Source organism: Cervus elaphus, chromosome 22 (assembly GCF_910594005.1).
Source record: "Cervus elaphus chromosome 22, mCerEla1.1, whole genome shotgun sequence".
Lineage (NCBI taxonomy): Eukaryota > Metazoa > Chordata > Mammalia > Artiodactyla > Cervidae > Cervus > Cervus elaphus.
In genome coordinates, this window is record NC_057836.1 from 20,094,015 (window position 1) to 20,166,103 (window position 72,089).

Below are 72,089 nucleotides of genomic sequence, written 5' to 3' on the forward strand. Positions count from 1 at the left end.
GTTAATGGGGAGGACTTTGGCCCTTTGTAGCCCTGGGTTTGGGAGGGAAATGTTCCGAAGCCAGTGGATCTTTTATTTTATCCTGTGAGGATTAGGAAAGGAAGGGGACGCCACAAGAGAGGCCTGGCCCAGAAAAGAAGGTCACGTTCTCTGCGCAGTAACCCGGTTGCCTCATCATTCTTGGCTCCAGGGTGTGTGGGCCGGTGTTTATTCTGAACACATTGTACCTGAACACAATCAGCAAAGACTGAGACCTTCTTCTCGGGTGTTTGGACTCAGGTTTATGTTCTTATACCTAGTGCAGGCGGAGAGAAGGAACAGGGAAGAAATACCAAGGTGTCTTTCTGCATCCGGGCGTTTTTCCTGTCACCCTTCCCCCAGCCTTTTGCCTGGTTTTCGCTAATGTGGGCTGCGTAGCTGGATTTGAGGGCAGAAGGCTTTTAAGGTGGATAGAGGGAACAGCAATCCTTGAGTTTTGGAGATGGGAGGATTAGAGACCCTAAGACTGTGCTGTTTATCTTAGAGCAGGGACTTTAGGATATTACAGGTACTTTATGTGTAAAGGAACTGCAGTTATCAGATAGTGAATTCCTTTCAAGTCTTCATCTAACTTTTCATGTTCTTACAGCTTCCGGAAGCGACCTGGGCCGTGTAAACCTCTTGCAGTACTTTTCCTATAAACCAAGGGAGACATGAGGGCTGTTGCATTAAGGAATTACGTACAAAGGTGTTTTCACCTAAAAAGGAGAACTAGCCCTATGACCCACTAAAGGATGCTTCGCAGATTTCTTTCCTGGTCTCTCGACCTTGGATGACTGCTTTAAAAGTTACCCACCGTGTCTTGGTGACACCTATCCTACCCTCTTACAATATTTTCAAGGGACAACTAACTTTGATTGATAGCTTACCACGTCCCTGGGAATATCTTCAGTGCCCTGTCTGTAGTCATTCACTTAGTCCTCACACCATTATAATCCCTTTCTACAGATGAAGGATCTGAAGAAATGGAGTAGCTTCCTGAAAGTGGCTGATGTGTGCCTGAGCTGGGATCCTGATCCTGGCTGTTGGATCCTCCAGGCCATAGTGTTTCTCAAGGTCCAAGGCAGTTCATGATTTAAGAGTGATTTATGCCTTGCACTATCAGGTATTGGAAATAGAGAAGTCAGCTGTTGCTGCCCTCAACAGTTAAGATGGCAGTGTGATGCCAGAAGAACAATCCAGTGAGCAAAATGATGACCGTTTTTTTCAGAACTCCAAGATTAAAACTCTGTTCCAATAGTTCTGTATAAGCTACAAGCTCAGAATTGTACCTGTTCCGAAATCTAGTTAAAATTCTCCTATATTTCCTCAAAACAGTCCTTCCCATTTCAGTTGTTTCCATGCATTCACCCAGAATTCCAGCTAATCCATTTTTTTATTATCATTGTTTGCTGTTAAATATTTTACTTATTTGATAATTTGTAAGCTCTTATGACTCACTCAGATCTCATGATTTCTCCGGTTGGATTTTAACCAGTGGCCAGACTCCTTCCAGCTGTTTAGTGTATGGCTTTCTTTCTGATGACTAATAATAATAATAATAATAATAATAATAATAATAAAAGGAGCTTTGCCCTCTGAATCCTGAGATTTGGTGTTCTGGGCAGAACTCTGCATCTCGCTGTGCTGAAGTGTCGTGTTGACGGAAAAGAGGGTTAAATGATTTCCAAAGCCCTTTCTCGCTGGACTGTTTTGTTATTAAAGCAGTCATGTACCCTGATTAAATGCCCTTGTCTTCGTTGCTCTTTTCCTGCTTCTTTCTTCTGGTTTCCATCTCTTATTAATGGGGGCTGGATCTGCCAGGTCTGAGTTCCTGCGTGGCACAATGCTATGCTCCCTCCTTCCCGTTTAATTTTATTTACCTGCTGCCTCATTGTTGGGTCTTCACTGGTCTAGTCCTATGCTCTTCTGACTTTCTTTTCATTTCTGATTTATCAGTACTCCAGGTTTAATTTTTATTTTATTTTTTAAAATTTTTTTCTTCTGGTTTTATAGAAATATAATTGACATATGGCACTGTATACCTGTAAAGTATACAGCATCATGATTTGACTTACATACCTTATGGAATGATGGTCACAATAAATTTAGTGAATATCTGTTGTCTCATACAGATACAAAGTTAAAGAAATAGAAAAAAAAAATGTGTGTGATAAGAACTCTTAGGATTTACTCTCAAAGTATAATTGACCTACAACACTGTTAATTCCTGTTACACAACGTAGTGTTTTTTTATGTACATTTCAAGACACCATGATAAGTCTAGTTATGATAACATCACTGTGTTAGTTACTACTCTATTCCTCACACTTTACATTTTGTGCCTGTGACTTATTTAAGTGTGATCATGTCCTTCTGGTCTTCCTGGTGCAGGATTCTTTTTCTCTGCAAAAATAAGTAGGTTTTTCACTATGTTAACCTATCCCCTTAAATTTAAAAGCTTCAGATTTCTCCATATCTTTATGTTTAGATCTTTACAGTTTACAAAGCCTTTTCACATAAAAGTTCTATGGATTTATGATTTGAGTTTGTTGTATCCGTTCCATGTGTCTGTAAAAGACGTGTTTGACGGTTACCGTGTTCCTTTTTATTGGGCTTCCCTGGTGGCTCAGATCTGCTTGAAATGTGGGAGACCCAGGTTTGATCCCTGGGTTGGGAAGATCCCCTGGAGGAGGGCATGGCAACCCACTCCAGTATTCTTGCCTGGAGAATCCCATGGACAGAGGAGCCTGGTGGTCTGCAGTCCATGGGGTCACAAAGACTCGGACACAACTGACTAAACATACATACATATTGTACTCCTTGGAACGCTGAAGTTCAGAGAATTTATGTGACCTGTGCCCAGTGTTTCTTTATGCTTTAACTTTTCTGTACTTCCCTTATCTTCTACCGAAAATGATTATATTTTCTAGACTAAAAATCTAAAACTGATGGTTTTATAGTCAATTCAAAGTATTTATAATTTAAATCAAATTACATATTACATCACTTATATAATATATAAATACTGAATGTGTTTTTGTAATATTTAAATTTAAGTACATTATTTAAATTATTGCTTGAAATTTTATTTATAAAATAGTTCCTGTTTTATACATCTACATGTATAACTTTTATGTATCTTTTTTCCTTTTTTTTAAATTATTTTTTTATTGAAGGATAATTGCTTTACAGAATTTTGTTTTCTGTCAGACCTAAACATAGGTATACATATATCTTCTCCCTTTTGATCTTTTTTTCCTTTTCATTACAGAATTAAATGACCCTTCTAAACTTGGAAGTATTGTAAAAATATTTAATATAGACACTGAAAATCTCTTAAAATCCTAACAGATAGTCAATATGGGTTATTATGGGTCATTGTACTGACATTCTTTTAATATAAGCACTACTTTTAACACTTTTTTCACTTAATGGTGCCTTGAATGCATTTTTTTTTGCAGTCATTCTCAAAAATTTTGATGAAGTACAAAATTTAAACCACATTATCTGTATCTTTACAGATAAATATCATTTATGAGAAAGAATAAGCCTCGTAGGTACTCAGGACCACTTGAGAAAATCCAGACAATTTTCTTGGTGCTTCAACTAAATGCCAGAAAGTATATATCCTATAATAAAGAAGCTGCCTACCAATGCAGGAACCATAAGAGACTAGTTTCATCCCTGGGTCAGGAAGATCCCCTGGAGGAGGGCATGACAACCCACTCCAGCATTCTTACTGGAGACCTAAGGAGAGAGGAGCCTGGTGGGCTACAGTCCATAGGGTTGCAAAGAGTTAGAAATGACTGAAACGACTTAGCATGCACGCACGCACATCTTACAGGTAACTTGTAATTAAAATCAAGGTCCTCTACTTTTCATAATATCCCTTCCCTATCCTCTTGTTGTTTCAGTAATAAAATTATAACCTTATTAAGAAAGTTTGTTTCCCTGTACATTTTGTAAAGGGTAAGAGAGAATAAGAGATGGAAAAGTTATATGGCGCCTAGAGAAACTCACTTCAGATAAGGGCAACTGTAGGGTGTAGAAGGAAACATACGAGGTTGGATTCTGCGGTTTTCATTCCCACCCTTTGTCTCTCCTCCCAGGTGATCGTGGAGAAGGCTCCCAAGGCCAGGGTGCCTGACCTGGACAAGAGGAAGTACCTTGTGCCCTCTGACCTCACTGGTAATGCTCTGTCCCTCCCCTGACCCTTCCTCCCACAGCAGAGCCTTCCCAGTCCTTCCTGTGTGCATGCGATCGTGGGCTTGAGAAAAGGTAGAACTGAGGAAAGTGAGTGGGATGCCCCAGGGAGTTGGGTGATTCGGCGATGGTGATGTAATTGTTCTTTCCCATCACCGATTTCTTTAAGCTTTCCCCATTGTTGTAGGACCTTGTTTGATTTAGAGGCAGCAGAGTGTGAGAGCTTGAAAGAAAAGACCAGATGTGTATTATATAAGCCGCTTAAAATTCAGGTTTGTTATTGTGATACCAGTTTACACCATAAGGAAAACCAGACTAATTTGTTGGGAAGATCGCATTATAGAGATTCTCAGCTGAGTACCTTGACTTCTTCAAGTTATGTTTTTTTTAATACATCTTGTAGGTACTGTTTGGGTTTGCAAAAGATATGTTAATTCTTCATGTTGATTTTTAATGGAATAACTACTTCATCCAGGAGACACTTGGAAAGATATTGGTAGATGTGTTTGTACCAGAGTTGTTAGCTTTGAAAATCAGCCTTCTAGAAACCTTGCAGTGTGCTCAGTGAAAAATAAAGCCTGGACCTCACTCATCGCCCCGACACTGGGATGAGTGATTGTACTAAGATTACGGGAGTCCAGTAGATCTCTCCATCACAAGTTAGGTGGAAATGGACATGAAAGTGTCTGTGTGTGTGCTTTTTTTTTTTTCCCCCCACATTATGTGGCTTTGGGATCTTAGTTCCCCTTACCAGGGATAGAACCTGGGCCCTGGCATTGAAAGCATCAGAGTCCTAACCACTGGACCCCAAAGAATTCAGAAAAGTGTGTTTCAAATCAGATTCTGAAATTGAGTAAAGCAGAGACAGATTGAGGAATTAAACTCCATGGCACGTCAAGGAACACACAGGCTTCTTGCCATATCATTTATTGTTTCTGAAGCTGCAGGACAGTGTTTGGCTCTGCAGATGATAATGCCAGTCTGGTGCTTTGAGAAACAGGTGCAGTAGAATTGTCTTCTGGATCTTAACTACCCTCCTGCTAACCCACATCTTCTTCTGCCTCGTCTTCGTTTTCTAACCCCACCCCCACCTTCATCCAGTTGGCCAGTTCTACTTCTTAATCCGGAAGAGAATCCACCTGAGACCTGAGGACGCCTTATTCTTCTTTGTCAACAACACCATACCTCCCACTAGCGCGACCATGGGCCAGCTGTATGAGGTAATGGTCCTGGCGACTGCTGTCCCGCCTGGCCTTCTCTAGCCTGGGTCCCAGGTGTTATCATCCACACACCCGGGAAGTGGGGCAGGCAGTAGAGGTGTCATTTATCAGGATGCTCTCACATAGCCGTGTCGGGCTCTGGGAGATCAGGTGTCTCTTGTCCCTCGGCAATTGAGCGGCCCACTGGATTCAGTCCCTTTGAATTCTTTTCTCAGTCTTGCCCTGCCGTAGTGTTTTAACATTGGAGTGTCCTTACTGAAACAGCAGGAGGTGCTTTCTGACCACAAATATACCAAATCAAATGACATTTAAACACCAGGCAGTCTTTCAGTGGATTCATTTATCTTCACAAATCAACTCAGTTGGAGGGAGTAACTTGAATGATTTTACTTGGTTTAATTTTTGATAAACTGTAAAAATGTGATGATAAACTATAGTAAAGGACTTGATCATGATTTATCACCTTAGATTGTAACTGCAGTCCTCAAAGGGTTTCACATTATTCCTCAAAGGGTTTCACACAATACTGCCTTATAATTGTATCCTATTAGTGAACTTTTCTAATAATTTCTAGTTTTTATTCCATAGCGTACATTCCCTGGTAGTTTATATCCCAATATATATAATTATCCCTTTGATTCCCGGGTTGGAAAGATCCGATGGAGAGGGGATAGGCTACCCACTCCATTATTCTTGGGCTTCACTGGTGACTCAGCTGGAAAAGAACTGTGGGAGACCTGGGTTCGATCCCTGGGTTGGGAAGAACCCCTGGAGAAGGGAAAGGCTATCCACTCCAGTATTCTGGCCTGGAGAATTCCACGGACTGTATAGTCCATGGGGTCATAAAGAGTCTGACATGACTGAGCAACTTTCACTTTCAAATATATATAGTTAATGGGTTCCCCTGGTGGCTCAGCGTTAAAGAACCCACCTGCCAATGCAGGAGACACGTGTTCAGTCCTTGGGTCAGGAAGATCTCCTGGAGGAAGGAATGGCAACCCACTCCAATATTCCTGTTGGGAAATCCCATGGACAAGGGAGCCTAGTGGGCTACAGTCCATGGGGTCACAGAAGAGTTGGACATGACCCTGTGACTGAACAGCAGTCAACAACAATATATAGTCATGTTGTGTCTTTGTTCTTGCCAGAATGAGCTTCATATCTCTGATGTGCATGATGTTCTCCATAAAGGTTTTTGTGAACTTAGAGTTCAAAGTTGAATCCCAGCCACTTCTGCTGCTGCTTTGATCCCTTTTTTTTTTTTTGGCCCTGCCCGGTGGCATGCAGGATCCAAGTTCCCTGACCAGGGATCAAACCGGTGCCCCCTGCGTTGAAAGCTCAGAGTCTTAAGCAGTGGACCACCAGGGGAGTCAGACGATCCTCTTGTGAATGGGGATGAAGGGTACCTCCTATGCCTACCCTACGAGGTTGTGTGAGGCTCCAGATCCTAGGGATGACGAACATGATTATGTTTCTAAACCATTTTCTCCCATCTTTGCCTAGGACAACCATGAGGAAGACTACTTTCTGTATGTGGCCTACAGTGACGAGAGTGTCTACGGGAAGTGAGTGGCGGAAACCGGCCGATGGGAGCGACCGGACTCGGGGCAGGGGGAGGGGCAGGTGTGGGGCTTGGGGAGAGAGAGACAGAGGGAGGGCTCCCCCCGTGAAGGAGACAGAGGTGGAACACCTGGACACACGACACCACACACACCATCACCATATTTTCACACGCTCGATTGACATTTTTTGCTGCTTTCTCGGCCCTGGGAGAAAGCACGTCAGGACAGAGCTGTTGGGTTGGCTTTGATAGAAAAAACAAAAACACAAAAACGGGGATACTCTAGTCTCACCACAAACACTGCTGCGAAATCTGATTTCCATGGAAGAATCGGGGTGGGCAAGTTGGGGCCAGAGACCATGGACCGACAGTAACTTGCTGCTCTCCTTTGCTTTGGGCAGAGATTCTGCTTTTGACATTTGCACAAGACAGGTTGGGGAAGGGGTTGAGAATGTTGCAGGACTACCGGCTGGTAGCGGACCATTCCTGGGGACCAAAAGAGACCCACTGTAATTGAAGTATTGTGACCCCTGACCTCTCCTGTCTCCCACATCCCAGTGGTTATCTCATAAGCATCACAGTACCCAGCCCACCACCCCTGTGGTGGCAGTAGACCTCAGACCCAGACACTTAGATGGAGCTCCCCTTCTGCTGGAGAGTAGAGGCCAGGAGAGTGAGGGATGTCAGGATTGCAAAGACAGTTTCCAAAGCATAGAACTGGAACTGAATGAGTACTGAGCATCTCTGTCTAACCTGCTTTGCTCTTTGGTGCCCGTTTTCCCCACACCTACCTTGGACTTGAATGAGCCTCACCCATTTCAGTGATAGGCTAAAACCACTCATCTTGACATTTCTCAGACTTCATGAGTTAACGGAGTTACGTACAGAAGGGGCAGGCATGGGGTAAGATGGCTTGTCTGCACCTCCCGCTTATCCAGAACTCTTGCTCTGGGGCCGCTGTCCTCCACTCTCACAATGCACAGAGATACATGGTGCGGGCCAGCGGCCCCCCCTCCTTGGGTCTTAATTTCCCGCAGCTGCTAGTTAGAAAAATTTGAGAAGGGTGACTTTTCGTAGTTCTTAGGGATTCCATTTGACTCTGATTATTTCCATGTTAGGGTTATGATCTGGGTGGGAAGCAGGAATTTGCACCCAGATGGGACATTTCAATTCATCTCAGACACTTCAGTTCATCTCCTCGAATGAAAAGGGTCCTTCCCGTGGGGGAAGTCCGAGGGTCAGCTCTGTCAAGCTGCAGGCTCTTGTATAATGAAGTTTCTGCTGTCAGGCCAAGGAAATAAAAGAATTGCATACCTTAAAATGAGTTAGAAATGTTGCCTTTATTTAGTAGATATTAGAGTAGACGGCGTGTGGACTCCGAGTGGGAAACTTTGGGAGGGGGTGGCTTTTTGAGGGGTCACCCAGATGTGGTCAGACGTGTGCTCCGCCCCTCACCACCCAGGAGTCACCGTCCAAAGGCCAAAGATGAAGGGAGCTGGGGGCGGGATGCCCAGGGTGTCTGTTGGCGGAATGTGCGTGGTTTTTTCCTCCACAGATAAATGCTTTATCACTGCTTTACGTGCTCCTCAGAGCTGAAGGTGGAAGACTGCCTACATCAGAAGATAGCTGAGTGGAGGTTGGGGGGTGCTTGTTAAAATGCAGATGTCTAGGCCTTGTTCCGGGTTTAACTGACTCAGAATGTCAGCGTAGGCAGCTGTATTTTTAAGTGGCTCCTTGTGACTCTGCTGCACACCGAAGCTGCAGAGGCACTGCATTGTTAACCTGGCTTCCCTGTAAGTCCCGAACCAGCCTGTTCTTTCTATCACATCCTGGTCTGTAAGAGGCCACCATCTCCCAGGGCAGCGTTGTGGAACCTCGATGGCTTTTTGGGCTTGGCAGAAGCTTGGTGACCCTTCCAACCTTAGGTTAGAACCTTCAGTCAGGAACCCATATGTAGGTGGGGTACAAGTTAAGAGACAGCAAAGAACAGATGAGTAGAAATTCCTTTCTGAAAGAAATCAGGTGATTCTGCTTTATTCCACTTTTTTCCCAACGCAAAATAATTTTTTTCCCTTAGAAAACCTGGTGCGCTTAAGAAAGTTCATAGGACTATATTGTGAAATCAGGTTAAAAGTGCAAAAGAACAACCAATGGTTAAAATGTGAATAGTGGTGATGAGGCAGACAAGTGCACCACCATGCTAAAACTCCAGGGGGCGCTCTGCCCTGGTGGTATGTACGACATTCTCCAGAACTGGGTAGGGTCTCTGCCTTGTTGCATTCACCCTTTGGGCATAATATTGTCAGTTATTGCAAGTTGCTGTGAAAATATTCCACATATTAACCACATAATTCTTTGTGGTGTTTGTGTTGGTAACCACCCAATATAATAGGCATGGTGTGATTTGAGGTCTTGTGTGTGAGTTGGGGGTGCTCTTGTCCGTGAATACAGCCCCAAGTCAGCTGTAATAACATACCAGTCATTTCCAGAAAAATAAACTAGTTGATAAACTGTTTCTGTCCAGTTTTTTACTCAGTACAAAACTTGTATTCAACTATTTCTAGCTGTGTTTACTTTTGGGTATATGTTTACTCTTATTTGAATAAGCTCCAAGCATTCATCCTCATTTTGTTTTTACTGCATGAAACCACCAATTATTTTGAGAAACTTGTCCTTGAGTGGCTGAGTCCAGCTGGTCACTCTACTGCAGCTCCAAGTAACTGTTTCCTTCCTGGCCCTGCCTCCTGTCCAGGGGTGAGGACTCACCCCTTTGTTTACCTGGATATTACAGAGCTAGGCCTGCAAACTGGTCAGCTCCAGTCTGTGGCATGCTCCCCCATGGGTAATCAGGGCGCCAGAGCTTGTTTGTCTTGGGTTTTAACCTTCCCCATCTCCCAAACAAAAAACAGTCCTTGTTCCCAAAGCTGTATGATGTTCTCAGCCTGTGATCTTAGTCTATTTACCATATTTTTTCTTTTTACTTTTATTCTTGCAGTTAAGGACACTTTAATAGTTTGTAAATACAGGCAAACAGATTATTTTCATTTTGAAGTAACAGGAAGTGATCACTCCAGAAGGAGTCAAATGACATTTCCACGTGCCACTGTGCAGGCCTGCGCATATTTCAACAGTGACTAAGACACAACCCTGGTCACTCTTTGCGTATATTTTGCAGTGTTGACCATCAGTTTTGACAGTTCTGTTTTCAACACAGCAGTGTATTTAAGATCCTCAAGACTTCTATTTAGATGTGTTTAGCACCTGAAACTTGCAAAAAATCCTGAGCTCTTGGATTGGAGGTATGAAACGCAACTGTTTGTACTCATCTCTTGGGGCCTATGTTGCCTTCCATCACTCAATCAAAGCTTTTTTTTTTTGCATTGCTTGCCTTTCAAAGAAAAACAAAAACTTGTGTTTTAGGTGCTCTGACTCCCTACCTCCTTCAAGTCTTGGCTTAGCTATCACTTCAGGCTACCCAGAGCACCTTTTAAAATATTTCAGCAACCTTCACCCACTTGCAGCTCTCACTAATTCCCACCTTGATCTACTTTTGTTCTGTTTGCTGAACACAGATCCTGACATTTTCTCAAGTTCATGGTCCACTCTTACTAGATTGTAAGCTCCACAAAGGCAGATGTTTTATTTTGTTAAATGGTTCATACAAGCTGGTCAGAACAGTGCCTGGCCTAGAGCTGATGCTCTAGTGAGCATCACCAAAAAATAGTGAAAGAATGGTAGGCTTGAAGGTTTCAGTTCAGGGATTAGGTCATGAAGAACAAAATTATCCATAAAAGCACAAGTTTCAAATGGGCCATTCAAGGATCGTAGGGAACACCTTGAGCTTACTAGAAAGATTTGGAGGCTGGGCATAGGGCTCGAATCCCAGGTCTGCCACTAAACTAGCTCTGTGACATGGGTGGGCCAATTTATTTTTTGTATAAAGGAAGTGGTGAATTTCCTTCCTGTTAGATGTAATTACATCAGAGGTTGTGACTATGAAATCCTTTGCAAATTAAATGACATTGTTGCATATTAGGAGTAAGTTTTATTGAAGACTAAAATGACAGTGACTTAGGCTAACTAGCCAGAATAATCTAGGTTTTTATTTTTTTATTCACTGGTGCTATTCATTGGAAGGACTGATGCAAAAGCTGAAACTCCAATACTTTGGCTACCTAATGCGAAGAACCGACTCATTGGAAAAGACCCTGATGCTGGGAAAGATTGAAGGCAAGAGGAGAAGGGGACAACAGAGGATGAGATGGCTGGATGGCATCACTGACTCGATGGACATGAGTTTGAGAAAGCTCTGGGAGTTGGTGATGGACATGGAAGCCTGGAGTGCTGTAGTCCATGGGGTCACAAAGAGTCAGACATGACTGAGTAACTGAACTGACTGAATATTGCAGGACATTTATTGGAAAATGCAGGATATGGCATGAGTCAGGGAAAGTAGCATATGTTGAGCCGGGTGTCTCTAAAAACAGTTTTCAGGCTTGATGGGAAATACAGCTGAGAAGGCTCTCCTCTTGATTAGTAAACTCTCCTTGAGGATTGATTTTCTTGATGGAAGTAGCTGATCATCATCTTGAAGATGATCTTGCCCAGTCTCCTTTTCCTCAGGTGCAAGTAAAACCTAGATGTGGGACAGAGTAGCTAGAACATTTCAGAGCCTTATCAGGCTAGAACCAACATGCATATGTGAAGATATTTGAAATATATAAGTATTTTAAAAATATTTAAAACATATTTAGCATATTTGTATATTAAAATATATGCACAAGACATGGACTGCATTCTCGTGTAAAAATTTCCAGGTTTGGCATAATGCTTCTGCCTCCTGTCGCTCAGTCACCAAGTTGTATTCGACACTTTGTGACCCCATGGACTGCAGCATGCCAGGCTTTCCTGGCTCTCACTATCTCCTGGAGTTTGCTCAGACTGATGTCCATTGAGTCCGTGGTGCGCTCCAACCATCTCATCCTCCGTTGCCCCCTTCTCTTGCTCTCAAGCTTTCCCCACATCAGGGTCTTTTGCCAGTGAGTTGGCTCTTTGCATCACAAAAGGATACACGGAATGTACACAGAAGAACTACACAAAAAAGGTCTTAATGAGAAGGATAACCACGATGGTGTGGTCACTCACCTTGAGCCAGACATCCTGAATTGTGAAATCAAGTGGGCCTTAGAAGCATTACTTCTAACAAAGCTAGTGGGAGTGATGGAATTCTGGCTAAGCTGTTTAAATCCTAAAAGATGATGCTTTTAAAGTGCTGCATTCAATATGACAGCAAATTTAGAAAACTCAGCAGTGGCCACAGGACTGGAAAAGGTCAGTTTTCATTCCCATCCCAAAGAAAGGCAATGCCAAAGAATGTTCAGACTACCGCACAATTGGGCTCATTTCACATGCTGGCAAGGTAATGCTCAAAATCCTTCAAGCTAGGTTTCAACAGTATGTGAACTGAAAACTTTCAGATGTTAAAGCTGAATTTAGAAAAGGCAGAGGAACCAGAAATCAAATTGTCAATGGCCGTTGGATCTAGAAAAAGCAAGAGAATTCCAAAAAATCATTGACTTCTGTTTCATTGACTATGCTAAAGCCTTTGACTGTGTGGATCACAACAAACTGCCTCTTGAGGCTCAGGCTACTTATGCCCTCTGTTCCACGTCAGTTGGGTGTAATCCTCATCCTGAAAGTCAGACGCAAGTTATATTCCTTCTAATCAGATGGAGGAAGAGACCCAGAAGACAGCACACTGGCCAGCTCTCTGAAGGAAGCTCCCTGAGGGTACTAAAGACAGCACCACTGACCTCTGCTGGCTAGAACTGAGTAACACAGCCACTCCTACTTGCAAATGGAATTGGGAAAATTTAGTCTATCCTAGGTGGCCATTATCCTGGTTCAAAACTTTATCACTGATAAGAAGATATAGTACAATTGATCATATACACTACCATGTGTAAAATAGATAGCTAGTGGGAAGTTGCTGTGTAGCATAGGAAGCTCAGTCTGGGGGGTGGGATGGAAGTGGGGTGGGATGGAAGTGGGGTGGGGAGAGAGAGGCTCAAGAGTGAGTGGATGAATGTATACTTATGTTTGATTCATGTACTACAGAAACACAACATTGTAAAGCAGTTACCTGATTGCTTTACAATGATTTAAAAAAAATTAAAATTGGATTTAAATGTATTGCTATGGAAAAAGAACATAAAGGACATCACTAGCATCTGACTTGCCTGGATCAGTGGCTAAATGTAGGAGATTTCTACTCACCCCTTCAAAGTTAGTCATGTGAACTTCTGAGGGGTAAATAAAAGAAACTGAATTTTAAGCAAGGCTTTACTTAAACAGACGGAATCTTGAGACTTACTAGGTAGAGTGTTAACACTTGCCAAACAATGACAGAAACTCACAACATAGGAATGGCCACACTAAAATACATCTAGACTTAAAAAAGAATGAAAACCAGACTACCAATTGGGATATATGAACTTTATCAGGCCCATTCTAGAAAGATTTGGGGTTTCTTTTCATATAATCATTCTAAAGATTTGGATAATATTGCTGTGTTACTATCTGCATGTGACTTGCTATAATGTAGGGAGTTTTCTTTGTTCTTGAACAGAATAACCTGGGTTGTTTTTTTTGTTTGTTTGTTTGTTTTTATTTTTTTATTTTTTTAACCTGGGTTTTATAACCACATTCAATTCAAATTTCCAACCATCTGAGACTTCCCTGGTGGTCTAGTGGTTAAGAGTCCGCTTGCCAATGCAGGGGTCATGGGTTTGATCCCTGGTCCAGGAAGGTTTCACATGCCTCAGAGCAACTAAGCCCTTGCACCCCAACTACTGAGCCTGTGCTCTAGAGCCCAGGAGCCTCAGCTACTGAAGCCTTCATGCCCCAGAGCCTGTGCTTCACAACAAGAGAAGCCAGCACAGTGAGAAGCCAGTGCACCACAACTAGAGAAAGCCCAGGGACAGCAATGAGGACCTGGTGCAGCCAAAAATAGATATAAATAAAATGAAAAAAAAAAAAAACCAAAAAACTACCAACTGATTGGGTTCAAGTATGTGGTATTTCCAGGTCCAGCTGTGTGGCATCAGTGGTACATTTTTAAAAACCACTGATACCAACCAGGACCCCACTTTAGCATAAGGACATAGAGGGATCCTGGAACCTTTACGTTTTTACAAACCGCTCAAGAAATCTCAGCAGCCAGGGTTCTGAACAACTCAACTGGATGCTTTTTGTCTAACAAACTCATTGGTACCAGTTCTGAAAATGGCTTTTCTTCTGAATTTACTTCATTTTCCTTCAGTTCAGTTTAGCTGCTCAGTTGTGTCCGACTCTTTACAACCCCATGGACTGCAGCATGCCAGGCCTCCCTGTCCATCACCAACTCCCACAGGTTGCTCAAACTCGTATCCACTGAGTCAGTGATGCCATCCAACCATCTCATTCTCTCTCATCCCCTTCTCCTCCTGCCCTCAATCTTTCCTAGCATCAGGGTCTTTTCCAATGAGTCAGTTCTTTTCATCAGGTGGTCAAAGTATTGGAGCTTCAGCTTCAGCATCAGTCCTTCCGATGAATATTTAAGACTGATTTCCTTTAAGAATGACTGGTTTGATCTCCTTGCAGTCCAAGTGACTCTCAAGAGTCTTCTCCAACACCACAGTTCAAGCATCATTTTCCTAGTCCTAGAATAATTCTTTCCAGATCTGTATTTCCTTTTCCATTAATCCTTGCAGAGCTGCAGAATCTAAGACAATACCGTGAACTAGATTTCTGCTACATATGAGTAGGTGTTACAAGCCTTCTCGAACATCTTTAAGAAAACAAGCCACCTGTCTTTCTGCAGTGACCCTGTTGCTGTTTTGATCTGATTGAAAGACTTTGATGAGCAAGACACCCACCAAGCCCTGACTCTTTCCTACTCAGTCACTAGGTTTTGGGGGGAAAAAAAAATTGTTATTTCACTTAATGGCCACAAGGTGGCGGGCCAGACAATTTCATTAGCTTCAGTTGCCATCGGCAGCAATGATCTTTTTCCCATTTGTTATTATAAGAACCCTTCTACAAAGGAAGAGTACAGAATCTTAGGACTAGACAGAAATATGAAATGATCCTGATCATTGATTGTCTTTTAATATCTTCCAAAGTAGGGAGGTTTCTTACACATTTTAAATTGTTATTCTGACCTTCTAGTGTCCCTTCTAGAATCTAAGAAAAACACTAACACTCTTATTTCAGATACATGGAAATGGCTCTGTTCAAAGAGTTAACAGTGATGGAAATCTAGGAATGCAATTACAGGCATACCTGTAATTTTATTGTGGCATATTGTGGGTTTGGTTCTAGAAGATAGCAATAAAGTGAATATTGCAATAAAGTGAGTCACAGGTTTTTTTTGGTTTCTGAGGGCATATAAGAGCTCTGTTTGTATTATACTGTAGCCTATTGAGTAGAATGACATTTTGTCTAAATGTGTATACTTTAATTCAAAATATTATATTAGTAAAAAATGCTAACCATCACCCGAGCCTTCAGTGAGCTGTAATCTTTGCAATAGTGGCATCAAAGATCACTAATCAGAGGTCACTATGATAAACAGAATAATAATGAACAAGTTTGAATACTGTGAGAATTACCACATGTGACACAGATATGAGGTGAGCAGATGATCTTGGAAAAAGTGGTGCCAATAGATTTGGTGAAGGTTGGCCACAGAGATCTGATCCCCCATTTGTTTTGTCTGAGTTACCTAAAAAGTTGAAAAAAAGAGCGAAGTCTAAGTAAAGATTTAAGGGGGCGCGGGGAGGGGGTGGGGAAGCAAAATGCTGTATGGTTTGTCTCTGTTTTTCCACCTCTGAGAGTATTTGCCTCTGTAAAAGGTGAAGTTTTGTTAACAGACCATCATTACAATCCAAAAAGTAGGTATCAATGATAAATTCCTTTAAATGTCTCTCAAAACTGACTTTGGTCTCATTGCCTTAGTGTTACCAATTAATGAAGAACTTCCTCCTGTGGTAGGTGATAGAGGAAGATGAGGCAGGAAATGAACACTTTCGAGCATCTTTTTCCAAATGTGCTCTACTCCTAATGTTTAGGAGACCAACCTTTCACTGGGGGCTTGCCAGGTGTAGTGGTAAAGAACCCTCCTGCCAATGCTGGACGCATAAGAGACTCGGGTTTAATATCTGGGTCAGTAAGCTCCCCTGGAGGAGGGCAGGGCAACCCACTCCAGTATTCTTGCCTGGAGAATCACATGGACAGAGGAGCCTGGTGGGCTACAGTCCATGGGGTCGCAAAGACTTGGACACGACTGAGGTGACTTAGCATGCATGCATGCAAGCTTTCAAGAATAAAAGACTAGAACTACATTTTGGTACTTCCTTAAAATAGAGAAAAGGCAAACAGCAAAAAAGAACTTCTGAAGCTAGGAAAATACACTCGAGTTTGTTTATAATGTTCAGATCTAAAGAGATTTTATACACACACACACACACACACGCACACACACACACACACATACAGTAGTTCTCAGTTTATCTCTGCAGGCTCAACCACTGCTTGTCAACTGCCCTCTCACTAATTAATCTTGAACCGCACGGGTCCTTTATCTCTTTTGGGAACTACACTAAGCAGTTTCCTCTTTGAGGGCTGTGTGCATGCTCGCATGTTCTGTTGAATTGCTCCTTCACTCTGTATGTCCAGCTCATTCTTATACTTTGTTTTCACTTAAGTTTTATAATCTCTGATCACCACGTTAGAGATTATAGGCCCCCTTCACTATTGCTCTGAATCTCAAACCCTTTTTTGTTTCATTTGTAACACGAATTGAAACTTGCATTTTTAATTTTATTTTTGGCTTCATAGCTTTGCGTGGGCTTCCCCTAATTGCAGTGATCCACGCCTACTCTTTGTTGTGGTTCTTGGGCTTCTCTTGTTGCAGAGTGCAGACTCTAGGAGCCTGGGCTGAGTAGTTGTGATGCACCAGTTTGGTTATGCAGTGGCGTGTGGGATCTTCCTGGACCAGGGATTGAACCCATGTCCCCTGCATTGGCAAGCAGATTTTTATCTGCTGCACCACCAGGGAAGTCTGGAACTTGCATTTTTTATTTGCCTTTTTACTTAGATTTTAACATCTCTCTTATTAGGAAGAGTATAATCTCCATGAGTCCAGGGACCATGGAGATCATGAGACCAACAGAGACCATGTCTGTTTTTTAATTATTCCATAATTTTGTCACTTAAATATTTAATGTGTGTACGTGTGTATGTGTAAGTCTCTCAGTCATGTCTGACTCTTGGTGATCCCATGGACTGTAACCTGCCAGGCTCCCCTGTCCATAGAATTATCCAGGCAAGACTACTGGAGTGGGTTGCCATGCCCTCCTCCAGGGGATCTTCCTAACCCAGGGATGGAACCTAGGTCTCCCGCATTGCAGGCAGATTGAACCACTAGGGAAACCCACTGTGTGTCTACTCTTTATCAGGTAGTATACCATTAGGCACTCAATAACTATTAAATGAATAACAGTATCGCTTTAGAGGGAACCCTCTCTCCTTTAAATTTTCTATATATAAATAAGGAGAAGCAAGTAGTAAAAGTTCAAACTCTTGAACTTTTCAGAAGTTCAGAACTTGAACTTGAAATAAGCACATGATCTTATTTCAAGGATGTATATTGTCACCCTGCTTATTTAAATTCTATGCAGAGTACATCATGAGAAACGCTGGGCTAGAAGAAGCACAAGCTGGAATCAAGATTGCTGAGCGAAATATCAATAACCTCAGATATGCAGATGATACCACCCGTATGGCGGAAAGTGAAGAGGAACTAAAAAGCCTCCTGATGAAAGTGAAAGAGTAGAGTGAAAAAGTTGACTTAAAGCTCAACATTCAGAAAACTAAGATCATGGCATCTGGTCCCATCACCTCATGGGAAATAGATGGGGAGACAGTGGAAACAGTGTCAGACTTTATTTTTTTGGGCTCCAAAATCACTGCAGATAGTGACTGCAGCCGTGAAATTAAAAGACGCTTGTTCCTTGGAAGGAAAGTTACGACCAACCTAGATAGTATATTAAAAAGCAGAGACATTACTTTGCCAACAAAGGTCTGTCTGGTCAAGGCTATGGTTTTTCCAGTGGTCATGTATGGATGTGAGAGTTGGAATGTGAAGAAAGCTGAGCGCCGAAGAATTGATGCTTTTAAACTGTGGTGTTGGAGAAGACTCTTGAGAGTCCCTTGGACTGCAAGGAGAGCCAACCAATCCATCCTGAAGGAGATCAGTCCTGGGTGTTCATTGGAAGGACTGATGCTGAAGCTGAAACTCCAGTACTTTGACCACCTGATGCAAAGAGTTGACTCATTGGAAAAGACCCTGATGCTGGGAGGGACTGAGGGCAGGAGGAGAAGGGGACGACAGAAGATGAGATGGTTAGATGGCATCACCCACTTGATGGGCATGAGTTTGAGTAAGCTCCGGGAGTTGGTGATGGACAGGGAGGCCTGGCGTGCTGCAATTCATGGGGTCACAAAGAGTCGGACATGACTGAGCGACTGAACTGAACTGAACTGAAGAGAGTAATGTGATAGATACACCTATTAAGATATATAAGAAAAAAAGTTCATCACTAACCTAAAAATTTATATATGTGGAACACATATCACAGGACCTGAACCATGTAGCCTAAATAATTGAACATATAACATTAATTTAACAAAGTGATGAATTGAAATTTGGGGAAATGAGACAAAGCCAGCCCATTTAGGGTCTAAATTAGCATGATGTTTCAACCTTAACCTATGGTTACTGTGACCTTCCTTTCATTAGGATTGTGTGACTCTAAAAAAAAAAAAAAAAAAAAAAAAAAAAGGCTTGTGTGACTCTGATCTGAAGAAGGATAACAACCTAAGTTGAAGATGGTGTTTGCCGTCTCTGATTTTTCCAGCTCATCCATCTACTCAGTCAGACTTTCAAAGCTTTTTTAAAAAATTACAATTATTTTAATTTTTTTGTTAGAGGATAATTGCTTCACAATGTTATGTTAGTTCTGCTGTACCATAAAATGAATCAGCTATCAGTTCATTTCAGTTCAGTTGCTCAGTCGTGTCTGACTCTTTGCAACCCCATGGACTGCAGCTTCCCTGTCCATCACCAACTCCCAGAGCTTTCTCAAACTCATGTCCATTGAGTCAGTGATGCCATCCAACCATCTCATCCTCTGTCATCCCCTTCTCCTCCTGCCTTCAATCTTTCCCAGCATCACGGTCTTTTCCAATGAGTCAGTTCTTCTCATCAGGTGGCCAAAGTATTGGAGTTTCATCTTCAGCATCCAGTCCTTCCAATGAATATTCAAGACTGATTTCCTTTAGAATTGACTGGTTGGCTCTCCTTGTAGTCCAAAGGACTCTCAAGAGTCTTCTCCAACACCACAGTTCAAGAGGATCAATTCTTTGGCTATATGCACACACATATACCCTCCCTCTTGGATTTCCCTCCCATTGCACCCCCACCCTCCACTTTTCTTGGACAGTCACTTAATTATTACTAAATTGTTCTAGAAGCTCAGGAATTCTGCAAGTCTTGACTGGGAAGCCTGATGTTCACCAAAGTTTTTCCTGCTACCTTATGCTGGTTTTTGTTGTGGCTAGGTACTCAACTGATTTATTAATAGTTTAATAAGAAAGACCCCAAAGACCTAAAGATATTTCTTTAGTATCGGGAGATTAGATACTGAATCCTGGGCCAATGGCCGAGCATGGGGAAAAGACTGGTAACAGGGCTTCCCTGTTGGTCCATTGGTTAAGAATCCATCTGCCAATTCAGGGGACATGGGTTCGATCCCTCGTCTGGGATGATCCCACATACATGGGAGCAACTAAGCCCATGGGCCACAACTACTGAGCCTGCGCTCTAGAGCCCACGAGCCACAGCTAGTAAAGCCTGGTTAACCCTAGAGCCTGTGCTCAGCAACAAGAAGCCACTGCAATAAGACGACTGGGCACCACAAGCAACAGTAGCTAGCCCCCACTCACCACAACTAGAGAGAGCCCGTGTGCAGAAACAAAGATCCACTGCAGCCAAAAATAAATAAGTAAATAAAATTTAAAAAAAAGAACTAATAGCTTAAAAAAGGCTTGTCTCACTTCAGAGAGATAAGCATACAGAAAGTATTTTTTTGTGTAGTTTACCCTAGTCATTTTGTAGCTCTCTGGTTAAATTTAGCTTTGTAAACAGGCATGCACATATTGCATGTGTGTTGATTATTTAATCATTAATTGCTATATATGGCACTTGACTGCATACTATCTACCCATCTTCATTGAGTCAAAACATAAATTTTGGGGTATGTTGTTAATTTTGTCATAAGCAGAGGAGTTTGAGGAATTTTGGCATGCTGCCATGATGTGCCTTATTTCCTAGTGTTTTTCTTTCCCCGTGTTCTGTCCATTAAGGAGCACGGTGGTGGTGGTGGTATAGTCCCTAGATTGTGTCCAACTCTATGTGAGCCCGTGGGCTATAGCCTGCCAGGCTCCTCTGTCCATGGGATTCTTCAGGCAAGAATCCTAGAGCATATATTGACTTAAAAAGTAACTCACTCTCCCTTTGTTTAGTTTAGGATTTTGTGACACTTTTTGATATAATAAACTTCATTTTATTATCATAGTGTCATTGAGAGAGCCAATATTGTGATTACCTTGAGTTTTATTTAAAGGTAATTTTCTCCCCTAACTTGCACATTGTACCTACCTTTTTAAATTTCTGTGTGTGTGTGAATGTGCGAAGAGAAATCTCTGATAGGAAAGATGTCAGTACAAAGTCGTCTATGTAGCCTGAATGAAGAAATTGCAAGGAATTTCTTTATCCACTATAGATGAATTTTACGTCTCCTATGGTCTCATAAACATAAAATTACCTAGAGGTAAAATTATCAAAATATATGGTATCTCTCAGGACTTCAGTCCAGTGGAATGACTGATACACAAACATCAATTATAATGAGGTGTAGTAAATAATATAGAGGAGCGATGTTTTCTTTTCAGTTCACAAAAATTATTATTTAGTATGGCTGAGAGTAAAATGCATGTAATATTTTCTTGTAACTTTGGCTTAAGTTACAAGAAATAAGATTGTATCACCCATATTGTGGGTGCCAAGGACAAATGCAGAAAAAAAAAAGAATAAAGCTTCCTGTTGGTTAATTATGAAACCTTGCACAACAAGTAGTTTTTCTACCGAGGCACAGGTTCTGATTCTGTTCCAACTTACCAGGTCCTGCTTTCTCAGACTTACACAAACTAACTCATAGCACAAGGAATTCCCTCCTCATTTCAGGTATGTTTTACTGTTTCTGGCTCTTTTGTAATCCTTCCTCCTCTAATTCCTGAAAGATGTCACCACTAGACAGTTCTTCTTTGTGCAGTTTCTAGTTGTAAACATTTAAAATAAATTTAAACTAAGTATAATATTTTTTCTGCTTCAACATATTGCATTTTGCTTTATTTGACTATGTTTTTTTCAAGTCTCTGATGTATGTCCAGTAATCTTTTTTAAATAAAGTTTCTCTGAGAAGTTTAAACCGAAGGTATTTAGAATCCTGACAAATAAGGGACTTCATCCCGTTTAGTGTTTGGCCCGCACTGAATCTGATAGCCCATGTTTACAACAAAATTCTTCACACTTTTGAAGTTTAGCTATTTGGATACTTAACCTATTTTGTTTATTTTTTAACAATAAAGATAATTTATATAAAACATAGAAACAAGCTATTAAGTCCACTTATGGGGTGTCTTATTTCAGTTACAAAATAATACAAAAGATATTGTTCATAAGTTGTGTTGTTAATCATAGAGTCACTTAGGAAAAGTGAAATGGTTAAGTTTGTGCTTTAATTGTAAATTGTGCACTGCCTCCGAGAATCACAGATAATAAACATATTTCAATTTCTAATAATAGCAGAACACCCACTCTGTCTTTTACTATTCAGTTTCATGAGGCAAACTGCAACTATGTTAGAAATAGGCTTGGAATTTTTGGGTGACTTCATTTCAGACCTAGAATTTTTAAATTCTGTACTAAAAGCAATGATTACTTTCTATATAAGAATTGGTTAAAGAGAGTTTAACTTTTGTAGGGTTCTATTTCCTTTACTTTTATGTTCTTAGTGACATTTTTTTTCCTGTACTCAAGGCTTCAAACCATTAAGAAAATGCTTCCGGAAAGTGTAATAGATGTATCTATTTATCAACTCACATTTTATTTCATTTTATTTTATTTTGGCCATGTCATGTGGCTTGCAGGATCTTAGTTCCCTGACCAGGGATTGAACCTGTGACCTCAGCAGTGCAAGTAACTAGTCCTAACCACTGGACTGTTGGGGAATTCCCCACAACTCAGATTTTATATTATTGTTTCATTTTTCTATATTATAATATGCCTTCCCAAATTATAGATGGATATACTGATATTTGAGCACTTTATCCCTTACAGTTTTTTTCTACATAAAGATGGATGAAGAACCCATAATTTATAGTATTACTACTCTAAACCAGGATTTTCAGCAGAGGCATACACCAAAAAATATTAAGCATAAATTGAATCCAAATGAATTGCCATTAACCAAGAAGAAGCTGAAACACCAGAAACCTTGTAAAAGACAGCACAAAAATATAGCAGAAGATGTCAATGATGAAGGTAAGCTACATTAAAATAGTATTCATAAACATGTAGAGAATGCCTAAAATTATATACTGACATGCTATGCACTAGGGGGATTCAAAAATACAATAGTTTCTATAGCTAAAAAATGAAAATGTACAAGCAAAAATGTAAATGTTAATTTAGTGCAAATAACGCTAAAGGCCAAATGTTAAATACTGTAAATAATTTAAAACATACCTTGGATAGTTTAGAAATCTCACTGCTAAAGTGGGAGTTTATTTAGACTTTAGAGGAAGAATGTGATTTGAATAGAAAAGCATTGGAAAGTAATTCCCTTGAGACAACAATGGTAAACGAAGGACAATGACTAGCTGTGGGTGTTTGAGAGGATTGAGTTAGATACCTTGATTGGAAGCCAGAAGTTGTATAGTGTGAGAAATAAATATCTTTGACATTGATTTCTGGACTAGAGTGTGGTATACTTTGTGCCATAATCTTTATGTAACTATTTACATAAGCCGAACATAAATGTTATTTCTTTTAAATTTGGAGCACAAAATAGATGGGGTAAATCATCGTCAAGTGTCACTGAGAATCCAGGTGAAGTTTGGGATCCTGATGTGAATTAGTAGCAAGCTGTTTGACTTCCTCCATCAGATATCTGTAACAGTACGCAAGGTGTATAAAATGGGAAATGAGCACTTGGCATCAGTGCAATCACTCAGGTGACCGATCACTAGGCCTAAGTTGGGTGATTAAGGCATGGTGGTGATAACGAATGAAGAGACTGTAAGAGATGTGTGACAATAATATTGGGGAAGAAATTCAGTGGGGGGAAAGAAGTTAATATGAAAGATAAAGGTGATACTCAAAAATTATTTTCTTTTTTTTTTTTTTTATTTTCTTGCTTATTAAATGTCCCCAAGTTGAATGACAAAAATAAGTCTGCATTTTATTGCTTCTGATCTTCCAACTGGTGAAGTATAGGTCTGTTGAGGATGCTGGCAGCTTTTTATTTTTCTTAAAGATTTTTTTTTTCTGATGTTGACCATTTTTAAAGTCTTTATTGAATTTGTTACAATATTATTTCTGTTTCATGTTTTGGCTTTTTGGACCTGAGGTATGTGGGATCTTAACTCCCCAACCAGGGCTCAAACCCACAACCCCTGTATTAGGAGGCAAAGTCTTAACTACTGGGACATCAGAGAAGTCCCTAGCTTCTTATTCTTTCCATAACACCATCACTGGTTCTATACTTGCATGAAACACTACGAAACTTAATATGTGAGAGAAGAATAAACAAATGGTATCTGTGGACTTCCTACTCTAAATAGTAGCCTCTTTTAACTTTTCATGTTGGAAAACTGCTCAGTGCCTAAATGAATCAATTGGCATTCTGCAGTTTTCTTGCTCAACTTATCTTTCTTTTCTTTTTGCGGGGGTGGGGGAAGAAGAATGGTGGTAAGCTTTGGAGGCAGCATTAGTGAATTAGGGGCTCTGTTTTGCTGTGAATTGATTGTGTTATCTTAGACAAAAAGCCTATGTAAAAAATGAGATTTTTTTCAAGCTTCTATTTCAGTATTATCTAAAATCGTTTGAAAATATTTTGCAGGCCTATTGTGAGAATCAAGAATTGACATGTATTTGATGTGTTCTTAACTGTAAACTACTCCTTAAACATTGTGTTTATTTGTCCAGTCATCTTGCTTCATCTAATTTTGATTCTGCTTGTGTTTTCAATCCTCTCAGGAGATGTCTTGCCTCTTCCATGGAGACTCATTTCTAGCATGCTGGGTGTCTTGTGCCTTCTCCTAATGGCCACAGCCATTGTCGTAGCTGTTGTTACTGCAAACTGTAAGTAAATACAGAAACTTCCAAGTTGTCTTCCCCTCAGGAACGCTGTTTAATTTCATAGAATATGGTAAGCCAAAACAGGCTGAGAATAATTTTAGCTTACCAAAATTCTTCCTTTTTTATTTTCTTGAAAATTGCTGATTTATTTTTCTGAAATATAGTCTTTGAGTATCTCATTTTTGATGTTTCAATTTAAAATAAGACCTACTCATGATATTTGACTGTTTTTGCAGTGTCTTCCAAAAAACCACCTCTCAAAATCCAGCAGAAAGGTAGGTTTTACAGACTGATTTCTTAAACTGATTTAAAAGTATTATTGTGCTGGTCAGAGACCCAGGTTCTATCCCTGGGTAGGGAAGATCCCCTGGAGAAGTGAATGGCTACCCACTCCAGTATTCTTGCCTTGAAGAATTCCATGGACAAAGGAGTCTGGCGGGCTACAGTTCATGGGGTCGCAAAGAGTCGGACATGATTAAGTAACTAACATTATCATTATCTATCCACACACACGGAGATTTCTCTGGGCAAGTTACTCTAGTGTGTATAACAGAAAATATAAGACATAATTCCAGCCATCAAATAACTTACAGTCTTGTGAAACTGAGATTTGTGTATAATTAACTGAAATATAGGAAGACAGTGGTAAAGTTTTCAGGGAGTTTCCTGGGGTGTTTTAAGAAATTATTATAAAACTTCATATGTTTGTAGGGGAATAGAAATACCTGTAATGAGAACAAATTTTGGAGAAGTAGAGTTTATATTATAGGGGCAAAATATTAACAAATATTAATCTAATGGAGATGTAATGTGAAGACATTCTAGCCCTGAAATGCTGTAATATCAAAGTATGGCGATAAGAACATGAATAGACTGTAGGTCACCAGTGTCATATGATATATGAAGGGTCCAACATGTCTCAGAAGTGAGAGAAAAAGAAAATTTTTCATTCTAATTCATAATTTTATTATGAGTAATTTTTGTGTTTATGAAATGTTACTCTGATGACAAAAGTGTACTTCTGTTTACAAAGTATATTTAAGAAATAATAAAGTCAGGCTTTGTGATTATTTTTTCCCAATTCAATCATAGAGAACCTGTGTCTTGGACCTCAGTGTCATTCTTGTCCAGAGAATTGGATTTGGTTCAGATGCAGCTGTTACTACTTTTCCAAGGAAGAGTTAACTTGGAGAGAGAGTCAAAGTGCCTGTTCATCTCTAAATTCCAGTCTCATCAAGATAAACAAGGAGGAGATGGTGAGTTGTGAAACAGAGCATCATAATGGTATGCGAAATCTGTGAAGTCGATTGAGTGGATTAAGCTGAGAGTCATTGCATTTACCTGACCTCAGCACTAGACAAATGGCTTCAGCCATTTCAGACATACTCTTCAGGGTATGACTAGTTTATCTTTTGTTTACATTTTCATATGCAAAATGTGCCACTGAATCTAGCTTTTATGTAAAGGGGAGAGATGTTTTGAAATAATAGGTATAAAGACCTTCGTGTACAGACAGGTATTGTTAGATTCCCCTTATACAAGGTACCTAGAACAGTCAAACTCACAGTCAGAAAGTACACTGGTAAATGCTAGGGGCAGGGGGGTGCATTACTGGGGAGGGGCGATGGGGAGTTAGTGTGTAGTGGGGACAGAGTTTTGGTTTAGGAAGGTGAAAAAGTCTGGAGACAGGTGATGGTTGAGATTTTCATATCAATGTGAATGTACTTACTGCCATCATGAACTGTACAGTTAAATATAGTTCAAATAGTATATTTTATAGATGTACAGAACAGAATTTTGGACTCTGTGGGAGAAGGCGAGGGTGGGATGTTTCGAGAGAACAGCATCGAAACATGTATATTATCTAGGGTGAGACAGATCACCAGCCCAGGCTGGATGCATGAGACAAGTGCTCAGGCCTGGTGCACTGGGAAGACCCAGAGGAATCGGGTAGAGAGGGAGGTGGGAGGGGGGATCGGGATGGGGTATACTTGTAAGTCCATGGCTGATTCATGTCAATGTATGACAAAAACCACTACAATATTGTAAAGTAATTAGCCTCCAACTAATAAAAATAAATGAAAAAAATAAAAAGAAGTATATTTTATATTATGTGAACATGGTAGTTGCTCAGTCATGTCCGACTCTTTGTGACTCCATGGACTGTAACCCACCAGGCTTCTCTGTCCATGGGATTCTCCAGGCAAGAATATTGGAGTGAGTTGCCATGCCCTTCTCCAGGGGAGCTTCCTAGCCCAGGTGAATTCTGCTGCTGCTGCTGCTAAGTCACTTCATTTGTGCCTGACTCTGTGCGACCCCATAGAAGGCAGCCCACCAGGCTCCCCCATCCCTGGGATTCTCCAGGCAGGAACACTGGAGCGGGTTGCCATTTCCTTCTCCAGTGCATGAAAGTGAAAAGTGAAAGTGAAGTCGCTCAGTCGTGTCCGACTCTTAGCAACCCCATGGACTGCAGCCTACCAGGCTCCTCCGTCCATGGGATTTTCCAGGCAAGAGTACTGGAGTGGGGTGCCATTGCCTTCTCCGCAGGTGAATTCTACCCCCCTCAAAGAAAGACATTTAGAAAATATGCATATTGAATGAATTTTGAAGGAGACAGTTATTACAAGAACTATCCCAATCAGAGAAAAGAGAACCTGGTATATAGCCCAACAACCAGAAAGTATAGCCTTTGTGGCCCAAAAGTTAATGGCATTGTGTGAGCAGTGCTTCACAATCTAGAACAGGATGTGAGGAGACGGAAGAGCTTTCCCTCACTCTGCCAATGGGCATCAGCAGCGAGTTAAAGCATCCACTGTAAGAATTCTTCTGATATGGAGAAAGAAATGGCAACCCACTCCAGTATTCTTGCCTGGGAAATCCCATGGACAGGTGGACAGAGGAGTTTGACAGAGACTAGCGAGCTATGGTCTATGGGGTCACAAAAGAGTCAGACATGACTCAGCAACTAAACAACAACAGTGGAGGTAGGAGTGAGCATTCTCTCTTACCTGAGGTTGGGCTGGTCTGGGATGGGGTGCCAACTGCGGCTGCTGTCCCGGTAGGAGGCTGGGAAAGGCTCCTTGTGTTCATAGTCTCCTCGGCCTTAGGAGATGTAGGCAAGGAGGGAGGGGTCTCCCAGGGAGGCCCTCCAGAAGTTTTCTCACTGGTGACCTGAGCCCAGGGCGTGGGTAGAGTGGAAGCCTGTGCCTGTCTGTGGGCCATCACCCATGGAGTTCTGGCCACCTTCCTAGTAGCTGCACAATAATAGGGCATGTACATGCTTGATTGCCTTGATTCAGATGTAAAATTGACAAGACACTGACATATAATCAAAGGGTACATACAATGTGCACACATAATATAGATAATCCAGGGATTTCAGCTCTATCCTGAACTGGAATAAGGGGACCAAACTAAACGTAGTTTTCCTAACTACCAATTAAGAAAAAAATTCTCCAGATTCCTAGGCCACTAAACAGTCAGCTAGAGTGTGTGTTTGGGGGATGATGGACCCTGTGAAATTTAAGAAATACATTTCTAATTATGTGGCATAGTGGAACGGTTACAAGATTTAAGGTGAGGAGACCTGGAGATGTAAATTCTGCCCACAACTCCTCTGTGCTGTGAACTTTGGGGCAAGTCACCAAACTCTTTTTAGCTTTACCATTAAAATGGAGGTGATGGTGATGATGACACCAGCCTGACAATATCACAGAAGAGTCATTAAGAGAAGTCTTTTCTTGCTGATCTTTTAAACAAAAATCGTCAGATGGTTTTCACTTGCTCATTCCCATGGTAGGAATAAAAAAAAATTTTTTTTCAAGTTTTTACAAAACTAAACTCTTGGGAGGATTTTAACACTATAAGTTAAGTTGGGAACAGTTGCCATTTTAAAAATGTTCAGATTTCTCACCCAGAACATGATATATCACTTTATTTAAACATGCTTTTATTACTCTTGTTAAAGTTTTAGGTAGTTTTTCTTACATAAGACTAAGCACTTTCCCTGTTAGGGTGATAGCTAGGTATTTTATGATTTCCCTTGCCACCTGCAATCACATCTTTTTTCATGTTATACCAGAAAGTTTTCTTCTTTTGTATAACTGTCTAGGTGCAGATATATTACTACAAACTTTTCTAGTTGGTGAAGCTGATTCCTTTTCCTCATTTTTGTTTCCCTGCCTGCCTGACTTTTATCAATTCTCATCCTTCTCAGGGGAGCCTCTCTCTGGGTTCTCTAGAATAATAGCCCTTTGTAAGCTGAATAACAACTAATCAGTTTGCTTGCCTATGCCTCTCTCCCAGGTCTGAGAGCTCAGGAAGGAAAGAGAACATTGACAGAGCTGTGGGGTTTTTTTTAACAGCTAGCCTGGGGTCTGATATTAAATACATGCATTGACAAGTAAATGAATGAATGAATTCTGGTGACTCTGGTCCATTGTTGGAGCTCATTGAGACATAACTGTCTTTTAACGAAAGAGTTATTTCAGTTGTATCTTATTCCAAATAAGATTAGCATGCCTTTTACATTTTTAGTGGTAATACCATTGATCAGTGTCCACAAACATGATAGGAAAGGAAGAAACTTCTCAGCAGGTCATTGGCAGCAGCTTTTTACACTGACATCAAGTCATTAACATATTCTTGGCATCATTATCCAGCCAGCTACACATTAACCTAACCCTGCCTGCCATAAAATATTGAGTTCATTTCATTTCATTTCATTAGTGTGTGAATTTCAGGAGAGATATTCCCAACTGCTTTGCTGAAATAAAAATACCTGATGTTACAATATAATACAATTATGTAAGATATTATTATTGGGGGATGCTTGCATGAAGTGCACCAGGAAACTTCTGTACTATTTTTGCAACTGTGAATGTTGAACTATTTCAAAATAAAAATGTTATAAAAATAAACATTAAAAAAAAAAAAAAAAGAATTCTTCTGATAGAGGATGTTCTCTCCATTCTTCCCCTGAAGAGACAGGAATTAGACATTGGGGGTAAAATTAATCTTCAAGACATCTATAAAGGTCTTGCTTATAGACCTTGCTGCCATTTTTTTTTCTAAATCTTACTCCCTTATTCACTAAACCCACACTATATTTTTACTCATATTTATTTATTTTCCGTGTCTCCATGAGAACTGGGAATTTGTGTTGTTTCTTGCTGTATCATTAGCCAAATCTCAAACTAGTCTTGGAATATAGCATATAATAATGAGTTTGTGGACGGGATGAATTGAATAAAGATAAACACGGTGTTGAATTTTTTTTGAGGACTCTCATGCAGTTGATGAAAAGATAATAATGAGAACTTTGTATTTGCATGTATTTGTTTATCACTAGCATTTCTTCTCCTTAAAAACTTTCTTTTGGATTGGAGTCTACTATAATGAAACTGGCAGGCACTGGCTGTGGGAAAATGATTCACTTCTGCCTTCTGATATGTAAGTATCTGTCTGACAATAGTGCAGCCTTCTTTGCCCTTGGTTTAATTGCTGCATTTGCTCAAAATAATAGAAATAAAGGGTGCCCGAGACACAATTTCAAGGACATTTAGGGAATTGGGAAAAGAGACAGTAACTTAAATCTAATCCCATGTCCAGAATTAAAGCCTCCAGAAGCAGATAACATAGCTCAGTTCCTTAATAAGTTCTCTCCTGAGAATTTTTCTTACACATCATCTCAGTTTGCTAGGGCTCTCATAACAAAGCACTGCAGATGGAGTAGCTTAAATAGCAGAAATTTATTTTCTTGACTGCAGAGGATAGAAGTCCCAGGCCAAGGTGCTGGCACTTTGGTTTCTTCTGAGGCCTCTCTCCTTGACTGTCGACTCTTTGGGTCTATAGGTGGTTTATGCCTGTTTATGTGCAAATTTCCTCTTGTAAGGACAGCAGCAATATTGGGTTAGGGCCCACCCTAATGACCTCTTTTAACTGAATTGATTCTTGAAAGACCTTAACTACACTCATATTCTAGGGTAACGGAAGGTAGGATCCCAATGTATGCATTTTAATGGGACACAATTCAGCTCATAACACAAACCATGGATTAAAATCTTCTTACTTCCTCACTAACCACAGTGCTCTATAAGACCCAACTTCCAGGTCATTAATATATCTTTAAAATCTCCCTGGATTTTTACATTCTACCCACCATCTGCCTAAACACTATGGACACTAAAAATATTTATTGTCCTCACCAGAAAAATGTGATGATACCTGTTATTCATAGGCTTTTCACTCTTTTGTTTTTAAGTTGTCTGTCTACTTCTATAAGCAATGATAGTCAGCCTGCTCTCCATCCTCTCAGACGCTTACCTCCTTACTTGAGTTTTTATGAAATATTTAAAGTTCTGTAATCTATCAATAACTTTTTAATTTGTAAAAATCTTAGTTATCTGTGCTACTGATAGAAATTCAATTTGATTCAATTATATGTACGTTGTATTTTAAATATTTATATATAAAATGAAAGTTTTATATTTCTTCTCTCTGGTATTTACTTGTTATAGAATTTCACGAAGACTATGCCATTTCTTCTGTTTCAGGTTTTCTCTTTCTACACCTACATTAAGACAAAACTGCCTATCTTACAAATCAAGAGAAGTTTATTTAAGTGAAAGCTGTGGAATTAAACAGACTTACATTTGTAAGAATCACATTATTTTTTGATACATATATGTGGAATCTAGAAAAATGGTCCAGATGAACCTACTTGCAAAACCTATTATCAAACCTAGAGACACAGATGTAGAGAACAAATCTGTGGACCCCAAGATGGGTGGAATGGGGGAATGGGATGGATTGGGAGATTGGGATTGACCTATATACACTACCATGTATAATATAGATAACCAATGAGAACCTACTATTTAGCACAGGGAACTCTATTCAATGCTCTGTGGTGACCTATAGTTGTAAAGCAATTATACTCCAATAAGAATTAAAAAATAGAATCACCTTATTTATTCTGTAAATTCACAGAAAAGATGAGCATTACTCTTATCTAATTCTACACCTTGATAGAATCGCCAATGGTCACTTTCTTGGTCTATAGAGAAAATACGTAAATAAACACCTCTAGTAAAAATGGGATGTTCTCAAAATATACTGCAATGCTGTTTTATAAATGTACTATAATTTTGTTGAGTGGGTATACTTTGATTTAGATGACTTTTCATGAAATAACACTGTGATGATACTTAGAATATATATGCCAATGCACTTTAGGAGACATTGCCGTAAATATTTTCTGAATTACACCATGAGATAAGTTAATGAGACAAGGTTAGACTGTGTTGGACATTAAACAGTTGTCTTATGTAAACTTACACTATTGACACTGATATATGTATTACTTTTTTTGTCTATAAAATTGTCAAAGTATATTGTTAAGTGATAGAACACAGAACCAGATGTAGAGATTAGTATAACTGCACAAGAAATAGAATTGTTCCATAATTTTTTTCAAAATTAGTTTTCAGCTTGATTACTACCCAAAAGTCCAATTTATTTTGTAACATGGTGACTCTGAGACAGCTAATTAGACCCATAGGTGACAATGTGGTTTAAAAGGATTTTGCTTTAAAGTCTCAATTGTGAAATGTTCATTCCTTTAAGTTGTTCTGTTGCATAGTATTTTTAAAAAATCAAAAAGAAACAATTAGTATTTATTTCCTTTTAATTGTATCAAAGCCTTTAGAATTATTAAAATAATAGTGATGACAAGCTGTGGTTCATCTTCTCTTAGTCTTAAAACCTTCTATACCTTTTACACATACAGATACAATAAGCTCCCTTTTATGTTTGTTTAATAAGATTTGGTCTTTTGCAAAGAGCAAAAGTTATGCTTTACCAAAGTTCTTATTTCACTAGAGAAGAAGCTACATGATAATGACAGAAGAATTAGATATAATTGTCCCTTGATATTTACAGGAGATTACTTCCAGGATCCTTGGTGGGTGCCAAACTGTATAGATGTGTCAAAGTCCTTATATAAAATATTTGCATATATTTTACAGTATTTGTATAAATGTATGGCTTATGTACAAAAAATAACCTTGGTGTATTATTTATATATAATAGATGTGCATATAAGTCATCTCTAGGTTATTTATACCAAATACAATGTAAATACTATGTAAGTTGTTGTCAGAACAAGGTAAGTGCTATGTAGATAGTCGCCTGGGTGTGGCAAACTCAAGATTTGCTTTTCAGAAATTTCTAGATTTTTAATAATATTTTCAATTCATGATTAGTTGAATTGGAAGATGCAAAACCCATGGGTGCAGAGGTCCAACTGTGCTATATTTGTTCTTAGTCCAAGCATTTCCATTGATGAAAATAATCAATAAACAGTTTCTAATAGGAGCAGAAAAAAGCTTTATTTGAGGCAAATTGAGGACTATAATCTGGAAGACGGACTCTCCAATAACTTCTCTGGAGAAGCAGAATTTTCAGCATCATTTCATATCTTGTTAGAACAAAGAACAACAAGCAAGTCAGGGATACATTCCTTCAAAGTGAAAGTGAAGTCGCTTAGTCGTGTCCGACTCTTTGAGACCCCATGGACTGTAGCCTACCAGGCTTTTCTGTCCATGGGATTTTCCAGGCAAGAGTACCAGAGTGGGTTGCCATTTCCTTCTCCAGGAGATCTTCCCAACCCAAGGATCAAACCCAGGTCTCCCGCATTGCAGGCAGATGCTTTACCCTCTGAGCCACCAGGGAAGTCCAACATTCTTTCAAGGATTCACACACACACAAAAAAGATCAGCATGTATGCAGAGGGTCAGCGTGGCTGTGGCAACTAGGAAGAGAGTCTTATCATCAGAGGATCAGTATTGGCATCCCCAAAAGGGAGCATTTAATCTTTATTTTTAACATGGACATTCTTCAGTTCTGATCAATGTGTCCTTTTCTTTAATAATTAAAGCAGATGTACAGTGTATGTCTGATAGGCCACAAATAAGGTGTTAGTTTCCCTGATGGCTCAGATGGCAAAGAATCTGCCTGCAATGTGGGAGACTTGGGTTCGATCCCTGGGTCTGGAAGATCTCCTGGACGAGGGAATGGCAACCTATTTCAGTATTCATGCTTGGATAATTCCATGGACAGAGGAGCCTGGAAGGCTGCAGTTCATGGGGTCACAAAGAGTCAGACATGTCTGAACAACTAACACTTTCACTTTAGTATAAAATTCAAGTTAACTTATGCATAAGCCACAGTGACTTCCGCATACCTCAGTAAGTCAAAACTCCTTTTGTCGGTTTCTTCCACTCCTCCATAGTTACTTTACTATGCTTTTATTCTTTAAATATTTCCCTTCCTAGATGGTCATTCTAAGCAAAAAAGCAGATCAGAGCAACTTTTCACAGTTTAGTTTCTTACTCTGGTATGTAGTTTCATGAAGATTTTTTTAAAAAAGTTTCCTTTTTGAATTGTGGTTTTCTCTGATACATGGCAAGGAGTGAGATTGTAGGAGCAGAAGGTAGTTCTATATTTAGTTTTTAAAGGAACCTCCAGAGTATTCTCTGTAGTGCCTGTACCAATTTACCTTCCCACCAACAGTATAGGAGGGTTCCCTTTTCTCCACACCCTCTCCAGGATTTATTGTTTGTAAAATTTTTAGTGATGGTTATTCTGATTGGTGTGAAGTAATGTCTCATTGGTGTTTGATTTGCATTTCTCTAATAATTAGTGCTGGGAAAGATTGAGGGCAGGAGTAGGGGCTACATAGGATAGATGGTTGGATGGCATCGTCCACTCAATGGACAAAAGTTTGAGCAAACTCCAGGAGATAGTGAAGGACAGAGAAGCCTGACGCACTACAGTCCATGGATTTGAAAAGAGTTGGACACAATTGAATGGCTGAATAACAGTGATAATTAATCATGCTGAGCATCTTTTCATGTGTTTTTGGCTATTTGGAAGTCTTCTTTGGAGAAAGATCTGTTTAAATCTTCCACCGATTTTTTTGATTGGGTTGTTTGTTCTTTTGATATTGAGCTGCATGAGTTGTTTGTATATTTTGGAGACAAATCCCTTGTGGGTCACTTCATTGCAAATATTTTCACCCATTCCGTGGATTGTCTTTCATCTTCTTTATGGCTTCCTTTGCTTTGTAAAAGCTTTTAAGCTTAATTAGGTCCCATTTGTTTATTTTTGCTTTTATTTTTATTATTCTAGGAGGTGGATCAAAAATATCTTGCTGTGATTTATGTCAGAGAGTGTTCTGCCTATGTTTTCAATTTGATTCCCTTAAAGTTATATAATTGCTTACAACAACACAGCCCATGTGCTACAATACATGGTTTTATTACCTATTGTTGAAGGGCAATATCTGAAGCATTGACATGCCATGTTACAATTCACCTTGTTTAGAAGACAGTGAATAATATAACTGAATTATTAGTATAAACAGGCAAATATCATACATAACTTATAGACATTTCCCCCAAATATCCCTGAAGTATATATCAGCATTATCCTTTGAAGAAGAACCTGAAAAGCTGTTGAACCACAGAATAAAGTTAAGCACTGCCATTCATATCATTGTTATAATGTGAAAACTTAAAAACAGAACTGGTGATAGAATTTTATAGCAAGCATAGGTATGTTTGTCACCCAGATTGTACCATTAACATTTGAGTATATTTTCTCCATTACATATCTGTCTCTTATGCTTTTATCCACCCTTGATACACCTTATTTTTTATGCATTTCAAAATAATTTCCAGATATCAGTACACTTCCCTTCTGAGTACTATAGCATGTATGTCACTAACTAGAGTTCAATATTTGTTTACAATTCTCTTGTTCTTTTGAAGTACAGCTTGCATACAATAAATACACAGATTTTAGTATTACTATTCAGTGAGTTTATCATACAGTCTGCTGCAAACTGTGATCAAGATGAAGAGTATTGGTCTTCACTGGTGGTCCAGGGGTTAAGAATCCTACCAATGTAAGTGACACAGGTTCGATCGCTGGTTGGGGAAGATTCCGCATGCCATAGAGCAACTAAGCTCATGTACCACAACTACTGAGCCTGCTTGCCCTAGAGCCTGTGCTCCACAAGAGAAGCCACTGCAATGAGAAGCCTTGCACCGCAACTAGAAAGTAGCCCCCGCTCGCTGCAACTAGAGAAAGTCTGCTCATAGCAACAAAGACTCAGAGTAGCCAAAAATAAACAAATAAATAGATACAATTATTTTCTAAAAAGATAAAAAATATGACTCTTTCCCAGAAGATTCCCTCAAGTTCATTCCAATAGATCCCTACCCACTCTTTAAAGTCAACCACTATTCTGATATTTCTCTAGTATATTTTGTATATTCTTTTTCAAGAATTATTTCAAATTCTGTTTTGTTATGTTTTGTATAAAGCAGTTTTTCTTCCAGTGTAGTTTGTGTGATTCATATATGTTATTATATGTGATGTTCAGATTTTACACAAAAATTGATATTAATTTCCACTGATTTTTTTTTTCCTAAGGTGGGCAAGGTTTTATATTTGACATCTGAGAGTTCCTTTGGCAGCCTTACTTTGACAGTCATATTTCCAGAAATGATGACTTCATTTTCACCATCTTCATGGATTTATTTCAGTTGGGTTTTGGTGCAGTGTTATCACAGATTAGCACAAAGCATAGGCCTCTGCATCTGATCTCATAGGCTTCTACTACACACCAGACTTTTGATTCTTAAAGTTGACCCCATTGTTTCCTATTGGAGGAGACCACAGAACACTGGGCATTTCTCTCTATCTACTCCTGGTAGATTAATTACATCAGGTGTTTGACCCCTTCTTCGAGTTACCTGTGATGCATCACCGCTCTCAGCACTTTTCCAAACAATAGTGTTACTATTTCACTTTGCTCAACCAATTCCAGCAACACGACTTTAATCTGTACCAGGCCCTCAGTTTTTGAGATTATTTATAGCCTGACAGTTGTGTTTGTTTTCGTATGAAGCCACTCAAAATGGCTAATATTTAAGGTGTTTAATGGAGCGCCATGACCCATATCATTCTTGGGCATCTAGTTGTTTTTGAATTTTAGTATGGCTTCCTCAAAAATTTATGAAAGAAACGAAAGAAAGACTCTACTTTCCTTTTTCTTAGTAAGTCAGTTTGATCACTGAATGAGGCTGTCCCCAGAAAGATGCATGCATGTGGGTGTGTGTGTGTGTATTTTCAACCAAAAATAAAACATATATATAGTAGGGATTTGGCATCTATATATAGTTCTATTACTGGAAAAAAAAATGTAGTTAGAACCAACTAGGTCCAAGATAGTGGAAGATTTAACTTTCAGTAGACCTTGAGCCTCTTTATATGCTCATTATAATTCGTTAGCATAAGCTAAAGGGCATACCTACAGCCACCATGACAGTTCTGAAGCTAACCATAAAAGGGAACAAAGTGGGCACTGGACCAGTTCCTGGAAATCCCTGCCCCTTCCCCAAAATGTTGGAAAAATTCCCCTATTCATTGTGTGTGATTGGTCATTCAGTTGTGTCTGACTCTTTATGACCATTTGGACTGTAGCCCACCAGGCTCCCCTGTCCATGGGATTTTTGAGGCAAGAAAACTGGAAAGGGTTGCTATTTCCTCCTCCAGGGGGTCTTCCTGACATAGGATCAAACCCAGGTCTCTTGCTTTGCAGGCATATTCTTTATCTGCTGAGCCATCAGGGAAGCCCCGAAATTACCCAGTCCATAAAAATGAATCACCCCATATTTTGGGGCCTCTTGCCTTCTGAGATGGCTGCACTCTGTCTGTGGAATGCGTTTCTCTCTAAATAAATCTACTTCTTACCTTAAAAAAGAGAGAGAGAGAGAAAACAAGTAGTGTGACTGTATCTTGTACTTACAATCCCTGAACTGGTGCCATCTTTAACCCTTTTTATTATCTGTTGGTTTTCTTATTCATCTCTTAAGGCTTTGTCTCGTGACAAACATGGATTTTAAAATCTTAGTGCTTTAAATTCTTAGCTTTCTATAATCTTCCTAAAACTTTCATTTAAATACAGAGGTTTTATAGCTAGTTGCTAGGAATGGATTGCTTCCTTCCACATGTTCTGTAAATCATGCCTGTCTCATTCACTTATTATTTTAGGAATTATTTGTATCATGTTGGCATAATCTAGTTTTTTGTTTTGTTTAGCATGAATATCTATATGTGTGTTCTTATAACTTTCTTGTCCAGTTGCAATTTAGTTCCCTAAGGGGGAATAATTCAATTTTCAAAAAATTTTATTTTATTTTTTATAGAAGTGGAAAGTATGCCAGGTATTTGAGAGCTTTTCCTGATAATGCATTTTCTTTCCCATTATTTTCTCCTAAAAAATATGCTACCCAATGCACTCACTTGAAAATAAATCTCTGGGGAATAAATATATCATTTAGAATATGATTGTAACATTTGCATCATCACATATATGACTTGCATTAATGATTTCTCCATCCTCATGTAATTCTAACTTTCATTAAAGACTTTTCCAGCCTCATATTATTTCACATTTTTTTCTGTCTCTTCTTCCTCCTTCCTTCCTCTTCCAAATAAAAGAGCAATCATGATTTTGAAGCTAATTCTGTTACTTATGATAATGTATGCACAACTGATAACACTAATATCCATGTTCCCACATGTCTAAGCTTGCAAATTAAGAATCCTGAGATAGGAGGATTATTCTCGATTATCCAGGTGTGTCCTAAATGTAATCCCAAGTGTCCTTTCAGCATGGAAGTAGAGTGTGCCTTGACAGGCGATCAATGAGAGGGGGTAAAGTGATGTGGCTGCAGAAACAGAGACTAGAGTGATGTGGCCACAGTTCAAGAAATGCTGGCAGCCACAAAAGCTGGGTGAGACAAGGATGAGACTTGAAGCTTGCAGATGAAACCAGTCCTGATGAAATCTTAACATTGACCCTCATTTAGATTTCTAGCCTCCAAAACTATAGGAGAATAAATTTCTGTTGTTTTCATTTACTTACTAAGATTGTAGTGATTCATTGCTGTAGCAATAGCAAACAAATATAGATACTATATAAGAATGTGCTCAGTTGCTCAGCTGTGTCGGACTCTTCGTTATCCCATGGACTGTAGCCTGTCAGGCTCCTCTGTCCATGGGATTTTCCAGGCAAGAATACTGGAGTGGGTTGCCATTCCCTTCTCCAACTATATGAGGATATTGTCTCGTCAAATATAGAGCTCAACCAGACTTCCCTGAGGGTCTTGCAATGCAGGGGGCTGGGTTCAGTCTCTGGTCAGGGAGCAAAGGTCCTACATACCATGGCGTTCCTGAGTCTGCACACTCTGGAGTGTGTGTGTCACAGTTAGAGAGCTGGTGCACCATGATCAGAGACCCTGCATGATACAACAAAGATGACTTGTGCTGCAAATAAGACCTGATACAGCCAAAGAAATACATAAATATATATTTTTTAAAATATAGAGCTCAAACAGAAAGTGTGGGACACAGGATGTCTGATTTGAAGGGATGATCATGATTGGAAAATAAATCAGTGCAAGTTCATTGCCCAAGTGAGGACAACTATAGGTACAGGGCTCCGTGAGGATTTTCCAGGAATAAAACCTGCACAAAATATAAATGAAATGAAGGAGCAAGCCTCCAAAACATTTTGGGGAGGAGCCGCACAAACAGTGCAAAGGCTTTCAGATACAAGATGGCATGGTTTGTTTGAGGAACAGCAAGAAGGCGTTGTGACCAGAGCTGAGTGAATGAAGAGAAGAGGGATAGGAAATGAGACTGGAGGACTAGTCAGGCAAGCAAGAATGTGTCAATTAGTTTGGATCTTATTTGAAGAAGGGAGCAGCACTAGGGAGGGTCCAGTCAGGTACACTAAGCCCAGGTCAGATCATTAAATGGAGGGAATTTAATACAGGAAAATATTTCCAAAGCAGTTGTAGATCTGAAAAGACAAACAGGGAGAAAGAAGACAGCCCAGAGATGAGCAAAATAGAAAGTGGGGACCATTCCCAGGGCTGGAGGAGATGAGGGAGCAGGTGGGTCTCCAAAGCCACTTAGTGGGAACCGGGACCACAGTTCCAGTTGGTGGGATGGTGTCTGGTGGAGGCTGGGAAGCGGAGGCAGTTGCTGTATGGTAGGAATTAAATCCATTTGGTGTAACCACCATGGTGGAAGATGTAGCCATGGTGGGAGATGTAGCCTGGAGCAGAGACAGAGGTGCAAGAAGACCAGGCTTCTCCCCACTTCCTGCCTTTCAAATGTCAAGCCAGTTGCTCCCATTGACTGAATCGGACTGGAAGCTGATTGGCATGAAAACTGTGACATATATTTTGTGGGAACCAGCACCTGAATTAGGAGCAGAGCAGGGGAAAGTGGAGGGGGACAAAAAGGGTAGTGACTGACACAGGGTGGAAGAAAGCAGGTCTCCCAAGGACAAAGGACCACAGTGTTTTGGGGGAGATATTTCTTGTACCAAATCAGAAGTATGACTTGTTAACACAGTTATTTTGTGGAGATTCATTGAACCTATCTTGTCTAATCTGTATGTCAGCTTCTTTATTGTGACACATGGGTAAGATCACTAAGATAAATTATCAATATGGAACAATGTGTAGAAGGGTTCAGGAATGGTGGGGTGGGGGTGGTGGTATTGGAAACATGTTTTGCAAAGAAAGAATTGAGAATACTTTATTTGATATACTGACACGAGAGATACAAATGTCTTATCCCTTATCCACAATACCAAAATCCATATCTCTGAAAAGTAAAACATTTTCACCTGTTTGGCTCTAGGACCTGAACTATGCTAATTATAGATTTCCCATTTTACATTTTGCTGAACAAATATTATTATGCTTGATTTTCAAATGACCTCACTGGGAACTAATTCATATATATATATATTCATATATAATGCTTATTAATAAAAAGTTTTAATCTTAAAATTCCTTTCTCTTCACAGCCTTTACATATGATATCATGGACTTTACACATTATACTTTCTTTAGAGAAATGATGAGAAAGCACTGTCTATAAAAGAACAATCACTATTTGTCATTTGATTTGTCTTTATTTTCTGACTCTGTTGGATGTTATGTGTGGTTCATGTTGGCTATGTTTCATGTCACTCTGGATTAAAATAACATATTTTTAATTTAGAAATTTGACTCTATTTGTAAAATAAGCTTTAAATTTTAGATTGTATTCTTGCTAAAATTGACATTTAACTACACAGTCTTGCAACTGATTTCTAAGAATAGGTTGATTCTTTTAATATATTCTGTAAAACCATGGTTGTGTGATTCACCTTTTTTCTCAGGAATAATTTTTGTCATATGATAGCTTTCTTTTCTCCCCGTGTGAGTTGCCTGTTCTGAAAACTTTCCATTGAGTTCAATCACTTTTCAGTGGTGCTGAGGAAATTGAGACAGACAATAAAGTTTTTCACTAAGGTAAATATTTATAAAAATCTTATTTAATAGCAACCAGAATAACTTTTGTTTGGTATTATTGAGACCCTTCCCCATGGCAATTTAGGTGTTCCTGATGTGTCTTTATTTTCCAGTATTTCCATCTACAGAATATGCTACCTCTATGCATTCTATTATATTAAAATGAATTTTCAGGTTAAAATAGATCTCATGTCAAATGTGGCTAGAGTATCCACAGGCCAGCCAATGCTTTATGATCATAATCTTTACTTATTTATTTTTTTCCTTTGTTTGGGTATTTATTCTTCCATCCTCCTCTTTTAGTGGGTAAAGGCTGTCATGATTCTGAATCTAGTGTGATTTCCTGTGATCACACTTGCCTGACTAACAACACAAACAATAATATTAAAGTGACAGTGATCACGCACATCCAGGGTTGTACACCTCACTTTTGGTCTCTTTCTCTCTTTAAACTTCATCTTCTATTCCTTGGCCAGGTACATTGCTTTGACTCTTAATATATTTTGCAGCAGCTGCTTGTTCTTTTAATCAACCATGCTGTTTTCATGTTTTCCACGCCCTTCCAACTCTTCCCCAGAGCTGCATGGTCACATCAAGACTAGTGTAAGTGTTAACTGTTGTTTCAAGCAGCAACAAGTCTGTGGTTGGAAATATTCTGTACTGTACAGTGTGATGTTTCAGCCACACACGTATAAACTATTGAACTGATAGAGCATGTTCAACTGATGCATAAAGGTATGAACAAAGAAGACAGGTTGATTGATACGTGATGACCATGTTTGTAGCATTTATGAAAATTTCGGCACTGTGCCATATCAGGGTTCAGATTCTTTAGTTAAAATTTAATTTCCAAACTTATTCTAAATATCACCCTCTGTCCTGTGAGCCCCAACATACATGTTTTTTCTAATTATTATTATTATTATTAGTTGCTAGGTATATGTTAATACTTTTATATGTTTATACATTGAACTGTTCTCAGGACATATTTCTATTCAGTTTAGTTTTGCATTTTTTCAGATGATGAGAATGAATCTTTTAGGGATTGTGAATCTTATTCAAGTTTATAGATCTAACACTTAACAGAATCAGGTACTCGAAACAACTGACGTTTGACATCTCTTGTTCAGCAGGTTGAAGAAGGAAAGGAAGAGAATGTCCACCCAATTTGGATCAATTAAAATTAGATTTGTCCATCTCAAACTCCAGCGGATAACCAACAGGGACCTACTGTATAGCACAGGGAATTCTGCTCAATGTTTTGAGGCAGGCTGGATGGGAGGGAATTTGGGGGAGAATGGATATGTGTATGTGTATGACTGAGTCCCTTGGTTGTTTACCTGAAACTATCACAACATTGTTAATTGGTTATACTCAAATACAAAATAAAAAGTTAAAAAAATTAGATTTGAACACTAAATAGCTTGCCATTCTGTTGTCATATCATTTAGCTTTGTGCTGCTACTTTTCTAGATACTCTGTACTTTTTCTCATTAGATTACCCCACTCAGTGGATAAGTTGGAAAGGTGATAATCATCTTTAAATAAATCTATTCAACTCAGTTTTCCTTCCCTACATAGTAGTCAATCCTATGAGAAATCAATCCTGACTATTCATTGGAAGGGCTGATGCTGAAGCCGAAGCTCCAACACTTTGGCCACCTGATGAGAAGAGCCAACTCATTGGAAAAGATACTGGGAAAGATTGAAGGCAAGAGGAGAACAGGGAGACAGAGGATGAAATGATTAGATGGCATCACCAACTCAACGGACGTGAGTGTGAGCAAATTCTGGGAGATGGTGAAGGACAGAGAAGCCTGGCATGCTGCATTTCACGAGTTTGTAAAGAGTTGGACATGACAGCACTTTAACAGTAACAATAACTCTCATATTGGTGTTGAACCTGTTCATAGTTGATTCTTTTCTCCCTCTTTTATAAAAATACATTTTATGCATTTATTTTTTCATTGAGGTATAGTTGATTTACAATGTTATATAGGTTTCAGGTCTATAGCATAGTGATTCGCAATTTTTAAAGGTTATATTTCATTTATAGTTATTATAAAATATCAGCTATACTCCCTGTGCAGTACTATATATCCTTGTAGTCTATTTATTTTATATATAGTAATTTGTATCACTTAATCCCCTCTCCCTATCTTACCCCTCTCTTCTTCCCACTCCCCAAGATCTTAGTTGGTTCTTAAAAGTTATTCAGTTTTAGAGTGCTATTCCTCTTCAGGTTCCATTTGTACATTCATGCATGCATTCATTCATTGAAGAGATAATACCAAAAAAAAAATCTGCAATGGTTTAGACATGGTTATGGGAGTGTCACTTAACAGAAGTAAAAAGAACTGATAAAATCTGTTTTCTGAAGTCACTTTTTCTGAAAGGGTGACAGAAATAGTGACAAAGTGGACACTATTTTGGAGTCAGAATTTCGGTAGAATGCATGTGATTTTTCCTCTCTTCTCCATCCATTCTAAGCATACAGAACTATAGTAATAGAAATTCAGTTCATCACAATATAGGGTGTAGTAACTTTTTTTTAAACCACTCTGAACATTTTTATTTTATTTATTTTTACTGTGATAAGAACACGACATGATATCTACCCTCTTGAAAAATTTTAAAGTATAGTGACAATGATCTACAATAGATTTCTAGAACTTATTTGTATCACAAAACTAAAATTTTATACTGATTGAGCAGCAGCTCCCCATTTCCTCCACTCTCAGTCCCTGGCAACCACTATTCTGTTCTCTGTTTCTATGAATCGACTCTTTTCATTACCTCATATAAGTGGAATCATGTGTATTTGTTCTTCTGTCTGGCTTCTTTCTCTTATCATGTCTTCCAGGCTTATCTGCGTTGTTACATATGCCAGTATCATATTATTTTGACTACTATAGCCTTGTAATATGTTTTGAAATCAAAGTGTGATACCCTCAGCTTGGTTTGCTCAAAATTGCTTAGATTATTCAGGATCTCTTGCAGTTCTATGCATATTTTAGTATTGGTTTTATTTATTTTTTTGTTAAGAAGAAAGGCCATTTGGGTTTTGATAGAAATTGCATTGTATCTGCAGATCACTTTGGATAATATGAACATCTGTGTGTGCATGCTAAGTTGCTTCAGTAGTGTCCGACTCTTTGTGACCCTATATGGCCTAAAGCCCACCAGGCTCCTCTGTCCATGTAGATTCTTCAGGTAAGAATTCCGGAGTGGGTTGCCATTCCCTTCTCTCCAGGGCATCTTCCCGACCCAGACATTGAACCCATTCAATGGGTTCAATTGTCTACATTGACAGGTGGGTTCTTTACCATTAGTGCCACCTGGAAAGCCCAATATTTGGACATTTCCATAATATTAAATCTTCCAATCCATAAACATAGATTTTCTTTTCATTCATTTGTGTCTTCTTTAATTTCTTCCATTAATGATTTGTTGTCAGTGTACAAGTTTTTCACCTCCTTGGTTAAATTTATCACTAAGTGTTTTATTATTTTTTGATGCTGTTATAAACGGGATTGTTTAATTTTTTCATAATTCACTAGCTCATTTTTAGTGTATAGAAATGCAGTTGATTTTTGGGTGTTGATTTGTATCCTATAACTTTGCTGATTTAGTTTATTAGTTTCAGCAGGGCTTGTTTGCACTGAGATATAATTGGCATATGATATATTAGTTTTAAGTGTATAACACAAAGATTTGACAAACAGTCCATGCTGAGTGAGCGTGAATGCTGGGCCTGCCTTGGTTTAATATAGAGGAAGGAATTCAATGACTTAAGGGGATAAGAACATTAAATTGAATTTGTCATTCAAGACCCTCTCACCCACAAACGGGAAGTGATCTAGAAGACATACCTTTCACCAATGCTGTGAAAAATAAATTTCTAAGGCGATGCCAGATATCTTTAAAGAGCTGTATGTTTCAGTTTAAGTCCAGGATCTGTAGACGAGAGCAGCCGTCTTTTAAAGATCACTGGTTTCTGAACAAGTTCCTAACGTGCTTTTCTCAAACAGGGTTCTCAGGCCTTTTTGAACTTGCATCTTGTCTGAGTCTCTGTGCAGATTTTTATTCCCTCTTATATATGGCTGCTTTGAAATGTCCTAACTTCCCGGCTTGTCCTCAGAGCCTTTAGATGATCTGTTGTACGTCTCTCCCTCTAACCTCTTGCTCCAGGTGTGTATAGGTCTGTAGAGTCCCGCAGCTTTTACCTGCAGTGTCTGCCATGTTTATTACTATTATCAACATGCAACGTAAACTACTGTTTCCCATGACAATGGCCTTTTGGAAGTGAAGCATACTCTTTTCAACAAACAGGGTGAGATACACACATTTTCTCTTGAGAGAACAATGATGAGGCATTCTATCTAGAGTAGTCAGTAATAAGACAATCATGGGGATTATATCTGGGGACTGTAAAATCCTAGTGAAGAAAACTCACTGAAAGTAGAAATTAAGATAATAAGTATATTTGGAGCCTCAGCTATTAAAATGATTTGAAGAATCAGTTACCATCACTTCCTCATGAAGATAATAAACTAGTTCTTACAGAAACACACGTTAAGGGGGAGAAATAGAGCAAAAGGACTTTGAAAATTTATTTTAGGCCATTACTTGAAACTGAAATAAATGGGGAGTTAGAGTACACAAAGATGAAGTTCCTTAGTGTGGCTTCCTCACACAAAACCACATGGTTCTTTTTCTAGAAAAAGAGGCTGAGAAAATTACATTATGGGCTACTAAACTATATATATTCATCTGAGACAAATGAATCTGTTAAGAACTGTGAAGAAGCCAAAGGAAGCTGAAGTAGTTTTTAAATAAAGGAACAATTGACAGAAGTAAATAAAATTAGTCTGCAAGTGAAAGTAGTTGATAGGAAAAGGAGAATATAAGAAAACTCTGACTTGGAGGCATTTGAGCTTTCTTCCATTTTTGAGATTAGAATTATTCATTCTCATACTCCAATATCCACCCTGAATACTTTATGGGCCCCTGGATACCCAGAAAGGATAAGGCTGAAATGCTTGCCTTAACTCCTGCAACCCTCAGATTGATTGTCTTTGTCTAAGAATGATTCTGATATGAAATCTTCTACTTCATTGATTTCGTGGAGTATTATCTGTTAATTAAGAATTAGCTGTTTGGACTTCCTTGGCAGTCCAGTGGTTAAGAATCTGCCTGCCCATGTGGGGGACGCTGGTTTAGTCACTGGCCTGGGAAGATTCCCATGCAGGACAACTCGGCCTGTGTGCCGTAACTAATGAGCCTCAGCTTCAGAGCCTGCACTCAGCAAGGAAGACCTAGCACAGCCAAACATGAAAAAACAAATGAATAAATTAAGGAAAAAGAATTATCCACTAAACTATTATCATTCCACTAATTAATTCCTTCATTAGCTTCATAACTGCATAATATTTTATTATTTTAGCAGTTATTCTAAGTAACTAAAAATTTCAACATGCATTCTTGACCTAGTAATGCCCAAGATAAATACTCCCTTTACTCCTTCTTAGACATTTTAATAACTTTGTTGTTGTTTTTGCTAAGTCACATCCAGCTCTTTTGTGATCATGTGGACTGTAGTTCCCCAGTCTCCTCTGTCCATAGGATTACCTGAGCAATATTTCCAGGGGATCTTCCCGACCTAGAGATTTAACCTGCATGTCCTACATCGCAGGCAGATTCTCTACTCTCTGGGCCATAGCCTTAGGTCCTTTTAACTCCATATCCTCCTTTTAATTTAAATGCAACATTTACAGTGTAGTTCAAGCTTATGCAATTTTAAACTATAGACACTAATATTATGGCTTTGTATAATCACTATTCACTTAGATTTACACCTGCATTTACCTATTTCATTGCCCTTTATCCTGAATCTTAGAGGTTCCATTGGGATTATTTTCTAACATCTAAAGGACATTATAGTATATCCTTAGCAAAGACCTAAGGTAATGACAATTTTTCTCTACCTATCTTAAATTATCTTTATTTCACCTATGGAATATAAGTATATCTTCATATGATTCTCATATAATTATCTTTTCTCTGGGGATAGAGTTTTGTATAACAATTGTCTTTCAATACTTCCATGCTTTCTTTTTCCTTTTTATAGATTAGCTACTAATTACTTCTTTAAAAGTAAATTCTGGACTTTCCTGGTTGTCCTGTGGTTAAGACTTGACTTTACAATGCAGAGGATGTGGGTTTAATCCCTGGTCAGGAGCTAAGATCTTGTGTGCCTCGTGGGCAATAAAACCAAAACAGAAAACAGAAGCAATGTTGTGACAAACTCAATAAAGACAAAAAAAAAGCATTAACAAATAAATATACAAATATATAAATTCTGTATTTACTACCTGCCTTTCAGCTTCCATTTATCCTTGGTTTTCAGCAATTAAACATGATATACATAACATTGTTTTTATTTTGTTCACCCGATAGGAATTCAGAATGCTTTGGCATTATGTGGTTTGATGTCTTCTATCAGTTTTGGAATATTCACAGACATTAGCTATTCCACTGTAAGTTATGGGTAACCTGTATTTACAAAATCACATTTTGAGGTAAGAGATCATTAGGAGACACTGCCTTAACAAATGTGTTACTTTGTATATACAGTTTAAAAAATTGTTTTTCCTGAAAGAAGAACGAGTTCACTATTGATATGTATGCATGTTCAGTCACTCAGTGGTGTCTGACTCTTTGCAACTCTTTAGACTGTAGCCCATCAGACTCTGTCCATAGAATTTTTCAGGCAAGCGTACTGGAATGGGTTGTCTTTTCTTCTGCAGGGCATCTTCCCAACCCAGGGATCAAACTTAGGTCTCCTGCGTCTCCTACATTGGCAGGTAGATTCTTTATCATTGAGCCCCGGGAAGCCCAATGATCTGTATATACAAGTTTAATTTAGACCATTTTATGTGATTGAGATGGGAGCAATGCAACTGGGAAAGATTGTCAGGAACTATTTAGAGCAGAGGCCAGCCTTGGCAGGGAGGAATGCTGAAATTATGAGGTGTGTCTCCCAAGGGCATCATATGGAAATTGTCAGTATATATGCCATCAACTTATCATCATGCTATAGACTGAAGTCTTTATTAAAGGCAATAACAGAACTTGAATGCAGTAAAAAAAGAAATAATATACAGTCACATAGTAGATGAGAACTAAAATTAAAGGAGACCTATATTCTTTAAGCTTGCTGGAGTCTACTAAGTTGAAAAATATCACTTCTATTTGTCTCTTTTTTCCATATTCCAGAGAATGATTAGTATAAAATATTCATAAAATACTCTTTATAAAGAGCCAGTATAATATTTCATTCTTGAAAGTTATTTTTCTCATTTGTTCCTCTCTGAAAGATACAGCTGGGTGGGGAAAATGTAAATCTGCAGCCCTCACTATTTCTGAAGAAGCAATATTTTTACAACTTGATCTGACATGACTTCTTGTTCTGAGGTCAGCATAGCATAATGGTTCCATGTGTAATCTCTAGAGTAAACCTATTTTGGCTTAAATTATGTTTCTATTTTTTACTAGCTATACAACTTTGGAAAATTCCTCATTCTTTCTGGGTCTCTGTTTCTTTGTTAATATGACAGCCATAAAAATAGTACAGTTTTGTAGGAATTATTGGGGCAGTACATGATCTAATATGTGATACACTGAAGTAGTATTGGGAACATTAGAAGTAATCAATAAATACTAGGTATTTTTTAAGTGCTCATTGTGACTAAATGCTCTTTAGTGTATATGTGCTATGTGGCTTCCTCTCATTTATTTAGCAGGGTCTGAAATTTTAGTATATTAGCATTTTCTTCTATGTACAAATATATTTAAAATTTAAAAGTCACATAACCATTTAAGCCCATATTTTGATATTTGGGTTTGATTAAGAGATCTCCAATTATTACAATATGCTGAGTTGAGCATACTTGAAAGAACACAAAATGTTAAAATGTCTCTATAATTACCTTCTGTATAAGAAAATGTAAAAAAAAAAAAAAGAAAAGAAAATGTAAGAAGGATTATTGTGCCATACATTTCCAATTCTTCTTTGTTATATGTCTTGAGAAGACTGGAGCTCATTGCTTCAGGACAATTTCCTTGCTGCCAAGATCTTATTTTCAGCAGAAATAAGATATCAGTTTTCTTCAGAGAAGAACCAGTTACCTTGACAACAAAAAATGCATCCATGAGGATAACTTTGTCACCCATACTAACTCTGTGTATCATAATTTTTGTATTATTGTTTTTAATTATCCTCCCTAACTTCAAGAGAAGCCCATGATACTTAAGAATTTTTCTGAAAAGTGAGCCATAGTTACTAACTTTGATTTTGTATTTATTAATTGCATATATGCATCTAAATTTAAGCAATCTACATTGATAACAAGATTCTCATTGCAATTCAATACTTACCTCTGTTTTGCTATATTGTGTTGCAATATCCAGCCACAACAGTATTGTTTTCCTGTGTATTCAGAATGTCTTCTAGGCATTTAACTGGAATTTGTAAAATTTACAAATGAAAATACATTTTAAGATTTATCACTTTTAAACCTTTGAGAATGCAAATAAAATAGAAATTCAGAGAAGTTTGAATACAATTTATTCTTTTATTTTTTTAATGATTAGCTACAGAATAAATTAGAATTATCACTTGCAAATAATTGACATTAAATATAAAACATTTTTCTTATGACAGACATTTATGAGGTAGTGACTGATGCTTTAATAATTGCAGATTTCCACATCTTATTATTGCTATTCTAAGCAGTTAGTAAACCCAATTATGACTTAATGACCAAAGTTGCCTCTGAAGCAAATGCCTTTGACATAGCACACAAGTCAGTCACAAAGTACTGTTTATTCTATTACTATAGTGCTTCACATATCTATTTACTTTTTCACAGCACCATAACCTTTTCCCCATTCAAATTTTCATTATTTTTATGTGGAACTTTTATAATATTCTACAAACTCTCTATCACTATCCACTATTTTTCTCAAGATGCCTCTAGAATTAACACCCCCATTACACAGCTTTACTAATGTTACCCTTTCAAAGATCTTCAAGCTATCAATTATTTATATTTTAAATTTCAAGCTCATTAAACAATTTCTAATTGTGCTATTTTTCTTAACATCTATATTTCTATTTTCAAATATGAAACCTTTAACCCACATCATTTCACATGATGTGTTTTGTTTTGTTTTGGAGAATCTGTCCCTCTCATTGGCTAAACTTGAGTTGAAAAAAATAGAGTGACTGGAACGCTCCTATCTTGAATTTATTTTATTTAGTCTGAATGGCTTATGGTTGCTTCTAAGATATTTTGGAAACTTCACACTAATTGTAAAGAAAATCTTTCTGCTTGACTACATTTTAAAGATCTGATCCTAGTCCAACTACAAGATCATGTAACTTGTTGGGCAAAAAGTTTCAATCAGCCAAGTTCAGGCTCATATGAGGAAGACTTTGAATTCTCTTGACCATATTACTGCAGCTTAAATCTCAAATGCATTGCTGGACTCATAACAATAAATGTACTAGAAGAGGATCAAAAGGGCAGAGTAAGAAGACATGGAATTCACCACCCCCTACACACACACCAAAAATGCAACTACCTGTGGAATAATTGTCATAGAAAATGAACTGGAAACTGGCAGAAGTACTCCTCTACAACCAAGATTGTAAGAATGACACCCATGTAATTGGGTAAGACTGGAAAAAAAGCAGAACCTGTATCCTTGGGAGGAGACTAAGAGCAAATGGGAGGTTGTGTAGGTGAACAGTCGCCCTGGGACGTCAGAGGGTTGTGCCACAGTCCAGCGTCCCAATCCAGGGGTCCTACATGGAGGATGTAAGCCCCTACGCTTGTTGGAGAAGATTTGGAATGGAGAGAGGGGCTGAAGAAGCTTAAACTCCACTCATAAGGCAGATGCTGGCTTGCCTGCCAAGTGCCTTCAAACAAAGCAGAAAGAGGTCTCATGTAGCAGCTGCTGCCTCACTGTACTCCTAGATTCCTCACTCACTGCACTCCTAGATTCCTCACTCACTGCATGCTACAGCTTGACGCTAGATCTAGGGTAGCCAGGACCTAGGAAAAGGCTTGATCTAAGGACACAGAGGCAACACAGGGTCCAGGGTGTGGTCCAAGTGGGCAGTGGTGGTCACTGTTGGTGACTCAAACAGCACCCCTAAAGCAGCCCAGACTTCTGATAGCAACACAACTGCTTGATTTCCCACAACCACCACACCACACTCCACAGTGCCAGTCAAGCAAACACTCCAACCCCTGCTATTCCATGCCATAAACTAGCACTAGATCTGGGATGACCACGGCAAGGGAAAAGGTATGACCTTAGACTGTGTCTGAGTGAAGCCATAGATGCCTACACAGTCAGCACATCAGACATTTATAAGTACACCAGCCTCATCTACTTCAATACTCCCTGCCTTTGGGGCAAAGTCCCCAGTGTGGGGAAAAGGAAAAACACCCAAAGGAAACAGAACCAGCTGGAGCTCGACCCTCAAGACTTGCTCTAGCAACTTGGAAGCAAACTCTGCTCCAACATGGCAACTACGGTCACTGAGCAGAGAGGAAGTCCCATCTCTCACCCTAATCAGCCTCTAGCTACTCCATCACCACCACACCTCCGACCAAGGTGATGGCGGCCAGCACACCTTGAGGAAAGATGTGACTGGCATTCACATCAAATCCACTTCTCCCACCAAATGGGAGGGCACTCGGTCCACATGAGGATGCTCCCACACAACTCACTGCCTCAAGAACACAATAGGTAACAGTTTTGCCTAAACTCGTAGAGACAGAGAAAGTTAAGTAAAATGAAAAGGCAAAGGAACTACTGTCAATTGAAAGGGCAAGAGAAAATCCCTGAAAATTGAATAATGAAACAGAAGTAATCAGCCTACCAGATAATGAATTTAAAACATTACTAATAAAAACTCTAACTGAATTAGGGGAGAGAATTGATCATATGTCGTTTTAACAAGAAACTAGAAAGTATAAAGAAGACTCAATCAAAGATAGATAATTTAATTTCTGAGATTAAAAAGCACTCTAGAAGCAATGAATAGCAGACTAAATGACTCAGAAAAATGCCTAAGTGATCTGAAATTTAAAATTCCAATCAGAATAGCAGACAGAAAGACAAACAAACAATAAATAAAAACAACATGCAAGATCTATGGGATAATATAAAGCATGCCAACTATACATAATAGAGGTTCCAGAAGGAGAAGAGAGAGAAGGAGATCAAAAATGTATTTAAGGAGAAGGGAACCCTCCTCAACTGTTGGTAGGAATGTACATTGGTATTGCCGCTATGGAGAACAGTATGGAGTTTCCTTAAAAATCTAAGAATACAGCTTCCATATGACCCCTCAATCCCACTCTTGGGCATATATCTGGAGAGAACCATAATTTGAAAGGATGTATGCACCCCTATGGGGCTTCCCTGGTGGCTCAGTTGGTAAAGAATCTGCCTGCAATGCCAGAGACCTGGATTCAATTCCTGGGTCAGGAAGATCCCCTAGAGGAGGGAATGGCTACTCGCTCCAGTATTATTGCCTGGAAAATTCCATGGGCAGAGGACACTGGTGGGCTACAACCCATGGTGTGGCAAAGAGTTGGACACAACTAAGCAACATTCACTCATGCACCCCTATGTTCATTGAGGCACTATTTCAATAAGCAAGACATAGAAGCAACATAAATGTCCATCTGCAGAGGAATGAATGAAGAAGATGTCACACATATATGCGGTGGAATAATACTCTGCCATAAAAAGGCACAAAATAGTTCCATTTGCAGAAATGTGGATGGACTATCATACAGAGTGAAATCAGTTGGAAAGAGAAAAACAAATACTGTAAATTAATGCATATGTGTGATATATAGAAAAATGGTACAGATGAACTTATTGGCAAAACAGAAACAAAGTCACAGACTCAGACACTAAACTTATGGTTACCCAGGGGGAAAGGGGTGGAGGAGTAGAATGAAGGTGGGAGTTAGGATTGACGTATATACACTACTATGTATAAAATAGATAACAAATGGGAACCTACTGTTTAGCACAATGTTCTGTGGTGACCTAAATGGGAAGGAAATCTAAAAATGAGTGGATATATGTGTACATGTAACCAATTTACTTTACTGTAGAACAGAAACTGACATCACAATGTAAAGCAACTATGCTCCAATAAAAAAAAAATTTTTTTAATGTATTTGGAGAAAATATGGCTGAACATTTCCTGAACTTGAAGGAAACAGATATCCAGGTACACAAAGCACAGAGGGTCTCAAATAAGATGAAACCAAACAGACCTATACTAAGACATGTCACAATTAAAATGGTGAAATTTAAAGATAGAGGAGTCTAAAGGCAGGAAAAAACAAAGAGTCACTCACAAGGGGACACCCATGAGGCTATGAGCTAATTTCTTTGCATAATTATCCAGAAGGGAATGGGGTGATATAGTCAAAGTTCTGAATGGGAAAACCCTGCAACTTAGGATACCATATTCAGCAAGATTATCATTGAGTGAAGCAGGAGAGATAAAGACGTTTTAGACAAACAAAAACTAAAAGAATTCAGCAGCACTAAACTTACCCTAAAAGAATGTTAAAGGGTTTTCTGTAAATGGAAAAAAAAGCGTCTACAGAGAAGAGAAAATTGCAACAGAAAAGGCAAACGTATAGTAAGGATTGAATATCACTTAAGCCAGGATGTAGATTAAAAAACAAGCAACTAAAATGCTAAATATATCTATACCATAGGTACACATATTCATACAATTTTATGATTAGGCTGTTTCTTTTTTCTTATTTTGAATATATTTATTTTATACCAATACTATAATGTTAAATTATCTTTAGCTTTATAGACTGTTTGGTACTTGGAAAGACTAGATTGCTATTGTTCTTGTTAATATATTTCAATATGTATTTTGCTAATCATTTTTTTACTTCTTTGGGACTTAAACCAGCCAATCCTAAAGGAAATCAACCTTGAATATTCATTGGAAGGACTGTATGCTAAAGCTGAAGCTCCAATACTTGGCCATCTGATGTGAAGAGCTGACTCATTGGAAACTACCTTGACTCTGGGAAAGATTGAAGGCAAAAGGAGAAGAGGGCTGCAGAAGATGAGATGGTTAGACAGCATCACCAACTCAATGGACATGCTGCTGCTGCTAAGTCGCTTCAGTTGTGTCCGACTCTGTGCAACCCCATAGATGGCAGCTCACCAGTCTCCCCCGTCCCTGGGATTCTCCATGCAAGAATACTGGAGTGGGTTGCCATTTCCTTCTCCAATGCATGAAAGTGAAAAGTGAAAGTGAAGTCGCTCAGTCGTGTCTGACTCTTAGCGACCACATAGACCGCAGCCTACCAGGCTCCTCCGGCCTTGGGATTTTCCAGGCAAGAGTACTGGAGTGGGGAAGTGGACATGAATTTGAGCAAATTCCGGGAGACAGTGAAAGACAGGGAAGCCTAGTGTGCTGCAGGTCACAAAGAGTTGGACACGACTTAGTGACTGAACAACAACAACATAATTTATAATTAACATACTTGTCATGAAGATACAAGTATATTGGGATCACATAAGTCTTAAATAAATCTAGATTGTATCATTATCTACACAATATTAGTCTTCCCACCAAGGTACACTTAATATATACTGAGCTCGTTAGATGTCTTTCTGTCTTTTAATATTAATATTAAAAGTATTACAATCTCTTTCACATAAGCCATATGCATTATTAGGTATATTAATTTATTTAATAAAAAATTCACCAAGTACCTCTAATGTGACAACATAGTTTTCAAAAGCAAAGGTTAAAATGTAGAGCAAATATATATGTGGGTTCTTTGTAAAGAAGCAAACAAGCTAGTGGGAGAAAGAGATCTTAAGGAAATAATCACACAGATAATTACACAGGTGAGGCTGTGAAAGGTGCAACAAATGAATCACTATTAAGATATTGTAACAGAGAAATCTGGCTTATTTATAAGTGGATAGTGTTAATTGATTACTAAAGGATTAGCTACTTAGAAGAAAAGTAGAAGAAAGGCTGTTTTAGCTAATAAGCAAAACAGTCTATTCATACCCTTTGTAGCAAGAAGGACTACAGATAAAGTTATAGTTAATATCAGTCTACCCAGAGAAGTCTTGATTTATGCTTGTTGTCCCAGAGTAATTATTAGCATCACCTACTTTCATTATTAAAATGATCCTTGTTTTTATAATGCTACATGGTAATACTAACTATGAGTCATTTAGGGAACTAAAAGATACCTGTGACTGGAACCCATAGAGTGAGAAAGTATGTGATACTAGCTGGGATAGAAACCATGGACCAAGTAAGGAAGACCCTTATACACCATGTTAAAGATTTTAAAATTTATATTGAATTTAGAGTATTAATAGGCTAAGCCTCGTGAGTTTATAAAATTTATATTTTGAAGAGGTTACTTTGGAAATTTAATGGAGGAGGTCAAGGGTGAATTATAGTTAGACCTTTAGGAGGTTTATAGCCTAGACTAAAGGAGACAGAGAAAGACAAAGAATTGCTTAGATTAGATGGGTAATAATGCAACTGTAGAGAAGAATTGCTTAGATTAGATGGGTAATAATGCAACTGTAGAGAAGTGTACTTATTCACTAAATTGGAATAATCAGTGGCAGTTAAACAGTACAGATGATTCTTAGGCTTGTCTCACTAGATAAGTGCCAAGAGAGACAACAGTATTAGAGTATTTGATTCTTTCTCCATGATGCCAGTAAGGATAATGGCTGGGAAGAAAGTCTATTTAAAAATATTGTAGGCTAATTGTTTTTCAAGATATCAAAGAAGAAATGTCAAGTGAGAGGCTTAATATGTGGACCTGAATTTTGGATGTTAGCTCTATATGGTATATAACGAAATTCTGTTAACTTTGTTTCAAGCCTTGTTATTGAAGTGTCTTTATTATGAATTTTTTTTTCAGTAGGTTTTCTTGGTATATCTAGGTAAGAAAGCACATCATCTACATATACTTTCAGTGTGTATGTTTGTATCTGTTCAGATGTGTCCAACTCCAACCCCTTGGACTGTAGCCCACCAGTCTCCTCTGTCCATGGAATTTTCCAGGCAAGTATATTGGAGTGGGTTGCCATTTCCTTCTCCGATAGTCTCAGTATTTAATTTCAAATATTTGTATCTAAAAAGGTTTTCCCACATCACTGATTTCTTTGCCCATCACATCCAAAAGAATAATAGCAATTATAAACCTGCATGCATGTCAAGAAACAACAGTTAGAACTGAACATGGAACAATAGACTGGTTCAAAATTAGGAAAGGAGTATGTCAAGGTTGTATATTGTCATCCTGCTTATTTAACTCCTATGCAGAGTACATCTTGTGAAATGCAGGGCTGGATGAATTGCAAGCTGGAATCAAGATTGCTGAGAGAAATATCAGCAACCTCAGATATGCAGATAACACCATCCTTATGGCAGAAAGTGAAGAGAAACTTGAACGTGAAAGAGGAAAGTGAAAAATCTGGCTTAAAACAACATTAAAAAAACTAAGATCATGGCATCTGGTCTCATCACTTCATGGCATATAGACGGGGAAACAATGGAAACAGTCATAGACTTTACTTGCTTGGGCTCCAAGATCACTGTGGAAGATGACTACAGCCATAAAATTAAAAGACGCTTGCTCCTTGGAAGCATATTAAAAAGCAGAGGCATTGCTTTGCCTACAAAGGTCTGTCTAGTCAAAGCTATGGTTTTTCCAATAGTGATGTATGGATGTGAGAGTGGGGCCATAAAGAAAGCTAAGCACCAAAGAATTGATGCTTTCAAACTGTGGTGCTGGAGAAGACTCTTGAGAGTCCCTTGGACTGCAAGGAGATCCAACCAGTCCATCCTAAAGGAAATCATTGAATATTCAATGCAAGGACAGGTGCTGAAGCTGAAACTCCAATACTTTGGCTGCCTGATGTGAAGAGCTGACTCACTGGAAAAGACACTGATGCTGGGAAAGACCGAAGGCAGGAGGAGAAGGGGACGACAGAGGACAAGATGGTTGGATGGCATCACTGACCAATGGATATGAATTTGAGCAGACCCTGCAAGACAGTGAAGGACAGGGAAGCCTGGTGTGCTTGTAGTCCATGGGGTTGCAAACAGTCGGACATGACTGGGCGACTAAGCATAGCACAGCATGTGCTTGCCTTATGAATTTGAATGGGACTCTTTGATCTTTTGCTAGCTACTAAACAGTTTGTCTAGGAGTCATGTTTTGTTATTAAAATCTTTTCAAGTTCATTCTTAAAAATTACCATCTTTGTGCATCCAAATAGATATTTATTTATCTATAGAATATAGCTATATTTATTCAATTTCTCTACATTGTTATTTATTATCATACGTGTCTTTGTTAGAAATTGTACACAAAATTTTTATGTTTATTTCTGAAAATTATATATTATACTATATTCTACTGATTTAGATCTACTTATAACTTTTGAATAAATTTATCCTTCACATGTTTTATGCTGTTGTTTTCTCTGATTTATAAGCATAAATTACCTTACTTTCTATATTTGAAGGAATTTTCATATTTCTGGTTTGCAGATACTACCATATATGAATCTATTTTTTTAAAAGCTAATATATTTTCTAATATTAAGACACTGAGTTCAAGCCATATATAGACTTGGTCCAATATCCTGATAAGATTTTTTTTTTCATTTTTTGATGAATCTCTTCCCATTATCATTTTATTTCTTCTATTAGATTCTTTCTTTCAAATTCCTGACTTGATGTCTTTACAGTTACTTTTTAACTGCCCAAATAATAAATTCTATAAATATCTCCAAGTTTTCTTACATTTCACAGTTGCTAAGTTTAATGTCAGTAAAAATACAATAACGTAAAGAACACTGCTATTATTTTTCATTTTTTTCAAAATACACAGCTATCCACTAACATCTTTGATAAGCTCACCTGGGACAAAGCTATTGTTGATAATTCAAAAACTGAATTGGTAAATACTTTTATGTAACTAAAATAACAAATGAGAAAAATAACTTTAGGAAATCCTTAGAATTGATTTCAAATGCTTCAAAATTCTATTCTAGTAACTTTTAACAAGTTAATGAAAAACTGAAAAATACTTACCCTTAGCTATCATAAATGCAGCTAGCGCAAGAGCAATTAAATAGAGCAGGGCAAATGTCACTGTAGCAATGCACCATGGAGACTCTGCCCAAAGAGAAAAAAGTAGTTCACCATGATGATCAATGGAATCAGGATTGAGGAGTTGGGATTAGAAAGAATTTTGGCTAGGAATGTTCATCCTATTAGAATTTGAATGAACTCTAAGTCCAGGGGAGTGCTGCATCATTGGTATTCCCACTCTGCGAGGAAAACTTTAAAAATTATTTTGAATATTTGGATATAGCCAGGGAAATATGAATATTTTTACGTAGGAATGTTGAACTAACAAGTTGCTCTGCTAAGGACATTTTACGATCAAAAAGAGAACTTCAGAAATCCTACAAGGGATTTAGTTCATCACCTTCCTTTAATTAAACAATTTTTTCCCCATCTTTGTAGCAGAACTAAGAATAAAACTTCTGCATTAGCTGTTGACCTTGACAGATACTCTGTGATAGTTTTGATAAAATCTAGTTACTGGGATATACCTCCCACACCCCATTTCGTTTTTAGAAATATTGTAGCATAAAAGGAGCATTTACATTTTGCAAAGCTAAGATATCAACCCACAAAATATCTAGAAGCATTCTTTATTCTATGGCTTTGGTACATCATTTTAAGCCATGGTTGATTATTTAGAGAAAAATGATCAGTAGTTCATTGCTCATTTCCATTTGCTCTTAACACTAGACTTTGGGTCCTTATGACCAGCTTAAAAGTGTATGAGGGGTGATTTCCATTTGAAAGATTAGTCAGTATTTATTCTCATGACTTCTCATTAAAATATGAAGGCAAAAAAAAGTCTAGAGTTTTACATTTTTTACCTTTTGTTTTCCAAATCCTAGTTAGTTTTCTCTTCTGAATATTTGAAGAATCACGAAATTTGACTTCTGTGTATGTTACACTTTCATCACAAAACTCTAGAAAGTATGTTAGAAAAATGCATGCAATAAATAATTATAATTTTATATATACACATATGTATATATACATATATTTATAATGACATAGAATTAAAAACATGTTAGAAACATAAATTGTCCCTATGTTAGACTTATAACAAAGTTTTAAAAATTGTCTCAGGCAATTGCTTTGTGAATTGTGGCAAGCTTTTTTTATCCTTAGTTTCTTATATAAAATAAGAATAACAGTAATATTTTTCCATATATATATTGTGGAGATTAAGCTAATGTATATAAAGTCAACAGCATGGTGCTTGAAGTAATAAACATGCAATAAGTTTTATTATTATAAAAATAGTCATAGTAGTAGTTAGAATAGTAATTATAAGAATATAATGGACAATAGCATCTGAAGTAATACCAGTTGCAGAAAGAATAGAAATTTAAGAGTTAGTTTAACTATCTATAATTTAAATGTCTACAAATGCTCCTTCTTACAGTTGAATTTAATGTTAATGAAAGGAGCGTGAGAAACAAAATCATCTAATTCTTGCTAGATAAATAAATTTTCTTAGCAGTACTCTTTCAGTGCAAGCAAAGCAGAGAATTCACAGCCACCAAGTCAATAACACTTTTCCAAATAATATTTAACCTAACCCCATTGTAAATATTTACTTACCAAAGAGTGATTGTATTTTAAATTCCCTTCCATTGGAAAATCTAAAATTCATTCACAAGGACGAACGGTTTTTAACTCTTCTTCTAGAAGTAGCTAGCTATGGACTTAGTTATTTATAATATTATTTTCTCAGTAAATAAAGGGATTACTTAGCAATAGCAGCATTACCTGTATTTAGTTCATGCAATTCCTCTGGCAAATGTTGATGACCAGGACCAGGGCTGGACAGTGCTGGTGTCTTGGGTTCCATAGTTGAATTCAGATTGCTTGGATCAGATGATTAGCAGGTGGTCAGAATGAAACAGGATCAAGGAAACAGAACTCTTCATATGCAATATCAGACAGGATGTTTACTCTAAATTTAATATGTAAAGTACTTTTTACACTCAAGAAAATAAAAGGCAATGTAATTCAGACCCAATATTAACTTTGTTATTCTTCCATGTATAATGAAGCTCTTCTCTATTTCCAAAGATAAACTTTAAAATTATATTAACCATAATGATCTTTTCTCTGCCTTATTTCTCAAAAATAATAAATGAACAATGAATATGAAAACATTGTTATGTAAACAAGTGATATACTGTGTTTAAATCAAATGTAACAAATATTCATTTTTAAAAATATCTTTTTTGTGATTATAAATATTCATAATCATTGTTAAACGGTACCTTAGAGGAAATGAAAATGACACAACAACTCTGTTCCCGAAACACAACTTATTTCAACTTTTGTTGAAATAATTATTCATAACTTTTCTTAGTTATTCAAGTGACCAATAGATGTTTTGTTTAAAGAAGTAAAAGGAACAATGTAACTATCAATAAATTAAATAATGAGATAAATTATAATGTATTCCTACAATAAAACTTTCACAGTCATTAAGTATAAATGAGACAGTTCTACAAACATTGATATGAATGTTCTGTGATATATTAAGTGGAAAAAAGGTTCAAATTATTGCAAACTATATTATATTTGGTAGAAAAAATATCTGTTGTTATCCATGTGCTCACAGTTTAATAATATGTGTCTAACCTAGTAATTTAAAATTGTAATATAATAATATTTAAGCGACTAACTTGGTAAGTCTTTATGTATTTTTCCATATGTAGTTTTCCATTTTTGTGTTGCTATTTTTAATGAACATATTTTTTATCATTGAAAAGATTAAAGTATGTACATGTGAAATTTCATTCTCAGCCCAGTGTGTGTTTTGAGATATACACACCACAGTGACCACAGAGGCCCCTGTCCTTGCCTTTGATCAATAGAAATGAACTTCATAGCACAATTTGACAGGGAGACTATGAATGTTCTTGGGTCTTGCATTGTTTTGGAAGTGAGTAAAGATAATGATCCTCTATAGACATTAATGATTCAAGTACACATACTTTAAATTTGAGTAAAGACTAAAAAGAAGAAAAGAAACAATAATTTAAAAAATTATAGAAGGAAACACAAATTAAGAAAAATAAGTCCAAAAGAAAGGAGAGGGGGAAAATAAAACAAGAAAAGACAGGACAAAGAGAAAGCATAAAATTATGATATTGATTAAAAAGATAAAATGAATGAAAAGTAAAAGTGGATGCTCTAAATGTCCTGATTAAAAAGTAAAATCTATTGTGTAAATTAAAAAAAAATTAAGTGTTATGTGTTATTAGTAGATAAGGATGCAAGATGGTTGAAAATAAAGATAAATAATGCAAACACCAATCAAATTAAAGCTCTTGATACTTGACAAAATACACTTTAATGCAAAATATAGTATTTGAGGTGGGTTTTTATTATTAAACAATTCAAATTTTCAATTCAACAGTAATCATAATTTTAATATAATTTTTTTTTGTTTTTTTTTCATTTATTTTTATTAGTTGGAGGCTAATTACTTTACAATATTGTAGTGGTTTTTGTCATACATTGACATGAATCAGCCACGGAGTTACATGTATTCCCCATCCCGATCCCCCCTCCCACCTCCCTCTCCACCCGATTCCTCTGGGTCTTCCCAGTGCTCCAGGCCCGAGCACTTGTCTCATGCATTCAACCTGGGCTGGTGATCTGTTTCACCCTAGATAATACACATGTTTTGATGCTGTTCTCTCAAAACATCCCACCCTCGCCTTCTCCCACAGAGTCCAAAATTCTGTTCTGTACATCTGTGTCTCTTTTTCTGTTTTGCATACAGGGTTATCATTATCATTTTCTAAATTCCATATATATGCATTAGTATACTGTATTGGTCTTTATCTTTCTGGCTTACTTCCCTCTGTATAATGGGCTCCAGATTCATCTATCTCATTAGAACTGATTCAAATGAATTCTTTTTAATGGCTGAGTAATATTCCATGGTGTATATGTACCACTGTTTCCTTATCCATTCGTCTGCTGATGGGCATCTAGGTTGCTTCCATGTCCTGGCTATTATAAACAGTGCTGCGATGAACACTGGGGTGCACGTGTCTCTTTCAGATCTGGTTTCCTCGGTGTGTATGCCCAGCAGCGGGATTGCTGGGTCATATGGCAGTTCTATTTCCAGTTTTTTAAGAAATCTCCACACTGTTCTCCATAGCGGCTGTACTAGTTTGCATTCCCACCAACAGTGTAAGAGGGTTCCCTTTTCTCCACACCCTCTCCAGCATTTATTGCTTGTAGACTTTTGGATAGCAGCCATCCTGACTGGCGTATAAATCACAGCAGGATCCTCTATGACCCACCTCCCAGAATATTGGAAATAAAAGCAAAAATAAGCAAATGGGACCTAATGAAACTTAAAAGCTTTTGCACAACAAAGGAAACTATAAGTAAGGTGAAAAGACAGCCCTCAGATTGGGAGAAAATAATAGCAAATGAAGAAACAGACAAAGGATTAATCTCAAAAATATACAAGCAACTCCTGCAGCTCAATTCCAGAAAAATAAATGAGCCAATCAAAATATGGGCCAAAGAACTAAACAGACATTTCTCCAAAGAAGACATACAGATGGCTAACAAACACATGAAAAGATGCTCAACATCATTCATTAGCAGAGAAATGCAAAGCAAAAGCACAATGAGGTACCATGATATAATTTTTAATGTAGCTTCAAAATGTAGCCAGGATAAATGACAGACATATTCAGAAGGGGCCATAAACAACACTTTCAAAGACTTTTTCCTAGTGCTGCTTTTGGAAATGTGTCATTGTTCTTAATTCTCTTCAATTTTTATTATAATGTGATTTTTGTGAACTATTTTTCTCTCTTTTGTTTGATTAAAGTTAATTAGACTTCATAAATTTGTGGGTTGGTCTCTCACTATTACTGTGTTGAAAAAGTCTTTGTTATTAATTTTACAGAAGGCACACCTGCCTCTTTCTTCACTCTAAAATGTTGTTTTCTAAATATAATTAAGTTGCTACATGTTTAATTTATTTTTCATAATTTCTATCTTTTTGTTTTATGTGCTGTATTTTAAACAGTGGCTTCAGACACATTTTCCAGTTCATTAATTTCCCCCTCATCTGTGTCAAATTAGAGGTAAATTTATCCAGTATTCTATTTTACTAGTAATTCTATTTAGTGTTTTTTCAAATCTACTTGATCATTTTAAAAGTTTCTTGTTTTCTAAACATATTTCCTAATTTGTCTTATGTTCCTTTGAACACACTAAATACAATTAATTTACATGTCCCTGATTATTACAGTATTAATTCTGCAAATATTTTCTGCTGTTATTTTTATTTCTGCTGCTTCCTTCTAAGGTCTCTTGCTTACTTGTGTGCATAGTTTTTAGTTTATTTGCTTTTGACTCTGAGATTTTCATCTTTTTCACAAATTTATTTATGAGAGATTATTAAACCTGATATGAAAGAGTTGTGCTAGAGAATCTTTGAATTTTCTTTTGCTAGGTGATATATTAATAGAAACATCATTAATTTTGAACACCTTTAAAAGAAAAATCTTGGAGGAGTGATACCACCCAAATGGAAACATAGATCTTTTCTGCTTCCAGTCACCCTCAAAGAAGACAACTAGCAACTATCCATAGATAAGACACGTTGTGAAAATCCTAGAATATACAGGTGAGGGTGAAATTCTCCCTTGGACTACAGAGACCAAGAAGGACTACATTTTTGAAGGGTAAAAGGAATGGCTACATTCTGACCACAGTAGACATGATAAACCCCATTAATACAATGAAAAAAAATTACGATAACCGCAAAAAACACAAGAAAAGATTTGACAAAATTCATTATTAATTTATGATAAAACTCTAAACAATTTATATATAGAAAGAACATGTGTATGTGTTCTTAGTCACTCAGTCGTGTCCAACTTTTTGGGACCCCATGGGCTGTAGCCCATCAGGCTCCTCTGTTCATGGGATTTTCCAGGCTAGAATACTGGAGGAGGTAGCCATTCCCTTCTGCAGGGTATTTTCCAGACCCAGGGATCAAGCATGGGTCTCCTGCGTTGCAGGTAAATTCTTTACCATCTGAGCCACCAGGGAAGCCCTACCTCAGTATAATAAAAGCTTTATATGACAAGCTCACATCATACTCAATGGTGAAAGGCTGAAAATTTTTCTTCTAACATGAGTAACAAAACGACGATACTCATTACTTCTTTCAACATAGTACTGAAAGCCCTAGTTAGGGTGATAAGGCCAGAAAAGGATATAAAAGGCATTGAACAGCTCAAGAAGCTCAATACTAGAAAAATAAACGACAATAAAAAAAATGGGCCAAAGAACTAAACAGACATTTCTCCAGAGAAGACATACTGATGGCTAACAAACACATGACAAAATGCTCAACATCTCTCATTATCAGAGAAATGCAAATCAAAACCACAATGAAGTACCATCTAGCGCCAGTCAGAATGGCTGCCATCAAAAAGTCTACAAACAATAAGTGTTGGAAAGGGTGTGGAGAAAAGGGAACCCTCTTACACTGTTGGTGGGAATGCAAACTAGTATAGCCACTGTGGAGAATAGTGTGGAGATTCCTTAAAAAACTGGAAATAAAACTGCCACATGACCCAGCAATCCCACTTCTGGGCATACACAGTGAGGAAACCAGAAGTGAAAGAGACACGTGTACCCCAATCTTAATTGCAGCACTATTTACAACAGCCAGGACATGGAAGCAAACAAGATGTCCATCGGCAGATGAATGGATAAGGAAACAGTGGTACATATACACAATGGAATGGTACATATACACTCAGCTATAAAACAGAACATATTTGAGTCAGTTCTAGTGAGGTGGATGAAACTGGAGCCTATTATACAGAGTGAAGTAAGCCAGAAAGAGAAACACCGATACAGCATATGAATGCATATATATGGAATTTAGAAAGATGGTAACGATGACCCTATATGCAAGACAGCAAAAGAGACACAGATTTAAAGAACAGACTTTTGGACTATGGGGGAGAAGGCGAGGGTGGGATGATATGAGAGAATAGCACTGAAACATGTATATTAATATGCAAAATAGATGACCAGTGCAAATTCAATGCATAAAGCAGGGCACTCAAAGCTGGTGCTCTGGGACAACCCAGAGGGATGGGGTGGGGTGGGAGGTGGGAGGGGGATTCAGGAGGGTGGGACACATGTACATCCATGGCTGCTTCATGTTGATGTATGGCAAAACCCACCACACTATTGTAAAGTAATTAGCCTCCAATTAAAATAAATAAGTAAAATTTTAAAAAGATGTCAGAATTGGAAAGCAGAAGTAAAATGACATAATTTTACAAAAAGAAAATTCTTAAGACTTATCAGGGAATGTTTGACGGGAGGATTCCTACGTGCTGTCTCTCATGAGTCCTTTGTCCCTCTTCAAGTGGAACAGCACGCTGCTCCCAGGGACTGAGGTCATTATGTGAGGCAAGCATGAGTCTCCTTTAGTAAACATTCTCCTTAGGACAAAACAGCTTAATCTCCTTCCCCTTACTTGAGATATGGATGTGTCCTGACCTTGTGACTAACGTTACCCCTTGGTCCCTTGGTAACGGTTGCTGTACGTTTGGTTTTCTGATCTCTATCATTCCCGAAAGAAGTTTCTTGTACTGCAGCCTATATATACTCATAGAAAAATCATTAAAGCACCTTTGCTCCATCAGAGCTTAGGTCCCCGGGTCTTTTTTGTCTCTCTCTCTCTCTGTTTCTCTCTCTCTCTTTCTCTCTTTCATTTTCTTATCGTCGACTCCGCACCACAAGGTTCCGGTCCATTAAAGGACCCCAACAAATGGCGCCCGAACAGGGACACTGGTACACGTGGCATATCGGGCGGAATGACTCAGGGACCTATTGAGGTCGGTAAGTACTAAGGCATGGGTTAAACGGCTGGCCAGCCCCATTATTTTTCTACTTTACTTCACCATTTGTTTAAATTTCAGGGACTTCTGGCTTCACGGCAATGAATAGAGGCTTGCCTTCAAACAGTAGTTGAACATAATCCTTAGTTTCCTGATAAATGCAGTTTTGATATAGAAATTTGGCTCCAGGTCAAAGAAAATGTTAAATGAGCAGCCAAACAAGGAAAAAATATTCCAATTGATCTCTAGCCCCTATGGGCTCTTATTAAAGCTATAATTTTGCCATTTCAAGGTACATTCTAGCCCTTCCAATATTTAGCAACAGACAGAACACTTATTACATAAATATAAATTAAATGATTAAACTTTACAAAAGGCCCAATTAAAACAATACAAAATATCTCAAAATTTTCTTACTAGCCCTGCCCCGGCTGCTCCAAATGCTTCTCCTCTGCCAACAGTCACAACTCCAAAAGTCTCTCCTTTGTTGGAACCTAATGAAAAGTTATGCTAATTTTTAAACTAGATTAGAAGCTGCTATTTCCCATACTGTAATCAGAGAAGAAACCAAAAAACAGCTAGAGAAATTACTTGCTTATGAGAATGCAAATCAAAAATGTCAAAGAGCTATAGCTGCAATTTGTGAGACTAAGATTATTATTGATTATTTGAAAGCTTATTGCAATCTAGGATCAGAAACTCAAAAGATACAAATGCTGATTGAGGCAATGGCTACTACCTTTAGAAAGGAAAATGAAAGATGCTTTAACTGTGGAGATAAAAATCATTTAAAAAGGGGCAAGTTCTATCTTTTCCCTCAAACCCTCAACATCCAGCAGTGCTGCCGTCGATATACCAGCGCTAAATGATTTTTTCCTTACCCTCAAGCAGTTGCTACTAGAGTGCCTACCAGACTTTTTGGACCCCTGCCCCCACAAACTTTTGGTCTTTTGCTTGGCCAATCTAGTCTGACTTCTAAAGGAATTACTGTTCACCCTGAAATAATTGATTCAGATTATAAAGGAGAGATTCAAATTCTGATGTCATCTCAGATTCTATGGCAATTCAAAAAGGGGGACAAAATTGTTCAATTACTTCTTTTACCTTACATTTCTATTAATTCCTCTAATAATGTATGGACAGATGGGTTTGAAAGTACAGATCAAAAACAATCTTTATGGACATCATTAGTATCTGAGTATGCCCGACCAAATATAAATATCAAAATTAATGGTAAAAGATTTTCTGGTCTCCTCGACACTGGATCTGATATTACTATTATTTCCAAACATTTATGGCCCAAATCCTGGCCTGTACAAAAGGTCTCTCGCCAAATTGCAAGAATTTCTCAAGCTAAAGTACAAGAAGTTTATCAAATTGTTCAAATATACTCATGTGAGGGACCCGAAGGCCAACCTGCAACATTAAAACCTTATGTGATAAATGTACCCTTTAATCTAATAGGAAGGGACTTACTTAAACAATGGCAAACTCAGATATGCATTCCACATTTTTCCTAGGGGCCACTGCTCATTTAACAAACAAAACAATTATTAATATAACTAAGAAAAATTATGAGCCTATTTGGACAAAGCAATGGCCCCTTATGAAAGAAAAATTACAAGCTACTAAAGAACTTATAAACACACAATTAAAATTGAAACATATTGAAGAATCTTGCTCTTTTTTGCAACCAGAGATCCCATCACCTATTACTGTTCCTCAAAATTGGCACATTATTATTACTGATTCACAAGATTGCTTTTTAAATATACCTTTACACCCTTTAGACCGGCAGAGATTCACTTTCTCTCTTCCTTATCCTAATCATATCGGGCCTCATAAAAGATTTCAATAGACTATGTTACCTCAAGGTATGCTTAAAAGTCCTGCTACTGCTGCTGCTAAGTCACTTCGGTCGTATCCTACTCCATGCGACCCCACGGATGTCAGCCCGCCAGGCTCCCCCGTCCCTAGGATTCTCCAGACAAGAGTACTGAAATAGGATGCCATCGCTGTCTCCATAACAGTCCTAGTGTTTGTCAGAATTTTGTAGCCAAGGCTTTACTTCCTATGCGACAACAATTCCCTCATGCATATATCATTAATAATATACTATAGCTACAAAAAAGAAAAATGATATTTTTGACACTGAATGGCTATGATATTCTTTAGACTCCGGAGGAAACTGATGAAAATAAAATATTTTTTGAAATTGCAAAACCGATTCTTCTTGCACGTGCAGTTAGGAAAAGGTTAACTTGTTAAATTTTTTTGGAGCTCCAGTTCTGCCTGGGAAACAAAAATAGGCCTAAGAAGAAACCTTAAGTTGACTCTTATCATGTCCTTGGGATACACAGCCCACTCTATCTAGGACTCCAGCCATTAACAAATTGGTGGAGCTAAAAATAAATAAATAAAACAAAAGGATATTTTAAATTTCAAATGGAGAACTATGCCTATGTATCTAAAATTATCTATGTCTCAATGTATGTCTTTGTTTTTAGATAGTGTGGAATTAATGAGCTCTATTTAGATTCAGCTTTACATGAACTGAAGGGTATTCAATGTTGGGTATAATGTTTATTTAAATGTGAATGTGATTTAAATATAATTATTTGTTAATCTAGTTGGGACATGTCTTGAGTCATTAACATTATATAATACTTTTATTATGCCTTGGTTTAAGGTAAACTAAGTTTGTCAACAAAAGGGTAACTCTTTATATATATATACACAAATATATAGATGAGATAAAAACTTTTAGATAAGCTCTATTAGAAATAATTGTATTTTTGATAGAATGATCTATTATCTATAATCTGGAGCCATCTCTTGGGATTGGAGTGACTTAGGTTTCTAGAGTTGTGCTGAACTAAGTAGTAGAAGTTTGTGAATGGCTGGGTCATGTCCAAATGAAGTAAGATTTTGAAACGTTAATTGCTGAACATTGGCTTACTCTTAAAAGGGGTTTTTCTTGCAGAAGAGCTGAAGAGATTTTGAGCTGTTAATGAATATAAATATATATTTATATATGAATGGATATATATATAATATAATATGATTTGAGAAATATGTTCAACGGTCTATAAAATGCTAACATACAAGACATTTCATGGTTGCTATAGAAAAGTAAAATATATGCTTTTAATAGAAAGATATAAGAAATGGCAAATAAAATGATGAATACAAAAATATTTTTTTTAATTGTTGAAACATTTATTATAGAATAAAGTGGTATTTACATGAACTTTACTAGACTAGTTTTTCATTGTCGTTCTAGCTACAGCAAATGTTCTTTCTCCAAATTAAACCAAATTGGAAACGAGAAAAATTCTAGGAAAACAATATTTAATAGAATTAACTTTGGTCAGCAGATACATTCAGGCTGCAAATATATTAGAAAATGCAGTTGAAATGCTTGGGTGGATCACAATGAAAACCACAAAGTATAGTATGTTTATTTAAAATAAACATTGGATTTGTTTATTATGCTATCATACTTTGTTTTGGCCTTTTAACTTTTAAAGATATTTAGTGCTAGAATTTTAAAAAGGCTTATGACAAATGAAAGAAAATTTTATGGCAAATTGATGTAACTCATTGTCCTGAACTTTCTTCCTCTTCCTTGTTACATGTCTCGATCAATACAAATTCTTCTTTTCTAGGGGCAACACCTCTCTAAGGTAAGACTACACAACATGTTATAACTCACCTATCAACTTACTTCACAATAATGAGAACACCTAATTCTATAAAAACAGACAATGACTCTGCCTATATTTCTAAGCAGTTCAAACAATTTTTACATTCATTCTCTATTAAACAGATTGCAGACATTCCTTATAGTCCACAAAGACATGATTGGACAAACACATTACACACTGTAGCTGCAAATAAAAAATTAAATAAGAGAAAATACACAGGAACACTTTTGTCTTCCTTGTCCAGAGCAAACTTTACTAGATTCTGATGTAGTGTAGTCTTTAAGCCTATAACTATTGTTGGTGTGACTTTATTTCTGTTCCCAATCTGTAAGATTCTTAAAACAGGGCAAAAACGGCAAAAAAAAAAAAAAAAAAAAAAAAAGACACCATTTCCCGAATGGATTATTTGTTCCTAAGAATATCAGAAATGTGGAATGTTTGCCTTCTTTTCAGGTCTGTCTTGGAAGTGTAATCATCCTCTTTAACACACTGAACAGTGAGATTCAACAGTTGCTAAGCTGCATTTCTTTTTCAAGGACAAGGTCAAATATATTTGGATGTGAGCAACATTTCATTTGTCAAGTTGTTCTGCATCACGTTTTCAATAATTTCACTTAGGAAAAAATATTTGAATGGTTACTCCTAATCCTTTGCCCCAAATAACACAAACCACAGCCAAATACTAGTCCCAAACAGATTTCTGAATGATTTTTTTTCTTTTAGACTGAAATATTTCCTAAGAATGTTTTCATCGTTATTGCTTTCCTCTCTTTTTATAACTGTTGTTAATATAGCCTTATTTGTTTTATAGTTTTTAAACTTACCACAAAGAGATGTTTTGACAAAAGCAAAAAACAAACAAACAAAAAAAGAAGTTTTAAAACATTATAGGACACTTCCTTTCCTTTGCCCATTTGATATCAAGAGGGGTTAACTAATCAATAGAAATCTAAGAAACTAATCTTACAGGAAAAGGATATGCTTCTATTTCTCCAGATGGATCCAACGAGCTCACATGACTTCCTCTTCAGAAGATTCAACCTAAGGGGGCCCCCAGCATTCAGACTAGAGATGAAACAGCAAAAAACCCAGGAAGAAAGAATTCCAATATAAGCCATGGCGACATTAAAAATTTCCAAAAAACGCCGCACTCAACGTCATCAACCTTATGATCTCCCTATTTGGGGACAGATAAAAACCCTTGCTAACTAAACTGAAAACCTGATTTCTCAACAGGGAATGCCTCGGAATCCTAAAAATATTTTTCTTCGCTATGCTTGCTTTGCTTGCTTTTGCTTCCCCCGCTCAGGCTGACCTATTGATCACACTTACTGGGCTTATATACCTAACCCCCCTTTTTTATTGTAGGTTGTAAAATGGACAGATATAAGACCAACCATATCCACTAATGAGTCAACACATATGCCTCCTCCTTAGAACTTGGAGGGGCCCTCTCATCCTGAAGAAAAAGAAAAACTAATTAATATCGTTCTAGGTTATGAAGTCCTTCCTTTATGTATGGGCCCCAGGATTATGTATAAACGTTAGTCGACAAACTTGGGCTTTCGTCCTGCCTCCAGAAAAGGATTTTCGGACACTACTTGGATTATTTACTGCCCTTTCTTTGTCAGTAAACCATGTTTATACTACTGAAACTTTAGGGAAAGAATTAGGGAAAGAACAAAGAACAGCATGCCAAGGGTTTACTAATAAGAACTTTAAATATATTCCTGATCATTGGGACATATGTCAGGCCAAACCAGGAAAATTAATGTTTATAGCTAATCATACAATTGTCAATTGGGGAACCCATAGTATGTGGTTATTGAACTGCTCAGATGATATTAACAATACTATGTATGATTATATTACTCAAGTAACATGGAAGGTTACTAATACTACAATGGAACATTACCATGACAGAGGACTTCTTGGCTAGCTTGATGATGGAATAGGCCCCCACCTCGTCCTCGAATCATCATTGATAAACAGATTGGGCCTAAACAATGGGACATCTGGAAATTTGCTGCAAACACCGAAGAACTTAGGAGTTGGACCAGACATTCCACAGGGACCAATCATAGCTATAACAATTATTTCTTTCGCTATAATCAATCATATTTTATACAAGCCTGTGTTCCATTTCCTTTTGTTACAGCTATAGGAAACTTACAATTCAATAAGACTATACGTTCTGTAACTTGCATAAATTGCAGATTATGTACTTGTCTTAACTCCTCTATTTCCTTAAGATATGAT

General features: G+C 37.8%; 2 protein-coding genes and 1 long non-coding RNA gene across 9 annotated transcripts in view; 2 read left to right on the top strand and 1 right to left on the bottom strand.

Annotated features, from left to right (window-relative positions):
- GABARAPL1 (GABA type A receptor associated protein like 1) overlaps positions 1-9,516 on the top strand; it is a 10,308-nt gene extending 792 nt beyond the window's left edge. Inside the window, exons 2-5 of the mRNA XM_043881540.1 lie at positions 4,131-4,209; positions 5,326-5,444; positions 6,948-7,009; positions 8,561-9,516. Coding sequence (XP_043737475.1) covers positions 4,131-4,209; positions 5,326-5,444; positions 6,948-7,009; positions 8,561-8,564 — 264 coding nt within the window. The 3' untranslated portion in view covers positions 8,565-9,516. The remainder of the gene's footprint in view (positions 1-4,130; positions 4,210-5,325; positions 5,445-6,947; positions 7,010-8,560) is intronic.
- A 10,476-nt stretch (positions 9,517-19,992) lies between these two features.
- LOC122680609 (killer cell lectin-like receptor subfamily E member 1) lies at positions 19,993-42,328 on the top strand. Of its 7 annotated transcripts, none has more exons than XM_043882180.1 (8): positions 20,082-20,111; positions 21,290-21,352; positions 22,508-22,711; positions 24,428-24,532; positions 24,766-24,804; positions 25,622-25,785; positions 29,880-29,980; positions 42,108-42,324. In XM_043882180.1, the coding sequence occupies exons 3-8, from the start codon at positions 22,525-22,527 to the stop codon at positions 42,298-42,300; spliced, it is 789 nt and encodes a 262-aa protein (XP_043738115.1). In that variant the 5' UTR covers positions 20,082-20,111; positions 21,290-21,352; positions 22,508-22,524; the 3' UTR covers positions 42,301-42,324. The 7 variants fall into 7 exon arrangements, with proteins under 7 accessions (XP_043738117.1, XP_043738115.1, XP_043738118.1 ...); XM_043882183.1 differs by having other exon boundaries at positions 20,089-20,111; positions 21,290-21,356; positions 42,108-42,328; XM_043882184.1 differs by lacking the exons at positions 20,082-20,111; positions 42,108-42,324 and adding exons at positions 31,084-31,184; positions 40,868-42,101 and having other exon boundaries at positions 21,193-21,352.
- A 4,469-nt stretch (positions 42,329-46,797) lies between these two features.
- LOC122680356 lies at positions 46,798-60,129 on the bottom strand. Its single transcript, XR_006336685.1, has 5 exons — positions 59,987-60,129; positions 59,062-59,157; positions 58,199-58,282; positions 49,417-49,500; positions 46,798-49,167 (listed from the first exon to the last, which is right to left on the bottom strand). It is a non-coding gene; the product is annotated as an uncharacterized LOC122680356 (long non-coding RNA).
- Between the last annotated feature and the right edge of the window lie 11,960 nt (positions 60,130-72,089).

What these genes read in the sequence shown, in the direction of transcription:
- LOC122680609 (XM_043882182.1), top strand. Translation starts at nt 22,525, where the DNA reads ATGGATGAAGAACCCATAATTTATAGTATTACTACTCTAAACCAGGAT. An exon ending in AGAAGATGTCAATGATGAAG is followed by an intron (nt 22,712 to 24,427) that starts GTAAGCTACATT and finishes CAATCCTCTCAG; the next exon opens with GAGATGTCTTGCCTCTTCCA. An exon ending in TCACTTCTGCCTTCTGATAT is followed by an intron (nt 29,981 to 42,107) that starts GTAAGTATCTGT and finishes TCTCTTGTTCAG; the next exon opens with CAGGTTGAAGAAGGAAAGGA.